Genomic DNA, 72089 nt, shown 5'->3' on the forward strand with positions numbered 1-72089 from the left:
ATTTTGAAATTTTAAACTTACAGAGAAGTTGTCAATAATAGAGTTTACATAGCTTTTCTCAATGTTATCAATTTAGATAAGCATAGTGAAAAACACACAGAAATTAGTATTTGTCTTATATGATTAATGTCCTTTTTTTGTTAGGATACAATTCCATACCCCACACTGGGCATAAGAGTTGCAAAAAAGTGATTAAAAAAGAAAGTTGCATGGAATAATACCACATAATATATCTTTTTACAGGCTCCCACAAAGGCAGCACCTAAGCAAAAGATTGTGAAGCCTGTGAAGGTTTCTGCTCCCCGTGTTGGTGGAAAACGCTAAGTTGGCAGATGAGATTCTTAAATAAAGACCTGACTATAACTAAATTGTGGTGGATTTTTTACTCTGAAAATAGAGGCATAAAGTTAAGAATTTAAGATTTAGGCATTTTTAAAAAGAGTTCATTTCTCTGAAATAATATCTCCTAATATAAGTTCTCTTCGTTGGAGAGATGTTAAGCCAAATGATGTACATAAGATCTGTACGGTTAAATACTAGCTTTGCTCAGCTGAGATGTAAGAGCACATTACATAGATGGCAAAGTCTTAACCTTTTGGTCACGTGACTAAGCACTAGGATGCTGTATAGAGTTCAAGTTGATTACTAAAACATGCATTTTTTTCTATTGCTTGTGCCTGTAGAAAGGCCTTTTAATTTGTTTTAATTATTTTTTTCCATGATAAGTGAATACATTTATGTTAATTGGCTTGGACTTTTGTTCACTGGTATCTCACCTCTTTTTCTTCTTTTTTTTTTTTTCTTTTGAGAGAGAAAGAGAAATGAGAATGTATAAAGCTTTCAAAGCCCCCCCCCCCCCCCCAACGGCCAACCCTGTGTCCCTACCATCCTGGTGGTGACGATGAGACACCTGTCCTTGTCATCATATCTCACCTCTTACCATTACCTTATAGCTGAGTTCTAAGTGCTTAAAACTATCAGCTGTATTAATCTATTATTTTCCAAAACAAAGTTTAAATGATAAGCACATCTTCATTAGAATATACTTAAAATTTCCAAAGCAGTTTGTTGAGCTGGGAGTTTGACAGAGCTATAGTTAAAATTGCAAAAATGCCTGAGTAGTCTGCTGATGTTCAAGAGATATGTGTATATGAAATGTGATGTGGAAAATAGTAGTCAATGATAAAAGTACAGAAAGTAGATCATCTTGTCTGTACCACATTTTGCCAAGTTTTAAGGATACAATGAACACGTCACATCCTCTTGAGAAACATATTCCCTGGGAGCTTTCACAGCCCTCACTTCACTCCATCCTCAGCTGCCTGTCAGTGGGTAAACCAGGGTCTACCTTACAGAAGTAGAAAGACTAGGTCACTGAAGGACAGGCTCCAGGGGAGAGACCTCAGGCCCTGCTGCTTGTGTCCTGAGCCTGCAGCCCCTGAAAGAGGCACAGCCTGCTGGACAGAATGGCCCAGAAGCTTGCCTGCCTGGGTGAAATGACCAGCCTTTTATCAGCTGCGTCCCTGACCCCCCCCAACCCTGAGGACTGGGCAGAGCCTGCCTAAGGCACAGTCTGGACTGCCCTCACTGAGGAGAATTAAATATGAGACATCTCTGCCTAGACTTCCTGCAGGCCATCTGCTTTTATGGGGTGAGGTGATCTTTATGGGGCAGTTGACCCAGCTCCCAGACACTGCACTAGGCCTCTGTACCCCTGTGCAGGAGGAGAGGGGTTGGGTCTGGAGGCCAAGCTGTGTGGCCTGATGGCAGGTCCAGAGCTAAGCTCCCAGTTGGGTGCTCCCTTGCTGCTCAGCTCAGCTTCCAGGTCAGCAGGCACATGGGCCTGCATGCCAGTTGACACAACAACCGGTCCCTGCCTCAGGAGCATGCCCAGCCCAGTTCCTAATGGCTTGTAATTCAGTCTCAGAATTAAACTAAAACCCAAAGTGATTTTACTTAGAGCCAGGGAAACTTTGGAACTTAGGACGACTCACCAAGTGAGATATATGTGGCTTTGAAGCCACAGAATGTCCCACCATCTGAGTCGTGATCGTTCTCACTGAGGCCCCAGGTGGAGCTTTGGCCTGTGGTTAAGTGCCCTGTGGGTTCTGCTACACCTGCTGGTCCCTTAGCCTCTGGAGAGTGCAATGATGGGGTGCAGTGACTGCCATCCTGCACTGTACAGCACCCATTTGGGGACACTTTTGGTATCCCAACACATTTGGTTATTTAAAACTCATACAATGAGGCTCAGACCACCCCCACTCTAGAATGTGACCCGAGGTCCACCTCAGCTACCCTCCTGTACAGTCCTGGGTGGGGTATGCTTGGGGATGTCAGCCCTGCCCACTTTGGCATGTTGCCTATAAGGCAGAATTTTCCAGGAGCCCCGGTACCGCACCATAAAAATTCCAGAGCACAAACCTTGGCCTGCCACCTGCCCACACCACTGCTGTGCCTGTTGTAATGCCCCCACCTCCTTCTCCAGCCTAGAGGAGGTCAGCCAGGGACTGGGTCTCCTCCAGAACTTGTTCCCAGCCACCACCCCTCCCGCCATCTGGTGCCAGATTCAGAGCAGCCTGGTTCTGTTCTGAGGCATGGCATCTTTTGCTCCCTCTGGACCAAACTTCCTAGAGTAAAAAGACTCCCAAAGTGACAGGATATCAGGCTGAAGTTGATTGCAGGGCAAAGGCCTCCAGGCCATGTGCCCACCAGCACCTGGCACAGTGAGTCATCCAAGGGGCCATGCTGTGAGTATCTCCAACCGCTGGCCAGGCCTCCACCAGCCACCAACCACTGACGTTTTAGAACCTGCCTGAGGTATTTCTCTTCCTTTAGGTAGCAGTCTCTTCCAGCCACCTCACTTGATGGCCACAGGCAGTTGATTGGGGGAACACTGAGGGACATGTTGGGGTTGGACACCCTGTGTGCATGTGGGTGGGGTTCTGCCTGTAGGTGAGCAGGGTTGGCAGTTGTCCTTTGTTTCATAGAGGGGGCATGCCAGAACGGAAGGTCTGCTGGGCACAAAGTTGCTGGTGGCTCTCCTTGGGGGCCTGAGGTTTACCTCTGCTGAGCGAGGTGTCCAGTTTGGAAATCTAGGAATTGGCTCCTGAAGGTGGACCGGCATAAACGGCTTTTGAGGGTAGGCTGGGGACTGACGTGCAGTCAGGTGCAGGAAGCTGGGATGGAGGGTGAGCAGACAGGTGGAGCTGCCCGGACTCTGAATGTGGGTCAGCTGTTGCTGTTTCCTGACACGGGGGTCCAGGACAGAGACCCTGGCTTTAGGGTCTGCAGGTGGATGGGGGTTATGGGCTTCTGATTAGTGGTCTCAGACTACCCTAGGTGGAGTGGACAGCTTAGATGGAGGTGGGCAGTGTCCCAGGCACTCTGTTGGAGGTTGCCCTGTCGGGAGACCAAAGCATAGATCTTGGAGTTTGGTTCCCTAAGTGAAGGGGCATTCATGGGACTCTTGGTGCCTTTGGGTGCTAGTTCTTTGCTCAATGGGGTGTCCTCGGTGGAGAATTTTGGTGGAGGACCTGTTGTGGGAAGAACATGGATATCTAATTGTGGGAGGGGTGGCCCATATGCTAGATGCTTGATGACCACTGCGTGAACAGGCATCTAGCTTGTTCCCCAAATGCGGGGGACTACCTCGCCTTGGGTCCTGGCTGGCTCCTTCAAGGCCAGCAGCCCCCCTCTTAACTTTTGGAACTAAACACTGGTCTCTCCCTGTCCTCTCCCTCCCACTCCCCTTCTCGAGGGGGAACGGTGGCCAGACAGCCTGGGAAGTGGACCCTGCTGCAGCCACACCTGGTCACCTATCAGGGACCGCCCCCCCACCCCCCCTCCAGGCCAGGTACGAGTGCAGGTGCGTGTGTGCCGTAGCGCAGGTGTGGTGCGGTGGTAGCGTGTGCGGGGGCAGGCGCATGTGCAGTGGAGGCGCAGCCGGTGTGTTGGGGCGAGCTTTCTTGCCTGGGCTGAGCGGGAAGGTGGGCCCGGCGGGTGAGTCCGCTTTTGCAGGCTAATTCCTGTGTGCGCAGCTGGCGGCGGGCGGGGCGGGTGCGGGCGGTGGTTGAGCGGGTAGGTGCGCGGCTGGAGATGCACCGCTAGCGGCGCGCGGGCCGCAAACTAACGCCCTAAGGGCACACCCACTGTTGCCCCCTCCCAGGGGTTGCGAAGTCCCCACGAGGCAGGAGCGAAGTGGGGGAACCCTCCGAGATTTCCGAGTCCGCTCTGGCCCGCTGGAGGGGAGAAGGAAGGTGCAACAGGGCCGCGGGCTCCGCCGATCAGATAGGTCTGGGGAAGGGCAAGAGGTGGGATCTGAAAGGGGGAGGCTCTGGTCCTTCAGCACCAGACCCTTCCCATGGCTTGCAGGCCAGTTCCTCTCTTCCCTGCTCCCATCTTCTTGCTTTTGCTAACCACCTTTTGGGTCTTCTTCCCAGCTGCTTGACTTAAGTTAATGGTGCTTTTTATTTTTTGTTAATCCTCACCCGAGGATATTTTTCATTGATTTTTGGAGAGTGGAAGGGAGGGGGAGAGACAGAGAGAAACCTCCATGCACATCAATTGGTTGCCTCCTGTATGTGTCCTGACCAGGGCGGGGGACCTAGCCTGGAACCGAGGTACCTGCGTTGACTGGAATCGAACCTGGGACCCTTCATTCCGGGGAGAGGGGAGGGGTGGGCAGGGTTCACTACTTCCCCCAACAGTGCCCTAATATGGGTTTATGAAAACAATCACCAAAATCTGAAAACCTATTATGTGCTGAGAGCTGAAAACAAGTATGTGGTCTCACTTTATTATTTTTTATTTTGTTTCTTTTATGGTTGCCGAAGGAGGAACACACGAAGCCAAAGGTGTAAGGGATTATACATTTATTAGGTCATCTGGATACCAGATGGGCTGAGCCCCAAAATGGTGCCAGCACCCAGGGACAGGGAGTTAGAGATTTTAAAGGACTCTAGGCGGACTTTTTCTGGACGGAGATTCTCTGGGTCGGGATTCTGGGAAAAGTCTGGAGGGGAGAGATAATGGTCTTAGCCAGTAAGATGTGGTCTAAGTGAAAGGGAATGTCCATTGTGAAGTGGCCTAAAGGTCAGTTCCCAGGGGGATGGAGTATCGATTCAATTATTTGATCAGACCTAACAGTTTTTAAAAAAATATATTTTATTGATTTTTTTACTGAGAGGAAGGGAGAGGGATAGAGTTAGAAACATCGATCAGCTGCCTCCTGCACACCTACTGGGTATGTGCCCGCAACCAAGGTACATGCCCTTGACCGGAATCGAACCTGGGACCCTTCAGTCCGCAGGCCGACCCTCTATCCACTGAGCCAAACCAGTTAGGGCAACAGTTTCTTTTTCACGTGTTCTCACTTTAAATTCCCATTGTCAGTTTAAGAAACAGGCACAAAGGGGCTGCTTTGTTCTGGCTGTCGGAGGGGGATCCAGAGCACAGTGCGCTCTTAGGAATGAGGGGGAAATGCTCCTTTCCCTCTGGGTGGAAATTGTGTGTGGTGAGCCAGGGTGTCCTGTAGAGTGTAGATGGGGACATGCCACTGGGTGGTGCTTAGTGTCAGCTCTCTGTAGTTCACCACCACTTTCTCACAGCCTTGGAGGCCCCTGCTCACCTCACAGCACTGTTCCGAGGGTCAAATTAGACTGTGGCCCCATGGAGACCCAATCAGCTGGAGAGTGCAATGACTCGTACAGCACACCCACGCAGGCACACTTCTATGCATTCTAACACCATTATTTATTTAAAAGTCCTCTACATCATGAAGCCCACATCACCTCCACCCCAGGAGGTGACTCATATTCCACCCAACTCCCTTCTAGTCTGTCCCGGGGTGGGTGTGCATGGGGACATCATCTCTGCCCACTTTGGCATGTTGCCTGGAAGGCAAACGCTCACAAGAGCCCCTGCACCTCATTATAGAAGCTCTTCAGAGCAGGGACCTCGGCCTGCCACCTACACCACTGCTGGGCCTGTTATAATGCCCCCACCTTCCACTCCAGGGCCTGGAGGTCAGCCAGGGACGCCTCTGTGCTCAGGGCCTGGGCCTCCTCCAGATCTTGCTCCCAGTTCCCCACCTCAATTGGTGGAGCTATTTAGGGAGGCCCCATCCATTCCTAAGGCACCATTCAATCAGAGAACTCCCCAGATGAAAATAGTCCCCCAAGTGACATGCCACCAGGTTACCCACCAGGCTGACATTGGTCCCAGCTGGGCCTACCAGCACCTTAGGACAATGAGTCATCCAAGGAAACTTGCTGTGAATGGCTCCAAACACAAGCCAGGTCTCAGCACCTGGCCCCAACCACTGATGTTCAGGAGCCCACCTCTGACAAAGACACAGTCTCTACCTTCACACACAGCTCTTGACCTTCCCCCTGACCTGGAAGACAAATTTCTGCCAGGACATCTGATTTTTTATGTTAGTTCTTTTAGTTTAGGCTGTTCTTCCTGTCCTGTTTCCTGGTCTTTGATCATTATGAGTTTTAGAGGGGGGGAGGCTTATAGGACTAGTTCTTCCCTCTCTGGCCGATGGGGTACCACCTCGGAACTAGGGACATAGCCAGGACCAAGGCAGCCAGGAGAAGATGGGAGGTATGTGAGTCTTCTCTACACTCCCTGCACCATGTGGGTTGAAGATTCTCAAGGACACTTTGATAATGGGGTGAATGAGGACTGGTATGAGGTGTTTCCTTTCTACCAGGTAGCAGCCATAGGCAGTTGAAGACTTGGGAGGTTGAGGAACAAAACAACTCGGGGTTGACTGGACACTCTATGTGCATGTGGATAGGGCCTGGCAGTTGGGGAGCAGGGTTTAGCAGCTGTCCTTTGCTGTGTGGAGGGTCAGTTGTAGCGCCAGGACAAGGGCTCTACATGTGGATTGGCTGTTGCTGTTTTCTGACGAGGGAGTCCATGACTGAGACCCTGGCTTTAGGATCTGCAGGTGGGTAGCGGTCTATGGCTTCTGATTGGTGGTCCCAGGCTACCCTTGGCTGAATGGAGGCTTGACTGCAAATAGCTTAGATGGTGCCCCAGACACTCTCTTTGGGAAACTGTATAACCTAGGTTGTCTTGTTTTCAGATTTCAGGAGTTTACAAATAAAATGCTTTGTATTTTATCTATTTTTTAAATATTTTTACTGATTTCAGAGAGGGAGAGGGAGATAGAAATATCAATGATGAGAATCACTGATCGGTTGCCTCCTGCCTGCCCCCTACAGGGGATCGAGCTCGAAACCTGGGCATATGCCCTTGACTGGAATCGAACCCGGGACCCTTCGGTCGGCAGGCTGTCACTCTATCCACCGAGCCAAACCAGCCAGGGCAAATGCTTTGTATTTTAAATGGCCAATAAAATAGATCCTGAAGTTATTTGAACATAGTTTCCCCAATCATAACCTGTAACTTGAGCATTCAGGCAAACATCAAGTCTTCTTTCTAGTTTCACAGAACTGGCTACTTTTTTAAAATTAAATAAGCATTATTTGACATATAATATTGTGTGAGTTTAAGGTGAACAGATATTGATTTGATCCACTTATATGACGGTATGACTGCCACTGTAGTGTAGCGAACACTTCTAACAGTAGGTGTTTGGCTGGAGCTCAGGAGGCCAGCCTGGGCTCCAGGAACTCTGCAGAGCTGGCTGGGGACAGGCGATCCACAGCATATGATGGGAAATGACACAGCTTCCAGTAAGGTTAGGCACAGAGAAGAGAACAACCCTGCGGGCAGATGGAAGACGTGGGACCAAGTGAAGGACAGGAGCATGTTGAGGCATTGCTTCCAGAGAGTCCACTGAGAAGCAGGCTGCAGTATGGGGCATGGATGGCCTGGGGTCTCCGAGAAGGCAGGGTGGCTCCGGATGTGGGAAAGGCATTTCGTACCATGAGGGGATCTGGGCTTCTCTCACCCATGCCCTCAGCTTGACCCTGGGGCCCATAGTTGACATTTGGCATTGATTAAAAGTGAATAAATATCATAAATTTGTTGCACAAATACTGATATACTACCTTAAAACATCCCCTATTCTGTGGATACGACCAAGAGAGGTAGTTAAACCCATAATAACGTAACTTCAAGAGGTCAAAATGAGGGTTTAATTTCTTGTGGAATAATAAAAATCACGAGATTAAGCATGAGCCGCAGAGATGTAAGTGAACATGGCATCTTCCTGGTTCATGCCACCTCCATCCCAGGAGGTGACCCACATTCCACCCCAACTCCCCTTCTGTGCCATCCTGGGGTAGGTGTGCATCACCCCTGCTCATTTAGTGGTATGTCCAGGGAGGCCTGGTTCTTATCAAAGGCCCCACCAAATCGTAGAACTCCCCAGATGAAAAGGGCCCCCCAACCGGTGGGCCAGGCCTAGTCCAGGGGTTTCCATGGTGATACCACAGGCTCCCTGGATCCTAAAGTTTCAGCTGCTCCCTTTGCTGCCACCATGTGATGGCCAGTTCCGAGAACTCAACCTCAGGGAAAAAGAGATCTGACTGCAGGGTGGACAGACTTGTCCTAGGGCAAGGACAGAGGAGGGGAGACTCCAAGAAGAGGAAGGGTCATCACACCAAAGGTCCAGGGCAACAAAGGGAGTGGGCTGCCCATCTGAGAAGATGGAAGTGCACCCCATCACCCCTCTTAGGCAGCTGTCTGCCTCCTCCCCATCACTGTGGTCAATTTCAGTCCCACTCACTGCTGGCACCACTACATCCCTGTTCTCATAGGACAGCAAGTTCAGCTTTTGTCAGGAAGACAACTGGACCACCTGTAAGACATTTTACTAAAACATGTCTCTGTATTGACCCAAACGCAGGAGAATCCAAGTATTAGTGAGCCCTCGGTGCTTTCACAGATTGTGTTTTAGCAGAATCTAAACTGGGTGTAGGGGGATTTCTTCCTTTTTTAAAAAATATATTTTTATTGATTTCAGAGAAGAAGGGAGAGGGAGAGATAAAAACATCAATGATGAGAGAGAACCATTGACTGGCTGCCTCCTACACATCCCACATTGGGGACTGAGCCCACAACCAGGGCAGGAGTCCTGACCAGGAATCGAACCAAGACCTCTGGTTCCCAGGTGAACACTTAACTACTGAGTCACACTGGCTGGGCAAGGGGATTTCTTTAACTTAGTTTTTCTTTGTCATTCCACAATTTGTTTACTTGCAATTTTATGTTAATAGACTTACTTTTTATATTAAATTGATCTTTTTTATTGTTTTTTTTGTTTGTTTTTTTGTTTGTTTGTTGTTGTTTTTTTTGTAGAAGGAGGAGCGGAGAGGAAAACATCAATATAAGAGAGACATTGATTGGTTGCCTCGCAAACTTGCCCCAACCCAGGGATTCAACCTGTAATCTGGGTATGTGCCCTGACTGGGAATCGAACCCACAACGTTTTGGTGAACAGGATGATGCTTCGAGTCACCTGGCTAGGGCCAAGTTGATCTTTAAAGGGCATGGATTTCAGTAGAAGAGTGGTGATGCTGAGCTGAGCACATACACGGCTTTTGGAGGATGGATTGGGACATCTACCCATGGGGGAAGGGTGTATCTCCCACCTTCTAATTCCTCCTTCTTTCTCCAGCTGTAGTCTGTGGACTGAATGAATGACCCTGGGTAATTCCCAGCCTTCTTAGCTCTGTCTTTCCTCTGGGCCTGGGAGCTCACGTACCCAGAACCACAATCTTTCAAGAATGCTGCCTCGGGTTTCTGGGTCATCTGGAAACGTCTCAACCCCCACCCCAAGTACTTGGAGACTGGGCACATCCTGTTTTGTGAGCCTACTGCCCCCACCTCTCAGACTCCTGGCTGCGAGAGGAAGGTGTTGATCTGGAGTTTCAGGACCCAGAGAAGCACTGCCAGGACCCGCCCAGTAGCCTAGCAATGTGCTGGCCTGTGGCTCTGGTCTGCACTGCAGATCCAACTTAGGACCAGGGCTCTGGACTACCAGCTAAAAATGTGAAACTGGACCTACACTGCAGAATGGAAAACACAGTTTAAGTTTGCTTAGGGGGGAAATGGAGAATTCCTCCTCTAAGCATATGTAAAAATATGCAAATGAGGTTAAGAAAATAGCGTTAGCCATCCTCCACACTCCTTGCCAACAATATTACCTTCATATGTAGAAAAGTCTCTATATAATCAGGCCATTCCTGAAAAATCCTGACTATCCCACGGGTAGTTTGAAGCTAGTGGTTGAAGTTTAGAAATAAATGATAACTCCCATCAATAAATCGGCTTTGAAGGGGTCCCAGGTTCAATTCCGGTCAAGGACATGTACCTTGGTTGTGAGCACATCCCCAGTGGGGGGTGTGCAGGAGGCAGCTGATCGATGTTTCTCTTTCATCGATGTTTCTTTTCTTTTTTATTTTTATTTTTAATTGATTTCAGAGAGGGAGGGCGAGGGAGAGAAAGACAGAAACATCAATGATGAGAGAGTATCATTGATTGGCTGCCTCCTGCGCGCCCCCTACTGGGGATGAGCCCGAGGCCCCGGCATGTGCCCTTGACCGGAGACAACCTGGGACCCTTCAGTCCGTAGGCTGACGCTCTGTCCACTGAGCCAAACCAGCCAGAGCTCTCATCGATGTTTCTAACTCTCTATCCCTCTGCCTTCCTCTCTGTAAAAAATCAATAAAATATACTTTAAAAAATAAATAAATAAATAAATCGACTTTGAGTTTTATAACACTTAACTGGAAGCCACATTTCCGTGTAAATGGGGTCTCTTCGGTTTTGTATTCATAGGCTAGCCTCTCAATCGAAGACTTAAAATCTGATGCTTTTATGTCCTCAGGTGTCTCAGACGGTGGGGGCGGGGGGAGGGGAAAAGACTCCTTTACACCTTAGGCAGGCGACCCCTGTGAAAGGGTCGTTCGACCCACAGGTTGGCGACCCACAGGTTGGGAACGGCTGCCTTAGGGCATCTCGGATGGAATAACAATTGCCCATCGGATCCCACACATGCTCAGAGCATGGGAAAGGAGGGGAAAATTAGAAGGGAAACTGCCAGGACTTAAGATGTCGGGCCTAAGCCAGCTCCAGCTCCCAGGGAGGGCCTACCCGCTTCCAAAATGTCCTCCCGCGGTCCTGACGTCACTCGACGGGCTGGGCTCCAATCAGGGCGCGTTCCCTCGCCCACGCCTGGGTTCACGTCACTTCCGGTGGTGCAGCAGCCATTTTCTCAGTCGCCAGCGGATCCCGCGCGCTGGAGAAGTGCAGTTCCCCCTAGTTACCAACTCGTTAGTTCTCCCTCCGCGCTGCGGGCGCGGTCGACGAGCACTCACCACAGGCACGGCCTTTCCTCCGGGCAGCGTCTGCGCAGCCGTAACATCCGCCCGGAGCCAGAGCCGCTGTCGTCCTCCCGCGCCGCTGACAGGCGCCCTCGGGGAGCCCGGGTCAGCGATGTCAAGCGAGGAAAGCTACCGGGCCATCCTGCGCTACCTGACGAACGAGTGCGAGCCGTACGCGCCGGGCACCGAGGGCAATGTCAAGCGCAAAATCCGCAAGGCGGCCGCCTGCTACGTGGTGCGCGACGGGACCCTGTACTACCAGCGGCGGCAGCGGCACCGCAAGACCTTCGCGGAGCTGGAGGTGGTGCTGCAGCCCGAGCGGCGCTGGGGGCTCATCGAGGCGGCGCACCTGGGCCCGGGCGGCACTCACCACACCCAGCACCAGACCTGGCACGACTTGTCCAAGACGTACTGGTGGCGAGGTAGGCTCTCGCCCGCGGCGGGAGGGCGGGCTGGCGGCTGGTGTCCAGACAGGGCCGGATGCCTGAGGCGGGCCTGGGCCTGTGTGCAGAACTGCGCGTTGGAGGGTCCCTCACCCCGCTTTTCGAACGCCCCCCGCCGGCTCAGCCGACGCTCGGCGGCGCGGCTGCCAGGCGGAGCCGAGAGGGTGAGGGACGGGAAAGGCGCCGCACTTCCCACAGGAAGGAGGCCTGGGAAGCTGGGGGCGGGCCCTGGCCCGGGGTGGGGCGAGGGGCTTCCTCGGGGCGGGGCTCGCGAGCGGGGCGGGGCCCGCCGCCTTCCCTCAGGGCAGGTTCTGGCGCCGGGCAGCGGTTAGCGAGGCTGCGCGCTGTGCCTTTAAGAAGCCGGGTTGTGCGGACGGCGGCGGGAGAGGGTCCGCCCGAAGCCCGGCTCCTTTTCCGGTGTGTCCCCCTCGGGTTTGAGCGGCGGGCCTGAGGTCCTCGGGACCCGCCTACTCGAATGCCTCAAGTCGCGGCACTGCGGTGTAGATGAGGAGGAATGCGGTTACGTGCAGAAGTGATTTGTTTGGAGCAACTGCAAACAGTCATCTGGAGCTTCGTTTTCAGGGCAGGAATTCAGTGTCAAGAACAGCCGGTTCACCTAGTGTGAATGTTTTTTATGTTCTTCCCTTTAATACCAGTGGAAACCAGTGGAAAGCGCTTTGGAGCTTTTGCGCGGCACTGTATATACCTTGAAAAAATGCGGTTGCTGTGATTGTTACAGTCAGAAGTATAAAGTTTTTTGGCTCCTTGGGACCAGTGTGGGGAGGAGGCGTGAGCCTGTGGAGTCAGTAACAGCGGGGATGGTCCTCGATCCCCACACTGACGGGAGGGGCGCTGTTGAGCCGCTGGCGGGAGCCGATTGCTCGGCTTTGTCGGTGGGTCCGCAGAGCAGTGGTTCCCCACGGGGACGCTCTGCCTCCCAGGCCTGTGTCCGGAAACAGTCGTGGTGGTTGTAACCGGGGTTGTACTGGCACCTGGTTGAGTAGAGGTCAGGGCTGCTAGGCCTTCTGCAAAACACAGGCAGGACGCCCTCCCCCCGCCCCCAAGAACCATCTGGCCCCAAATGTCAACACCGCGGAGGTTGAGAAACCCTGCTCTGGAGTAACTGTTCCTCCAGTTGTCTTATTAGGGGACTACCCGCTAAGGTCATTCATTTTACTTTGTTCTGAGTCTTTACTAAGTAAAGAACCCTTTGATGGTAATTTGGTGTTTTATGTGGACTATTTTTCTTGTTACCAGAGAGGTTGACCAGTGAGCGTTATTTACCAAACGCTTGTGTAGTAGTTACTGTGTGTCAGACACTGTCCAAAGTGCTTATAAATAGTGACATTTAAACACTGGCACCCAGAGGTTTGGGGACTTGGCCGTCGTCACAGAGCTAGTTAGAGGATTCAGATTTTTCTGCATAAGTAATTTCAGCCCTTTGCAGTAAGGGCTGCACTCTTAAATAGTAAATTAACCATGTTTACACAGTGGTGGTTCTTGAATGGTTAACTTGAGGCAGATCCTTTCAGCTTATCAACCCTGGATCTGGAAAGTTAGGTTTAAAATGATCCCATCAAGCCCCAGCTGGGTTTGCTCAGTGGACAGAGCCTCGCCGGGCTGAAGGGTCGCGGTTTCAGGCTCCTCCCCGGCCTGGGCCCTGGTCAGGGCTTGTGCAGGAGGCAGAATGTGTTTCTCTCACATTGATATTTCTGTCTGTCTTTCCCTCTCTCTTCCACTCTCTCTAAAATTCAATGGGAAAATATCTTCAGGTGAAAATAAAATAAAATACAGGAATTTTAAAAAATAAATAAAATGATCCCATTAAACACTAACACTCAAGTTAAAGGACTTGTAAAACATAATAGGGTGCTTTTGGAGAGAGTTGATTTACTATCATACATTAATACCATTTTCCCCCTGCAGTATTTATTATTTTTCATCCTTGTTCAAATGCTTTTGTGTAGTTTCTCAAATGCCATTTGAACTCAACCAGTGAATAGTCAAACCTGTGCTGTATGCAGAATGTGCTAAATTGTGTAGAATCATAAAATGTTTAGAAATACAATCAAAATTAATTAGAAAAACTGCCTCTGTTTATTTTGGACATGGAAATTTCCCTAGCAGCACTTTTTTTTAATATGCTGTTATTGATTTCACAGATGAAGGGAGAGGGAGATAGAAACATCAATGAGAGAAAATCACTGATGGGCTGCCTCCTGCTTGCCCCCTAATGGGAATCAAGCCGGAAACCTGGGTAAGTGCCCTGACCCAGAATCTAACCCGAACCATGATCTTCTGGTTCATGGATGAATGCTCAACCACTGAGCCGTGCCAGCTGGGTATAGCAGCACTTCTTATTCTCTACGTATGTTTTTTACTTAGAAATGTATAGTATGTCCCAAAAAATGTACATATACGCTTGAATAATTTGAATAATTACAAAGGTAGTGTTTATTAAAATATATTTCATTTTCAAAATTGAGCTATCAGCTGTTAAAGTGTGTATACATTTTTTTGGGACACTTTGTATATCTTCTCTTACATCTTCTCCCATTCACATACCCATTTACTTTTTCTTATTTAGTAAAATATGAATAAATAAAATGTACCATTTTGGCCATTTTTAAGTGTGCAGTTCAGTGACATTTATTCAAATTGTTATGTAATCACAACTATTCATCTTCAGAAATTTTTCATCATCCCAACCCATTTACTCTCATTTGTTTTACACAGAGAATGAATATCTTTTTTTTTATAGAGAAAATGAACACCTTTTTCATTTCTTTTTTTAAATATATTTTTATTGATTTCAGAGAGGAAGGGAGAGGGAGAGAGAGATAGAAACATCAATGATGAGAGCAAATCATTGATGAGCTGCCTCCCACACACCCCTACTAGGGATCGAGAATCTCACCCAGGACCCTTCAGTTCTCAGGCTGACACTTTATCCAATCAGTCAAACCAGCTAGGATTCATTTCCTCTTAATTGTATGTAAAATATATATCTGTCCAGGCTTTTTATTGTTTTGTTTTTTTTAACCTACTCAAGTCTCATACAAGTATAGACTTACTATTGACTTTAATATTTTCAGATGCTAGAATATAACCTCTGTTGCTCTCTAAATCTATGCACATGTAACTACCTTTTTAATTTTATTTATTTATTTATTTATTTATTTATTTATTTAAATATATTTTTATTGACTTCAGAGAGGAAGGGAGAGTGAGAAAGAGAGAAACATCAATGATGACAGGAATCAGCTGCCTCCTGCACACCTCTACTGGGGATCAAGCCAGTAATCGGGGCACATGCCCTTAACTGGAATTAAACCTGGGAGTCTTCAGTCCGCAGGCCAACAACGCTCTATCCACTGAGCCAAGCTGGCCAGGGCATAAATACCTTTTTTATGAAAGTTATATTTATTCCTAATCCATTATTTTACAAGTTATGTCTGCTAAAAAATTGTATTCTGTGTACAAATTCAGCAAAGTCCTACGTTAAACAGGTTTTTTTACTGTAGAACTCAGAGCTTTTTAGTATAATAATATCCATTGTGTGTATCTAAAATGAGAATACAGTTTTTGAATTTATGAGTTCACTATGTACTTTCTAGTAAGGATGGGACATAATATAATTTGAGGAATACTGCTTGACTACTCTCTGAAAGTTGAAAGCAAGGAACTTGGTATATTTTGATATATTGAAACTCTTTTCAGAAATTATATACCTCTGTATCATTTTAGCTAATTAATGAGCCTTTTCATTTGCATTTTATTTGGGAATTGTGGGGAAAGGAGTTTCTGTCACAGGGATGGACAAATGTGTTCTTGGGTAAGTAGTATAATATACTGAAAGGTTACATGGCTTCTGGAGGTCCAGCATGCAATTTACTAGATGTGACTTTGGACAAGTTACTTGCCTCTTAGGGCTTCATTCTCCCAGTCTGTAGAATGAGAATTAATTGGTCCTAATTTATAAGGATGATTGTGTGTGTGTGTGTGTGTGTGTGTGTACGGTAAATCCTCATTTAATGTCCTCGATAGGTTATGATTTTAAGCAAAATGATGTATAACAACCAATTTTACCATTGGCTAATTGATATATATAAGAGTTAAGTTCCTATTTAACTATTCATCTCGTCAGTGTTATAACAAACTAGCATTGAACAAAACCATGTCATTCAAGGCAAAGACCTGCTATATATAAAAAGTGTTCCTTCCTGCTCCCTACCCCCACCCCAACATGCTGGGTTGAAATTCAAAAATAGGGTTTTGAGAGTGCCTTTTGTACATTCAACTTTTGTTAGTTGTGTATGCTGTTATTTCAGATAAACTTAAAATCTCGAGTGGGTGGGAGAGGGAAGTACATCTGTAATAGTGTCAACAATAAGAAAGAAAGCCTAAAATGTGATAGCTTTCAAAAACATGAGATTTCTTTTATAATATGATTACAAGGTTTGGTTGTAGTCCTGTTCAGGTTGCAGATTGGCCCTGCCTGTCTTTTTTTGTTTGTTTTTTTTTAAAAATATATTTTATTGATTTTTTACAGAGAGGAAGGGAGAGAGAGAGAGATAGAGAGAAACATCGATCAGCTGCCTCCTGCACACTCCCTACTGGGGATGTGGCCACAACCTAGGTACATGCCCTTGACTGGAATCGAACCTGGGACCCTTCAGTCTGCAGGCCGACGCTCTATCCACTGAGCCAAACCGGTCAGGGCCCTACCTGTCTTTTTGCATCTGCAGTTCAAGTTAAAGTACAGCATCCATCTGAAACATGTTCTTTAAGAGGGGATGAAATTCAGAGAACTGAGGTGAAACAGTGTCTGTCTCTCTCTCTCTCTCTCTCTCTCTCTCTCTCTCTTTTTGTATTTCAGAGAAGAAGGGAGAAGGAGAGAGAGATAGAAACATCAATGATGAGAATCACCCAACTGGGGATTGAGTCCACAACCTGAGCATGTGCCCTGACTGGGAATCGAATTGTGACCTGGTTTATAGGTGGATGTGAAACCCTTGAGCCACACGGGCTGGGCAACAGTGCCTCTTAAGCTTCTAATGAGACATGGCACATATATCCATTGACCAAAGCAAATTGCATGGTCAAACCTGATGTTAGTAAGGTGAAGAGGTACTAGCTTGAACCACATTATATTACTGTTTATGAAGGTCAAAAACAGTTGAATATTAGCAGTTTCATGTAGCTCCTAATGCATGAATAAGTAGCAGCTCACGTGAAAATGGGCAGTGCTACATAGTGGTGGGGAAGTGAATAACTAGAAATAAACAAAACAGTCTACTTCAGCATGGAAAGAAACCATTGTTTGTAACCTTATATCTTTGAAAAAATGTATCTTAAATTCTAAAGAACTCTGTGTACTTAATGGATCATGTTTGTGTCTACACATATGCATGCACTGGAAGATACATAAGTATACACAGACTAAATAATCACCTGTATAATATATTTTTCAATTTTTAAATAAGAACAATATTACATTTGACTTGTTAACTTTTATTTTTATTGTAGGTATATTAAAGCAAGTCAAAGATTACATTAAACAGTGTAGCAAATGCCAGGAGAAACTAGATCGCTCCCGTCCAATATCAGATACTTCAGAAATGTTGGAAGAATTAGGACTAGACCTTGAATCTGGAGAAGAAAGTAATGAATCAGAGGATGACCTGAGCAACTTTACTTCAACTCCAACTACAGCCTCCAAGCCTGCAAAAAAGAAGCCAATATCTAAACATGAACTTGTATTTGTAAGTAGAACTTTTCATTCAGCTTTAACATGTGTAACTAATGTATTAGTGTTTGTAGGCTTTGTGAATTTTTTCTTAAACTACTAAAACTGCTTGAGTATTGGCATTGACATTGAAGATTTAAGCTGGTCTATGTCTGCAGCGATTCTCAACCTGTGGGTCGCGACCCCTTTGGCAGTGGAACGACCCTTTCACAGGGGTCGCCTAAGACCATCCTGCATATCAGATATTTACATTATGATTCATAACAGTAGCAACATTACAGTTATGAAGTAGCAACGAAAATAATTTTATGGTTGGGTCACAACATGAGGAACTGTATTTAAAGAGCCAGAAGGTTGAGAACCACTGGGTAATGCACTGTTGTTGTATACACTAGAAGTATGCTAATATTGCCTCTTCATTCAGCATAAATATTCCTGTTGTTCTCTTCAGAATGTAACTTGTTAATTACTCCTCTCTTTTTTAATGGTGTATAGACAGACAGAATACACTTCTGGAAGCAGTCTCTGGGCCACGCAGCAAGGTGAAATTAAGCTGGCTAGGTCTTTGTTTTTTGCCTGCATTAGTTTCATATGTCATCAGATTTCAGGCTAGCAAGAAATGAGATGCAGGCTTTCAGTGGGTCAAGTAGAATGAACATAGCAGAAGAGAGTGAGAACAACATATCTTTTCATTTAAATACATAGATAATAAAGAAAGAATATCAGGCTCTTTCTTAATTAGTGGTATCTTTGTTTTTTTTTTTTTTTTTTTTGTTAGTGGTATCTTTTAAAAGGGGAGGGATGTGTCTTGTCTTAAATTCTGTTAAGGGTAGACATACAGATGATATATAATACAACTCTTGGTCTCACACTTATTTTGATAGGTTGACACCAAAGGAGTGGTGAAACGTTCTTCTCCAAAACATTGTCAGGCTGTGTTAAAGCAACTGAATGAACAGAGACTCTCCAACCAGTTTTGTGATGTTACTTTGTTAATTGAAGGAGAAGAGTACAAAGCTCATAAATCTGTTTTGTCAGCTAATAGTGAATATTTTCGAGATCTTTTTATTGAGAAAGGAGCTATTTCCAGTCATGAGGCAGTGGTGGATCTTTCCGGTAAGAATTTTCTAATACTCTTGCTTTTTGTTTATAAGTACATACTGGAAAAGGCATGTGTGTGTGTGTATGTGTGTGTGTGTGTGTGTGTGTGTGTGTGTGTGTGTGTGAGTTTCTTACAAACTCAGGGTTAATGCTAACGTGGAAGAAGCCCACTTATAGCAGCAGACTAAGCTGAACTGAAAACCTGTTAGCAAGGCTTCCAAGGTAGATTTATGGAAAAGGCTGTCATTTCCTATCCACTGCCTCTTAGGTGAGACAATTGTAGCAGTAGAAGATTATCTGGGATTTACACTGTTAAAAAGTTTGAGAAAAGTCCATGACTGCATCAGTGTTGTTACACTAAGTAATTGTTATTTAAAAAATGACTGCCTGTATATTAAGTTGTGGAACATGTTAACTATAGAGCACTTTTGTAGGTCTGGTTTTTGATTTTTAAGATTAATCATTAGAACTCATTAGGTTCAATAATCAAACTGTCAGTGAAGGATAATGAGAATTCCAGGTAGAGGGTTTTTTGTTTGTTTCATTGTTATTATAAATGAATAATTTGACTTTTGTTTTTGGCCTTATTAGAACTTATAGAAGGGCTTAGGAATCAATAAATGAAAATTTAGTACGAATTAAAATAGCTAACCTGCTGGGATGGTGTGGCTTAGTGGTTGAACATTGACCTATGAACCACGAGGTCACAGTTCAATTCCCGGTCAGGGCTCTTGCCCAGGTTGCAGGTTTGATCCCCAGTGAGGGTGTGCAGGAGGCAGCCGATCAATGATTCTCTCATTGATGTTTCTATCTCTCTCCCTCTCCCTTCCTCTCGGAAATCAATAAAAATATATTTTAATAAATAAAATAATCTTATTCATTTTTTCATAATATTAACTTGCTGCAACTCTTGAATTACTGACATCACTGTGTAAAGTGTCATTTCCTCTTTCTGAAACAAAAAAGTAATTTTGTCCAGGTATATTAACACTTAACCTAGTTAACCACTGATCCTTTTCTACCTTATACTTTTTAAACTCATTTCTTCTGGGGAGACAAATACATATATTTTTTTCTTATATGTGCTTAATTACTAAAAGCTTGACTCATGTGGCTCAGTGGTTGAGCGTCAACCCATGAACCAGGAGGTCACGGTTCTATTCTGGTCAGGACACGTGCACAGGTTGCAGGCTCTATCCCCAGTGGGGGCATGCAGGAGGCAGCCGATCAATGATTCTCTCTCATCATTGATGTTTCTATCTCTCCCTCTCTCTTCCTCTCTCTGAAATCAATAAAAACATATATTTTTTAAAAATTTGTTAATCATCTACTGTGTGTGAGGAAATAATGTAAGCTCAGGCAATATAATGATGAGCAAAAACTTTTATGGAGCATAGAGTTGTATTACATTCTAGATTAGTGGAGTTTGCTTTTCTCTGGGTTTGGAGACTCAGGAGAAAATACTCCTGATAGTGGGCCGTCTTAATAATAAAATTCATCACAGATATAGTCTTTTTATATTTTAGCTTTGGAATTTTTTTTCTGTCTTTTTGCATCTGAAGCAGAAAAAAGCATATGAGTGTTTTTCTTTCCCAATTTCTCATTAGCTTGTAGTAAATTAAAAGTCCGCCCCCAAATAACTGCAATACAACCTCTTTATTAAAAAAAATACCTCATTTATTCTTCATTCCATATGCTTATTTTTATATATGTTAAGCAAATATGTTTTGTTTTTTAATAATTTTTTTATTCATTTCAGAGAAGGGAGAGGGAGAGATAGAAACATGAATGATGAGAGAGAATCATTGATTGGTTGCCTCCTGCACACTCCCTACTGGGGATTGAGCCTGCAACCGGGCATGTGCCCTTGATCAGAATCGAACCCAGGACCCTTCAGTCCTCAGGCCAACGCTCTATCCACTGAGCCAAACTGGTTACGGCTATGTTTAATTTTTAATCTATTTGGAATATTAGTAAGAGATAGGTGTTTGATATCATTTCCCTCCCTATTTTGATCACCACTTTTCTCAGAACCATTTAGTGAAAATTCTATCCTCTTCCTGCCCAAAGACCATGCAAATTCTCTTAGAAAACAATTTTCTGCCCTAGCCAGTTTGGCTCAGTGGATAGAACGTCAGCCTGTGGACCAAAGGGTCCTGGATTTGATTTCTGTCACGGACATGTACCATGGTTGCAGGCTCCTCCCCAGCCCAGACCCTGGTCAGGCCTCATGCAGGAGGTAACCAATCAGTGTATTTCTCTCACATTGATATTTCTGTGTTTCCCTCTCTCTTCCACTCTCTCTAAAATCAATGGGAAATATCCTCAGGTAAGGAAAAAAAAAGAAAACAAATTTCCACATGTATTTGGTAGTGGCTCTAGGTTTTGCTCTAATCTATTGGCTGTTTCTTCCTACTCTCTTTTTAAATTTTTTTATCCTCACCTGAGGGCATGTTTCTATGGATTTTTAGAGAGGGAGGTGGGCGAGGGAGAGGGAGGAGAGAGAGACAGAGACAGAGAAAGATGGGCTGCCTCCCATAGGCACCCAGATAGGGGATTGATCCTAAAACCTTTTGGTGTATGGGACAACACTCCAACCAACTGAGCCACCCTCCAGGGCTTTTCTACACTCTTAGAATTTGGTCTTAATTACCTTAGCTTTATAATAAGGAAAGTTTGCCACCTTTATTATTCAGGTGGGTTTTAGTTATTTAGAACCAATTGCTATTCCATATAAACCAGCGGTTCTCAACCTGTGGGTCGCGATCCCTTTGGGCGTCGAATGACCCTTTCACAGGGGTTGCCTAAGACCATTGGAAAACACATATATAATTACATATTGTTTTTGTGATTAATCACTATGCTTCAATTATGTTCAATTTGTAACAATGAAATTAGGGGTCACCACAACATGAGGAACTGTATTAAAGGGTCGTGGCATTAGGAAGGTTGAGAACCACTGAACTGTCAAAGCAGCTCTTCAACTTCCACAAAAAGAAAATAATGTATTTTGATAGAGACTATAATAAAGTTTTAGAGATTTATCCAACAAAGGCCTTACTTATATTTTGCTATATTCCAAGGTACTTTATACTTTTTGATACATTCTCACTTTATATTCTGTGTTTCTTAATCTCTCCTTCATAATTTGTTCATTTCTTTGTAGATTATCCTGAAAAATTCCAGTTCGCTCACTCTTTAGCTGTGTCTGATTTGCTATGAAATTTATTGAGTTTTTTATTCCAATTTGTGTTTTCCATTTTAGAGGTTCTTTTTAGTTTTATTTCAGATGATCAGTTTTAGGGAGCTGCTTTTTATGATCTTTTGTTCTACTGGTATGCTACTCTTTGTTTTTCATGTCTGATTATAGCAATACTTATATTCTTTGCTGGTTTGACTTATGCTGTTTGTTTCTACTAACTTTTTGTTCATTTGTGTCTTGTTTCTTTGTGATTTAAAAAAAAAAACAACCCTATATATACTGAATTCATATTCTTTAGAATTTTATGGGAAATCTTTGAGTCCTAAGTTGAAGATCCTAGAAAAGCATTTGCTTCTTTAGATACTGAGGGCATTAGCAGTCTGGGACCACTTTAAATTCTCATCTTGAGGTTTTTTTTATGACTATCAAAGTGCTAAATTAAGCTTGGCTTAATTAATTTGGTGGGGCGCTGAGTATATTTAGAATAATATTTTAAAATATTTTTATCTAGTATTTTTCAAGTATATGGGTCCTTCAGGGCATCGTAGTCTACCATACTGTATGCTGAATGTGGAAGTACCTGTCATAAGTTTATTTATTTATTTTTTATGAGAGAAACACATAGATTAGTTGCCTCCTGTATGCCCCACACTGGGGATCGAGCCTGCAACCGGGCAATGTGCCCTAATCGGAATCGAACCGTAGCCTCCTGACTCATAGGTCAATGCTCAACCACTGAGCCACACCAGCTGGGCATGTTGTCCTTTTTTTAAAAAATATATTTTATTGATTTGTTACAGAGAGGAAGGGAGAGGGATAGAGAGTTAGAAACATTGATAAGAGAGAAACATCGATCAGCTGCCTCCTGCACACTCCCCACTGGGCATGTGCCTGCAACCAAGGTACATGCCCTTGACTGGAATCGAACCTGCGACCCTTGAGTCCGCAGGCCGATGCTCTATCATGTTGTCCATTAAAAATTTTTTTTAATTTTCATAAAAACATATAATATAAAATTTTCTAACTTGGTAGCTCAGTTGGTTAGAGCATCATCCCCATAGCTAAGGTTGCAGGTTTGATTCCGGTTAGGAATCAAACATTGAATGCATAAATAAGTGGAACAACAAATACATGTTTATCTCCCTTCCCCTCTTCTCCTCTCCTCTCCCTCTAAAATCGATAAAATAAAAAGAAGCCCTGGCTGGTTTGTTCAGTGGTTAGAGCATCAGCCTGCAAAACAGGCTCCCAGGTTCGATTCCCTCTCAAGGGCAAGTATCTCACTTGCAGGCTCAACCCAGATTGGGGTGTGAATAGGAGGCAACCAACCGATATATCTCTCTCACATCTATGTTTCATCTTGCAAAATTACCCGTTTCCTTTTCATTTACAGAGTGTGTATATATGTGTATGTAAAAAGGCTAGGGGTAAAAACAGAATACCAAAATTATCAGTCTTATCTTTTAACAGTAAGATTATGAGTGATTTTTTATTTTTGTTTTCTTATTTTGTGTGTGTTTTATAGTATTTTTAAAAAGTGATTCTTTTTTTAAAAAAAAAAGATATTTTATTATTGATTTCAGAGAGAGAGATGGAGAGAGAGAGAGAGAAACATCAATGATGAGAGAGATTCATTGATCTTCTGTGCCCCATACTGGGGATCGAGCCCGTAACTCAGGGATATGCCCTGACTAGGAATCAAACCATGACCTCCTGGTTCATAGGTTGATGCTCAACCACAGAGCCATGCCAGCTGGGCTGTTTTATAGTATTTTACAATAAACATAACTTGTAGCTTTAAAAAAATGGTTTTAGATAGTCAAAGTGTTATTTGGAACAGTGTTAATTCTTTTGTGGAAAATTTTTCTTATGGCTTCAAACTTAGAAATTAAAAAGATACTAGATAACAGACCAACATACATTATTTTGTTGGTATGTGTGTGTTTTTTAAAGAAATATACTTTCTGTCCAGCTGGTGTGGCTCAGTGGTTAAGCGTCAACCTATGAACCAGGAGGTCAGTTGGATTCCCGATCAGGATACATGACCAGGTTTGGGGCTCGGTCCCTGGTCGGGGGAAATCAATGAATCTCTCTCATCATTGATGTTTCTGTCTCTTTCCTTCTTCGTTCCTCTCTGAAGTCAATAAAAAAAAATATTTTAAAAAGATCTCTAAGATAAATTATTGCATATGAAAAGTAAGGCACAATAAAGTGTAATAAGATACCTCCTGTAAAAAAAGGGGAGTAAGAATATTTGCTTGGCTTTATAAAGAAACTCTGGAAAACTATACAAATTCTTAAAAATACTGGTTATGGAGATGGAGTTAGACATCACTATAATTTTCTGATTTTTGAATCATGCCTATATTAAAATGGCTTTTGAAAGCGAAGTACTGAGAACTTAGAAAGAAATAAACTGATCTTATTTTTTCAGATAAAATAGGAATGTAATACCTCATGTGTACAGTAATTATTTCATTCCTTAGACCAGGAATAGGCAACCCATAGCCCAATTCTCCTTTCCCTCGTTTTTTTGTAAATAAAGTTGTATTAGAACACAGCCATACCCATTTGTATATGTGTTATCTGTGACTACTCTTTCTAGCTATAATGACAGAGTTGAGTAGTTGCAACAGACATTTTATGGCCTGTACTATTAATTATCTGACTCTTTACAGAAACATTTTGCTAGCCTCCTGCCTTATACCTTGTTTTTAAATATTTAGTAGAACTCATTGTTCACAATAAAATTTTTATATGGACTTCTATTAAAATATGCAAGCTATACATATGAAGTGAGGTTAGGAGACAAGTTGGTTGAACCCTGCCTACTCACCTGCATCCCTCTCTTTTTTTACCCTCCATTCTCCAGCAGCTGTTTCTTGAGGGGAATTTGAGGAACCCCGGGGTTCTAAGGAGTACAGTTTGAAAATGACTGCCTTACAACAACTCTTTGAGGTAGTAAGTCTGATATTATTTTCTATTTTAGGTATTGAGAGACTCGGCTTATAGAAGTGAGTTAGTCAAGGCTTAATAAACAACCAGAACACAAAAACAAATCCAGGGTGTTTAATTGCAGAATAAATGGTCATGTTTGCCTTTATATTCTATTTTATATTGTCATAATCATGTATTAATTGTTCTTACAAGGTGTGTTAGTGGTGATTTGACTTTTTTGTCCCTCATCTGTCTTGTTTCATATAGGTTTCTGTAAAGCAAGCTTCCTCCCTTTACTGGAATTTGCCTATACTTCTGTGCTAAGTTTTGATTTCTGTAGCATGGCTGATGTAGCCATCTTGGCTCGGCATCTCTTCATGTCAGAAGTTTTAGAAATCTGTGAAAGTGTACATAAACTAATGGAAGAGAAGCAGCTAACGGTATATAAAAAGGGTGAAGTACAAACAGTTGCATCTACCCAGGACTTACCAGAACAAAACGGAGGTACAGCACCTCCTGTGGTTAACAATGAGGGAACCACCACAACTTTACCTACTGACCTTGGGGATTGTGAAATTGTACTGTTGGTGAATGGAGAAGTGCCAGAAACTGAGCAGCATGGAGAGCTCAGACAGCGGCCTGAGCCCCAGGTCCCCGCAGAGGCTGAAGCTGCTCTGTCACCTTCACCTGTAGGCTGTGCAACTGATTCTCACCCTGAAATGGAGTCTGTTGATTTAGTAACAAAAAACAACCAGACAGAACTAGAAACTTCAAACAGTAAAGAAGGTAGCACAGTTTCTAATATTTATCCTAAACTCTCCAAAGAGAATGTAATCAGTGGCTCTCCAGAAAACAGTGATATGGGAAATGATACATCAAATGAGGATATTTGTGATGAAGACATTCCAGAGCATAGACAGAACCTTGGCCAATCTTTAAAAGATCAGGAAAATCTAGTTGCAAAGACAGACCTCAGCCCTGATGATGATACTTATAGAAGCAGGCTTCGACAGCGTTCTATTAATGAAGGGGGATATATTCGACTACACAAAGGAATGGAGAAAAAGCTGCAGAAACGGAAAGCCACTCCCAAGTCAGCAGTTCAACAGGTATGATGAAGAGTTGGCATTTGTAGTTTTAGCTTTAATTTGAAAGCATTCTATGGGTAAACTTATGCCTATGGTGAAAATTATGGGGTGAAGGAGGATAAGTACAGGAAAACAGCTTAAACTTTTAAATAACAGTATAACAAGATATGTGAATTTGCAATATTTATGATTCATGACTTAAAAATGATTAATATTTACTTAGATTGTGTTTTCTATCCCTTACTTAGGTAGCCCAGAAATTAGTTCAAAGAGGAAAAAAGATGAAACAGCCAAAGAGGGATGCTAAAGAGAATACTGAAGAAGAAGCATCTCATAAATGTGGGGAATGTGGAATGGTTTTTCAGAGAAGATACACGCTTATAATGCACACACTGAAACATGAAAGATCTAGAGATTACAAATGCCCGGTAAGTATCTGGGAAACTAATTGAAGATGGTCTAACGTCATGAAAAGTGGAATCTAACTTATTGCTTCATTATTATTCTGCCATTTGTGTTCTATGTGTTTGTCCCCCTTATATTACTATAAGAGTCATTTTCTGATTTGTACTTGTATTTCCTTGACAAAAAATATATTTAGTGATGTACTCTACTTCCTCCTGATACCAGTGAGACAGTAAAATTATCATTTTAAAAATGTAAGTTCTTGCCCTAGCTGGTTTCGCTCAGTGGATAGAACATTGATCTGTGGACTGAAAGGTTCCGGGTTTGATTCCAGGTTGTGGGCTCGATCCCAATTGGGGGCATGCTGGATGCAGCCAATTAATGATTCTCTCTCATCACTGATGTTTCTATCTCTCCCTTTCCCTTCTTCTCTGAAATCAATAAAAATATATTTAAAGAAAAAAAAAGTTTTCCAGTAGGGCACACACAGTTGGAAGGAAAAAATAAATAAGCTCAAAGAGAATAGGAGAGGAGACCTTAGCAACTAAATTCTAGACCAGTGATGGCGAACCTTTCGAGCTCGGCGTGTCAGCATTTTGAAAAACCCTAACTTAACTCTGGTGCCGTGTCACATATAGAAATTTTTTGATATTTGCACCCATAGTAAAACAAAGATTTATATTTTTGATATTTAACAAAGAAAAATCAACCAAAAAAATGAGTTCGCGTGTCACCTCTGACACGCGTGTCATAGGTTCTCCATCACTGTTCTAGACTTTGATTCAACAGATTATTTAAAAGGGCTCATTGCCAGGCTTTCAGTGGGGAAAGCTAAGAAGCACTCAAAATTGTATTTTTGATGCGAGTGTGGAAGGACTCAAGTAACACACTTACCTATTGTATTGCAGAACTACCAAACAGCTTAGGAATTAGTATTACTAGCTACCTTAAAAGTAGAAGTGAGTCTGGTTGTTAGAAAGTCTTTTTGAGAGGCAATTAAGTCCCCACCACCACTCCCTCAGACAAAGATTCATCCTTTATGTTCAAGAAAAGATAAAATTATATTTGCTCTGGGGAACACTGTGTATAGAGAGGGTAAACGTACTATACCCAAAACAAGGAAAAGTAAAAGCTTGCATACTAAATATTAAGATTTTTAAAGTTGTCTTTCTCTAATCAGTTCTTAGCATGTTAACAGTCAGGTATTTAACTTGAAAGCAAAAAGACTTCAGAGATGAGAAATCCAAAGCCCATAAACAAAAGACCTAAAGATACTTCTAACTAAAGCCTGTGGGTGACAACCCACTCCCCCACTTACACAGAAATTCCAGTCGATCTTTTTAACATCTTATTCTGAAATGTGAATGGACACCAGGGATAATCAGACTCATGATAAACATTTCAAGAGGAAAACAACTTTGAGGAATCCAAGACTACGCAGAGAGAAGAAAACTTACACAAATTTAAAAAAAAACCCCGACTTCCAGTGAAGATGGTAGGTAAGTATGTTACTTGAGTCCTTCCACACCCACATCAAAAATAAAGAACAACCATCATTCAGAACCCCCTGAAATCTAGCTGAATAGAAGTCCTACAACTAGGGATTTAAAGAAGAAGCCACCTCAAGATTGAGAGGAGGGACAGAGATGCAGAACAGGCTGGTCTCACACCCACATGTGGGAGTTTTAAATCAGGAAGGATGGCCTGGCTGGTGTGGCTCGGTTGGGCATCATCCCTGCACCAAGAGGTTTCTGGTTTGAGTCTTCGGCAGGGTACATGCCTGGGTTGTGGGCTTGACCCCTGGTAGGGGGTGTGTAGGAGATGGCAGATCAATGTTGCTCTCCCATCAATGTTTCTCTCTTCTTCCTTCCTCTCTCTTTAAAAAATCAATAGCCCTAACCGGTTTGGCTCAGGGGATAGAGCGTCGGCCTGCGGACTGAAGGGTCCCAGGTTCGATTCCGGTCAAAGGCATGTACCTTGGTTGCAGGCACATCCCCAGTAGGGAGTGTGCAGGAGGCAGCTGATCAATGTTTCTCTCTCATCGATGTTTCTAACTCTCTATCCCTCTCCCTTCCTCTCTTTGAAAAATCAATAAAACATATTTTTTTTTAAAAAATCAATAAACTATTCTTTAAAAATGAATAAGTAAAATTGGGAGGGATATCTTGGCTGCAGAGGTCCCCCCTGAGGAGTAAGCGGTCCCAGCCTCAACCAGATACCCAACCCAGGATTCCAGTGCCAGAAAGAGAACTGGCTATAAAAACCAGGGCGGGGGGTGGGGTGGGGTGGGGGGCGGGGAGTGTGGCTGAGTGGAATGGAAGGCTGCCAGAATCCCAAGCAGTTCCTCTTAAAGGGTCTGAACTCAGACTCAGACTCACTTTCTCTGAGCTCCAGTGCTGGGGCAGCAGCTTGAAAGGAACCAGGGATATACAGGGAGGAACTTACTTTTCTTTTTTGGCACCAGGATGAGAGTTTTCTGTCAGACAAAAGTATTGGTAGAGTTCCCCACACCCATAGAGCTGACAGATAGGCATCATATCTGAGACTCCATCAACCTGGCTCACACTGTTTGCCCTGCCCTGGTGATTCCTTAAGGCTCCCTTCACCCAACCTTCAGGCCCATCCAAGCCATTTCCAGTGGCTTTTCCATACAACTGACCCCTCTTGCCTCCTGCTTCAGACTTTCCTGAAAACTCTCAAGCAGCCTCTACATAGTCCATGCCTCTTGCTAAGTGCCACAGGCCCATCACTAGCTGCAGCCTGCCTTGGTTCACAGTTTGGTCTCTCTTGGGCATCTCCAAGGCCAACACAAGTAGCAGCCACCTGCAGATCTCTCTGTAACTATGCCCCAAGCAGGGCATAGATGATGGTTGACGTAGCACCACAGCCAGTGCATTTGTTGGACAGCTTCAGACCATACCTGATTATAACCCTACCACCTCTGTGAGAGACACACTCAAAGGGGGCAATCAGTGAGCACCAAAGCCCCACTGAAGGAGGTCCTGCTCTGTAAGGTTGACTTGTGCACAGCAGCTAGTCCTCACAGCCGATTGTCCTGGGTGTCATTCCCTCCCAGTGATGCCAACAGCAATCAAAGCTCAATTATAATGGGACAGTGCACACAGCCCACAGAGGGGCATACTTAGAGCACCCAACTCGGGTGACTGGAGGATGCTTACTATATAAGGCCATTCTACTAAGTACAGGAGATATAGCAGCTCTACCTAATAAATAGAAACAAACATGGGGAAGCATCCAAAATAAGGAGACAAAGAAACAGGTTCCAAATGAAAATAGGAAAAATCTCCAAAAAAAGAATTAAATGAAATGGAGGCAAGAAAACTACCAGATGTAGAGTTTTTTGAAAATGGTTATAATGATGCTCAAGGTACTTAGTGAGAACTTGTAAGAACTTAGTGAGAACTTCAACAGCATGAAAAAGGACATAGAAACCATAAAAAGGAAACAGTCAGAAATGAAGGATACATAACTGGAATGAAGAATAATTTACAAGAAATCAATAGTAGGTTAGATCACAATGAGAATCAAATAAGTGATTTGGAACACACGGAAGCAAAAAACACCCAATCGGAACAGCAAAAAGAGAAAAGATTTCAGAAATATGAAGATAGTGTAAGGAACCTCTGGGACAACATCAGGCACATTGGCATTTGCATCATGGGGGTGCCAGAAGGAGAAAGAGAACAAGAAATTGAATATCTATTTGAAAAAATAATGATAGAAAACTTCCCTAACCTGGTGAAGGAAATAGACATACAAGTCCAGGAAGTACAGAGAGTCCCAAACAAGATGAACCCAAAGTGGCCCACACCAAGACACAAGTAAAATGCAAAAAAAGACTAAGAATCTTTTTTTTTAGAGCTAAATTGTTTTTAAATGTTTTTATTGAATATCTTAGAGAGAGAAAGGGAGGTGGAGAGAGAAACATCGATGAGAGGGAAACATTGATCAGTTGCTGCCTGCACGTCCCCTACTGGGGATCGAGCCTACACCTGGGTGTGTGATATGACCAGAAATGGAACTGTGGTTCCTGGGTCGATGCTCAACCGCTGAGCCACACCAGGTAGGCCAAAGAGAGAATCTTAAAAGCAGCAAGAGTTCAGCAGTTAGTTACCTACAAGGGAGCTTCCCCATATGCCTGTCAACAGATTTCTCAGCATAAACATTGCAGGCCAGAAGGGACTGGCAAGAAATAGTCAAAGTGAAGAAAAGCAAGGAATTAACAACCAGGATTACCCAGGAAAGCTATCATTTAGAATTGAGGACATATACAGAGCTTCTCAGACAAGAAAAAGCTAAAGGAGTTGATCACCACCAAACTACTATTATATGAAATGTTAAAGGGTCTTCTTTATTTTATTTTTAATATATTTTTTATTTATTTCAGAGAGGAAGGGAGAGATAGAAATATAAATGATGAGAGAGAATCATTGATCGGCTGCCTCCTGCACGCCCCACTAGGGATTGAGCCCACAACCCAGGCATGTGAACTCCTAGGTTGACACGCAACCACTGAGCCACGCCGGCCAGGCTAAAGGTTTTTTAAAAAGAAGAAGGGGGAAAAAGGTGAAGGGATTTAGAAGTACAAATTGGTAGTTACAGAAAATTCATGGAGGTGTAAATTATGTAAGAGATTAGCCAAAGAACATATATGCATAGCCCATGAACACTGACAACAATATGAAGGCCGGGGGTGGGGGGCGCTGGGTGGATGAAGGAAAATGGGGGACATGTGTAATAGTGCCAACAATAAAGAAAAAAATGTAAGAAAATGAAATCTTATCACCTCCCAAAAAACAAATTACAAAGTATGACATCAGAAATAAATGAAAAAGTTACATCAATGAAACAATAACCAGATACTATATTTTTTATTTGTTTATTTATTTATTTTTAATCTTCACCTGAGGATATTTTTCCATTGATTTTTATTTTTTTTAAATATATTTTATTGATTTTCTACAGAGAGGAAGAGAGAGAGATAGAGAGTTAGAAACATCAATGAGAGAGAAACATCGATCAGCTGCCTCCTGCACACCTCCTACTGGGGATGTGCCCGCAACCAAGGTACATGCCCTTGACCAGAATCGAACCTGGGACCTTTCAGTCCGCAGGCCAACGCTCTATCCACTGAGCTAAACTGGTTACGGCTCCATTGATTTTTAAAGAGAGTGGAAGAGAAAAAGACAGAAATATCGATGTGAGAGAAACACATCGATTGGTTGCCTCCTGCACATACCCCAACCAGGGCCCAGGCTGGGGAGGAGCCTGCAACCGAGGTACATGCCCTTGACTAGAATCAAACTTGGGACCCTTTGGTCTGCAGGCCGACACTCTATCCACTGAGCAAAACCAGCTTGGGCCACACACTATATTTTTAAAAGGGCACATTAAGAGAACGAGAGAGCTTATTAGGAATAAATATATAATAAATATAAAAATCTCAGAAAAGTTGGGAAATAGAATTTACTAAATCTCTCAGAAAATAATGCAAAAAGATGAGTTAGAAAATGGAAGTGAGAAACATTTAGGGGATCGGTCTAAGATATATAGTATCCACATAATTTCAAAAAAAGAACATGAAGAAAAGGAAATCATTGGTGCAATAAAGAAAAATTTCAGAGCTTAAGTATAGAAGTTTTCTTGTTAAAGGATAGGTTGAATGCCCAGAGTCATAGATGAAAATAAACCTATATCAATATTCTATATAATAAAACCTTAATATGCAAATTGACCAAACTACGGAATGATTGGCAGAACAACCAGTTGCTGTGATGTGCACTGACCACCAGGGGGCAGACGCTCAACACAGGAGCTGCCCTGTACTGAGAGGGAGGCGACTGGCGGTGGCGATTGGGGGGCAGACCTGGACAGCGGGCAGCACCAGGCAGCCAGCCAAGGCAGGTGCCAGCGTGGCCCTCCAATCACCCCACCCACCGGTCATCCCACAGATGGCCCTCGATTGCGAGAGAGATGTCCAACTGCTGGTTTAGGCCTGACATCCCCCGAGGGGTCATGGATTACAAGAGGACACAGGCCGGGCTGAGGGACTCCCTCCACCCCAGTGCACAAATTTACACGAATTTCATGTACCAGTCCTCTAGTATATTATAAAATTTCATAATTGCCCACTTGGTGTGACTCAGTGGTTGAGCATCAACCTATGAGCTAGGACAGTAGTCGGCAAACTGCAGCTCGGCAAACCACGGCTCGCGAGCCACATGTGGCTCTTTGGCCCCTTGAGTGTGGCTCTTCCACAAAATACCGACTTCTGCACATGGGCCACGAAGTTTCAGTCGCACTGTACGTGCACGTCTGCACGTGGTATTTTGTGCAGCCAAAGTGGGGAGACAAAGAAACATGTCCCAAATGAAAGAACAGGAGAACTCTCCAGGAAGAGCTAAATGAAATGGACGCAAGCAATTTATCATATATAAGGATGTAGAGAATAGAGAAATTATTTCTAACTTGGAATCTATAGCCAGTCAAACCGTCAGTTATTTCTGATGGTAGAATAGGACATTTCCAGACATTTTACCTCCCAAACTCCCTTTCTCAGGAAGCTGTTGACAGAGGTGTTTCACTAAAATGAGCAAGACATGGGAAACGAGGTCCAGTTCTAGAGTCCAAGTGCAGGAAACGGGGCATAGTGCTTTGATAGATAGAGATCGCCGATAAGATGATGTGTTTGTTCATCCTCACCGGAGGATATTTTTTCCATTGGTTTTGTTTGTTTGTTTGTTTGTTTTGAGGGGGGGGGAGCGACAGAAAGAGAGAAACATAAATTGGTTGCCTGCTGCATGCACCCCCACCGGGAAAAGGTATCAGCCTACAACCGAAGTACGAAGTACGTGCCCTTAACCAGAATCGAATATTCAACCCTTTAGTCCGCGGACCAATGCTCTAACCCTTGAGCCAAACCAGCTAGGGCTAAATATTTTGTTTGGTTTTTTGTTAATTCAAGATGATGTGTTTTAAATCTCCTCTCAGTAGACATTTGGGGAAAGGGTTTAATGATGAATTAGCAGTAAATACAGAGCAGTAAGCAAAACAGAAAACAAAAAGGAAAGAGAATCATAGTGTACTATATGGTCCAGGTGTAATAACATTTACACCATCCAAATAATGTAAACACTGAATTAGATCTAATAAAAATTATAATATTGAGAGAGTAGGATAATGTGAAGGATTTGCATATGTGTAGAGAGGGGGGTTAAGGGAGAGTGTCATCGTCTGTTATTCCTGTTACTTGGAGTTATAAAGATAAGCATCATGAGAGAGTAAGCAAACAAAAAACAAGTGAAAGAGGTAGTGGATCAAGAGACGAGTTTTATTTATTTTTTTAACAATAAGTTTTGTAACCCTGGCCAGTTTGGCTCAGTGGATGGAACATCAGCCTGCAGGCCGAGGGGCCCTGGATTCAGTTCCGGTCAGAGGCACATGCCCGGGTTGTGGGCTCAGTTCCCAGTGTGGGGCGTGCAGGAGGCAGCCAATCAATGATTCTCTCTCATCATTGATATTTCTATCTCTCTCCCCCTCTCTCTTTCTCTCTGAAATCAATAAAAATATATTTTTAAAAAACAATGCTTAAAAAAATAAGTTTTGTAAATGATGAGAATATGTAACTTTGATTTCATGAATCCCCAGTAACTACTGGATAATATCCAACGACCATCACAGTTTTATTTTTCTATTTTTTCAAACCCCTATTTTTGCTCTACCTAACAACTATTAATACTCCTATAATGATAGCATTCTTCAGTCTTTGTCTCTGTCCTACAATTTCTTCAAAACAGACCTATCCGCCTCAGTGAGGCCTTTATTGTTCAGATTACTCCTTCTTAAATATTTTACCTTTATTTACATATAAATCCTGTTTCTGTGGCTGGATTATAAACCTCTCCAGAGTAGAGGCTGGGCCTTACCCTTTGCATCTTTATAATCTGGTACCTAGCATATTGTCTTTTACATAGTCTATGTGTTTATTGATTTATGTAATTGTAACATAGAAATGGGAAGTTGACATATGAGTCAAGTTTCACTTAACATTTGTAATGAAATTACATTTAGACAGAATTTTGTTTACTTTTTCTTTTAGCTGTGTAAAAAACAGTTTCAGTACAGTGCCTCCTTGAGAGCACACCTTATTCGACATACCAGAAAAGTTGCACCCTCTTCATCATCTTCCAATTTCACATCTAATGAGGCATCAGGAACATCGTCTGAGAAGGGCAGAACCAAACGAGAATTTATATGTTCCATATGTGGAAGGACATTACCTAAATTATATTCTCTTCGAATACATATGTTAAAGCACACTGGTGTAAAGCCACATGCATGCCAGGTAAAGCCATAACATTTATTTTGTTACGTAAAGAAGATTGGAATTTAAGTGGTGATAAGACTGGTTGATTCTGGAGTCACCCTTACTCTTAAAAAATGTCACAAGGAATTCTATGACTTTTTTAGTTTGTTGTCTAGGTAAAGGGTGATTCCTAATTGTGTTCTTTAATTTGTTGTTTAACTTATTGTAATTTGAAATGAATCTATTTAGGATGTTCATGGAATTCCTTAAGACTCAGGGGATGTATTGGGTGAGAATCATCATCCCAGTCATCCCTTAACCTTCAGCAGGACTAATCTGGACTCAAAAGGAACCCAGGGTTTAGACAAATCTTAGCAAAATCCTGTGTGCGCTGTGTATCCGCTAGTGTTGAGGAGGACTGAGGGTACAAATGTCAAAATATGACTCCTAAGTAAATAATTCTGTGATTAGCCAACTTTAGACTATTCTCTCTCTCTCTCTCTCGTTTTTTGTTTTGTTTTAGCTTTTTGTTATATGAGAATACAATACAAGAGAATAAAAGAGGTCCTATGTACCCTTCATCCAGATTCAATAGTTATCAACATAGGGTCAATTGTCAAACTAAGTATTAATTTGGCCTCTGGTCTTCTAGTATAGCACTATCAAATGTGTGGTCTATGGAAGATAACTACAGAAATGAGAATAAGCTTTTAAAAACTGTTATGGCAATTTGACATTGTTGTGACATTTTTATTGTATTTAACAAAATCTCTTCCCCAGTGGATTGCGGTGGCCTGGGAGAGGGGAGGAGAGACTAGTTCATCACAGAGTTTGAGAAGCACTGTTCTAGTTGGTGTAGCAGGAAATTCGTATATATATATTTTATTGAGCTCCCATATCTCTTTTAATATAGCTTAGATACTGCTTAATCTCTCAAGGACAGCATAAGGTTTTTTTTGTACTGCTTTGAACTCTGCCAGTGATCACATGGGTATAAGAAAAATAGCAACATTTCGGAATCAGAAGATCAACCAGCTAATATCTTTGGCGTTTGTTTCAACTTTCACTTTGTTATTTTGTTTAAAATTTAAATTTTTAATTTAAAGTGGCATACAGGTTTCTCTGTCTTCATTCTTCAGAAACAGCTTCTATCTGCGTTTCTGTTTTACTGTTTTAAATACCTGTGCTGTCTTAGGTCTGTGGAAAGACTTTCATCTACAAGCATGGTCTAAAATTACACCAGAGTCTCCATCAATCACAAAAGCAGTTCCAGTGTGAACTATGTGTTAAGTCATTTGTTACCAAACGGAGTCTTCAAGAACATATGAGTATTCACACAGGTAATGAGGAATTTATATTGACATAATTCCTGAGTGGGACAAAAGTAGGTTTATAATTGTGAGCATGGGGAAGAGTTTATTCTTGTATTATTATTTATTAATTACTATATTATTTTCCATAGGAACAACTGTAAACCTACTTTAAACCTACTCTGTGCATATTATATACTACTAGTTTACTGTTATATTGATTATGCTGTGATTATTTCAGAAATTATATTGATATACTGATGGCTATATGTGTGCAATCTTTCATTAATGAGAGTATAGCTAAAAGATCTTCTTAAATCTAGTTTTAGAGCTATCTTATTTGTGTAAAAATATTCATTGTTTCCCTCAGTATAGAAAAATAATTACTGAATATTAAATCATGTGTAATTTATTTACTTTTTAAATATATTTTTATTGATTTCAGAGAGGAAGGGAGAAAGAGAGAGAGATAGAGACATCAGTGATGAGAGAGAATCATTGATCTCTCTGCACACCCCACTTTGGGGATTGAGCCAGCAACCTGGGCATGTGCCCTGACCAGGAATCGAACCATGACCTCCTGGTTCATAGGTTGATGCTCAACCACTGAGCTACACCAGCCGGGCAAATCATGTGTAATTTAGATGGAGGCACCTAAAGAAATGGACATGCTTTTAAAAAGTTACGCAGTAGGCAGATGTAACTGTCAACATGCTATGTGTCTTATAATTTCATTAGAATTTTTATTTTACAAATGCTTATTTTCAAATGCTCAAAGCAGTTATGTGGAAATGGCTGATGAAGGGTAGATATCTCCTCTAGAACTTGTGTTCAACTCTTACTATTACATTCCAGATGACTATGAAGTGTAGCACATTCTTGGGCTAGCAGTAGCTTTGCTAGCACTGTAGTTGAGAGGAAATAGGGATTTTTATGTGGTTTGTTGTTATTCTTAGAAGGTGGCTGCCAAATGTTTTATCTTCCGTGTCCCTTAGATAAAATAACCTCTGAAATATGAAATAAGATATTCTATTGGAAGAGCACATGATTGTTGGATTTGTGACATGGTTTTATTTTTATAGGAGAGTCCAAGTACCATTGCTCAGTTTGTGGAAAGTCTTTTCACAGGGGCTCTGGACTCAGCAAGCACCAAAAGAAGCACCAGCCAAAGCCTGAGGTTCGAGGCTATCACTGTACTCAGTAAGTGTGTAATGGGTGAACCATTCAATTAATTTCCTTATGTTCGTGCTAGGTTTGTTTGAAAGTTGTTTTCAGAAAAAAATATTTGAGGTGGCTGTAGTTGATAACCACCTGCATTGTATAGTTGAAATTTGCTAAGAGAGTAGAACTTACACACACACACGTGTATCCAAGGGGTTAGATATGCTAATTAACTAGATGGAGGGAATCCTTTCACAATGTAGTATACATATATCAAATTATCATCATGTATACTTTAAATATCTTTAAATTTTTTTTGTCAATTATACCTCAATAAAGCTGGAGAAAAAAGAAAATATTTCAAAATAATATTAAACTGTTATATGTTTCTTCTTGATTTTAATTCCTTTTTTGCCTAGATATTTCTACTTATTATTTTTAAAAGTTTTATTTAGATATAAATCACATACCATGCAAATCCCCATTTAAGATGATTTAGGCTGCCCACCTGGCCCGACTATGCTTATGGGGGTCACTGCTGCCACAGCCCTGGAGCCAGAGGTCCAGGGGGCCTGCCCCCCAGTCAGGGCCCCTCCTGCCCATCCCGTGTCCAAGCTGGACCATAGGCACCTGGGTACTCCAGAAGGCACATGAGACAGCCTTCCTCTCCTGGTTTCTAAATGGCCTCCTGGCATCGAGCATCGGGGTCATCTCCTTCATGCAGAGTGGCATGGGTTGCAAAGCTGCCTCTGGCTTCTTCCTGCTGGGCTGTCTGTGGGTGGGGGTGTAACCACAGGCGTGGGCACCGATCTGGCCCCTCCTGCACACCCCTTACTAGGGATCAAGCCCACAACCCGGGCGTGTGCCCTGACCAGGAATTGAACTGTGATATCCTGGTTTATGGGTTGATGCTCAACCACTGAACCACACCAGCTGGCCAGCATTCCACTTCCTAATGACAGAATGCCTTCAGCACTCAGCCAGGCAGTTCACAACTGTGTCTTGGCTTGCTGTTCCTGTTTGTGCAGAGTCAGCCAGAGGTGAGAGCTTAGGGCAGCCGTGGGCAAATTACGGCCCGCGGGCCAGATCCGGCCTGTTTGAAATGAATAAAACTGAAAAAAAAAAAGACCATACCCTTTTATGTAATGATGTTTACTTTGAATTTATATTAGTTCACACAAACACTCCATCCATGCTTTTGTTCCGGCCCTCCGGTCCAGTTTAAGAACCCATTGTGGCCTTCGAGTCAAAAAGTTTGCCCACCCCTGGCTTAGGGCCTTTTCAGGTCTTTCCTGAGTGTGTGCACAGCCCTGAGAAAGTGTGTGGACTTCTAGATTCCCAGGAATACATGAGAGTTTTTCAAAGCCCCTATTCCCCAAAGCATTTTTCCTCCAGTTGACAGGCTGAGTCAGTTGCTCCATCCTTACAGTTAATGTGAGGGCTACTCCCAACACATGGAGAGAGAATGGGAGATGGTAAAGGAGGAGATCAGATGGGACTGAGGAGGAGACAAAAAGTATATGTACTCTCTAGTAACCTTTGGGAGGTCTACATGATTCTTTCTAAAAAGTTTCTAGGTAGGGCCAAAAGAACTTAACATCCTGCAGCCTTATTACAGGGTTAGAGTACTAGTGAACTCTTTTGTCTTAAATTGGGATCATTTTGTGGAGTTCTAGAAACCCAAGAATATACTAAATTCTTGGAAGCTTGTTTTAACAGAATAATATGATGATCCAATTGGGTGGTTGAATTTTATTATTGCAGATGTGAAAAAAGTTTCTTTGAAGCTAGAGATCTTCGTCAGCACATGAACAAACATCTTGGTGTGAAGCCATTCCAGTGCCAATATTGTGATAAGTGCTATAGTTGGAAGAAAGATTGGTATTCCCATGTGAAGTCTCATTCTGTCACTGAACCTTACAGGTGAGTAAATCTGAGGAGGATCCGAAATATATATAGTTTTTTTTTTTTCACACACCTATACTTGGATTAATTCTTATGGATGCTGATGCTTTTAATTTTTCCCCCCATTTTAGATGTAATATATGTGGCAAAGAATTTTATGAAAAAGCATTGTTCAGAAGGCATGTAAAGAAAGCTACCCATGGGAAAAAAGGAAGAGCAAAGCAAAACCTAGAACGGGTGTGTGAAAGATGTGGAAGAAAATTCACTCAACTGAGAGAGTATAGGAGACACATGAACAATCATGAAGGTAACTATATAGCTATATAATATAGGTAAATATATAGAGAATAAAAGACAATCCAATACTGATCCTCCTTTTATCAACCCTCTTGTTTATTACCTCACCTTCCTTGATAAGAGATGTATTCCATATCATAGAAGTTTTTTTCAACTGATAGAGGTGATTCTGAACCTGAGTATCTAACATAGCTTAATATTCTCTATCAACATTTTCATGGACTACTTGGAGCCTGTTTTATTTTCTTTATTTATTTATTTTATTTTATTTTTTAAAAAATATATATTTTATTGATTTTTTACAGAGAGGAAGGGAGAGGGATAGAGAGTTAGAAACATCGATGAGAGAGAAACATCGATCAGCTGCCTCCTGCACACTCCCCACTGGGTATGTGCCCGCAACCAAGGTACTTGCCCTTGACCGGAATCGAACCTGGGACCCTTCAGTCCGCAGGCCGACGCTCTATCCACTGAGCCAAACCGGTTAGGGCTCTTTTCTTTTTTTAAATATAGAAGCATCAATGGTGAGAGAAAATCATTGATTGGCTGCCTCCTGCACCCACAACCCGGGCATGTCCCCTCCTGGTTCATAGGTCGATGCTCAACCACTGAGCCATGCCTCTGTTTTCTTATTCTAGGATTATAGGATTGCTGTGAAGGTCAAGTGAGACCTTGCACAGAAACTCAGAATTGCCTCTCAGTAACTTCTATTCATGTGCACTTCTTATATTATTCTACAGAATCTCGTTTATTCTAAGGTAAACCATTAGGTCCTAAATTAAAAATTGCCACCCTAACCGGTTTGGCTAAGTGGATAGAGCATCAGCCTGCAGACTCAAGGGTCCCAGGTTCGATTCCGGTCAAGGGCATGTACCTTGGTTGCGGGCACATCCCCAGTAGGGAGTGTGCAGGAGGCAGCTGATCGATGTTTCTCTCATTGATGTTTCTAGCTCTCTATCCCTCTCCCTTCCTCTCTGTAAAATATCAATAAAATATATTTTTTTAAAAATTGCCATAGTTAAGATAGAAAGACTTATGGACTACTGTATTTTAATAAAAGCATTATTTATCAGGCAACTTTAATATATTTTGGTACTTGCACACCTCACCACACACACACATCTCTTCTCTCTTTTTTTAATAGGAGTTAAGCCATTTGAGTGCTTAACATGTGGAGTAGCTTGGGCTGATGCCCGATCTCTAAAACGCCATGTCAGAACACATACTGGTGAACGGCCCTATGTTTGCCCTGTGTGCAGCGAAGCCTACATAGATGCTCGGACACTTCGAAAACATATGACTAAATTCCACAGAGATTATGTGCCTTGCAAAATTATGCTGGAAAAAGATACCCTTCAGTTTCATAACCAAGGAACTCAAGTGGAGCATGCTGTTAGCATCGTAACAGCAGACATTCATGAACAGGAAAGCAGCGATCCTCAAGAACTTGAGACTGTGGTAGTGACAGGAGAAACTATGGAAGCTCTTGAAGCCGTTGCAGCTACTGAAGAGTATCCATCTGTATCTACACTCTCTGACCAAAGTATTATGCAGGTGGTTAATTATGTGTTGGCACAACAGCAAGGACAGAAGTTATCTGAAGTTGCAGAAGCTATTCAAACTGTTGAAGTAGAGGTGGCACATATTTCAGAAGCAGAAGGAATATAGTAATGGAAATTTTAAAAAGTGACATCTCATGTATACTGAACTCAGAACATTTGTTTACAATACTATGTGACTCTCTACCTAGACTTTGTATGTGAAGATTCTGGGCTGTTTGATGATGTTTTAACATTTCTGATTGGTTTGTCCAGCTAAAGTCCATTTACTGTAAAGAAACTGAAAATATCTGTTTCATGGCAGTGGTTTATCACGGTATACTTTTTATGAATTAATGTGTGTAAAGGATTATAGTTAATGAAAAACTGTACAGTTTCATTTGCATTTTGACATTATTATATACTTTGAGTTTAAAAGGCTGCACCAGTAAGCTTTTCTTCTCTTTTGTTCTCAAAATATAGAAGACTTGTGATTTCATTTGCCTTTTTATAGATTTAAAATTCTAATATAAAGCATTTTAGTCAGATGAATAGGTATATTACATTTTTTAAATGCTTCAAATCTGTGATTCTTGATTTACTATTTATTTTAAGCCCTTATAAGTCAGGGATTCTTTATTTTATTTAAAGCACTTAATGAGTTACATATTGTAATCAAGTTTGCACAGTATACTTATCTATATGGGGCACCTTTAAATGAATAGCTAATTTTAAATATGCCATTAAAATGCATGAAATGCCTATTAAAGCCTTACTATACTCTCTCTTCAAGGCAAGTAAAAGACCATAAAACAAAGAATACTGTTATTAAGCTCTGTTGATAAAAACATTTCTCCTGGATAACAATACATGGGCGGGGGTGGGGTGTGGAAAAAAACTAATTCTTTTGCTGAAAAATGAACAAGTTAAAACTAGGTTTGGTTTGTTTGCAGCTTTTGTATCATGTTCTCTTTTGTTTGTTGTTTTCTCTCTTCCCCTCCCCTTTTGTTTTTGTTTTTTTTTGTATCATGTTTAATTGTTCAATTTTGTTGAAAAACTGCAATTTAGAAATAGGATTACAATGTGGGCATCTATGGTGGTCCTGTTGATATCATATAAATTAATTGTACAGTAACTTCAGAATATTGAAAAGTCTTCAATTCCGTTCTCATTATAGTATACTACTTAAAGTAATTATGGTCCACCAAATTTTTGAAAGTATATTATTATAAAAAGTTACCTGAGATTTAAATTAATTTGTGTTTTTGATTTTTAAATTCCCACCTTAAGCTATCTTATTTTTTTATTTTCTGATTTTCAAAATAACCATTTCTCTCCTCTGGGAAACTACCACTCAAGCTATAATTGTTAAAATCAAACATTTAAGTATTAAAAGCTAATATAAGGTATAAAATTAAGATTATAAGCAAATCATATGTAAATCATTCCTAAAGCACAGGAAAATAATGTGCCTTGATGTACATATATTAAGATACTTATCCAGTTCACTTTAAAAATGGCTTCATAGATAAAGAATTAATGTGATGCCATGCATGCATTATACTTGCATATGTAATATTTGTATTCGCAAATTTCCCATTATTTTAATAGTTGTGTGGCTGACTTTCAGTTTTAAGTGAATTGACACACAATCTATAACTCTTATTATGGCTGTTTGTTTATTGTATCTTTTGGTTAGTGAAAATGTATTTCAACCTGACTAAAATTTGAAATTGTGTCTTTTATGTTTCATTCCCACCATTGTTATTAGATTTAGTTAATTGTATATGGCCATTGATGTATGTCATAAACATGTAAATAAAAGATGTTGAATCTTGTTTAAAAGCATAAGCTTTGGAGTTGAGCTGGTCACTATTTTCAATTCATAAATCAGTTGCTGTTATTTTATCTGTTACCAAGTTAATCTATTTTTTAAAGGGAAGAGGAATTGAACACATTAAAAAAGAACCATTTGGGGAACACATAATACTAAAACTTCTTGCTCTTAAACATAATCTAATCACAAAATTTAGTGTGATTGTCAACTTTGGATAATTCAAATGTGTAGAATTACATAAATTGCATGTAGAAACCAGTGTTAAATTTCCAAAAATACAGTTTATATTATCATTTAGGGAACTTCTATATTTATAAGGATTTCTTTTTAGAAATGCTTTGTTGTCAGATGACTTTCCCCAAACTGTGTGGGTATCCCCTGGTTAAATTTGCTTGTTACTGTCCTAGCTGGTTTGGATCAGTGGATAGAGCGTTGGCCTGTGGACTGAAGGGTCCCGGGTTTGATTCTGGTCAAGGGCACATGCCTGGGTTGTGGGCTCGATCCCCAGCAGGGGGCATCGTTCAGGAGGCAGCCATTGTTTCTCATCGATGTTTCTATCCCTTCCTCTCTCAAATCAATAAAAATACATTTTTAAAAATAATTGGTTACTACTGCTGCTACTAAGCAGTTTGTATCATTGCTGTCACTGATGTGTATGTATTGTCAATAGAAATGAATTAACTGTGTTAGCCAGTTTGGCTCAATGTAGAGCATCGGCCTGTGGACCAAAAGGTTCCAGGTTCAATTTCAGTCAAGGGCACATACCGCAGTTGCAGGCTTCCCCTTGGTCAGGGCACATGTAGGAGTCAACCAATCAATGTGTCTCTCTCACATCTGTTTCTCTCTGTCTTTCCCTCTCTCTTCCACTCTTTAGAAATCAATGGAAAAATATTCCTAGGTGAGAATTAATTTTTTTAAAAAAAAGCATTCTAAATGGTGAAATATTTAAATTTTTTCTATGACTGAAAATAAGACCCATCAACAACTTTGCAAAATTCCCTTATTAATTTAAATAGTTTGGATTGTCTACATACCTAATTATGTCATCTGCAAATAATGAAGTTGTATTTCTCCTATTTCAATTCTAGCTTGCCTTATTGCTCTGTATTGGTTGTCTAGTACAATGTTAAAAAGATGTAATAGTGGCCTCCTTGTCTTTTTTCCAATCACAGAGTGAAAATCAGCTGCACATGGTGGGGTAGATAGCTTCAGGGTGGGGGGCTTATTGCCAAAAAACCAACCATGTGAATAAGAGGTTTGAACTTAGGCAACCACTGCCCCCAGCCTCCAGGAGAGGGGAGGGAGGCTGGAGATCGAGTTCAATCAGTGTGATCACTAATGCATTAATCCAATCAGTCATGCTCGTGAAAGGAAACCTCAACAAAAACTTAAGAGGCTCAGAGAGTTTCCTGGTTGGTGAACCAGTGGGTGGCTCACCCTGAAGGGACAGAAGCTTCTGCTCTGAGATAAGGCCTGGGTAAGGGCGGTTGAGAGGGAACTCCCTTCTGCCCTCCAACCCCCACTTGTCCAACAGAGGTTCTGATTTGGGCAAAGTGAGCCGAGAAGACTGAGGCCTTGACTACCCTTGTGTCTGTCCAAGAGGAGGTGGTTCCAAGCTGAGAGGACCTCAGGCTGCTGCCATCCCTTTCACCAAATGTTCCGTTTGCAGAGTAGCGTGTCACTCAGAAACTTGCCAATGTCCCCACCTCCAGATTCAGAACCCTGGCTCAGAGACTGCCAGGAGAGAGGAGCAGACTGTAAAACAGAGAGCTCCTAATCTCTTCCCAAAGACTGACTATTTGCAATGGAGTCTGAAGACATGGCAGCCTAAGGGGCACTCTCAAGCTCAGTGGAGGTTAAGGTGAAAGGCAATTGGGAGGAGATTCAAGATACATGATAAGCTGAAGGCCTGCTAGTGTGTAGGACAGAACTAGGAAATGAAACAGATGGGAGGAGCACTCCTGGAATCAGAACACATATTGATCTCAGAAATTATTTAAAAAAAAATTTTTTTGTTGATTTCAGAGAGGAAGAGAGAAACATCAATGATGAGCGAGAACCATTGATTGCCTCGAATGCCCCCTGCTGGGGATTGAGCCCACAACCCGGGAATGTGCCCTGACTGGAATCAAACCATAACCTCTTGGTTCATAGCTCGATGCTCAACCACTGAGCCATGCCAGCTGGGCAGACATTATTTTTTCAAAGGAACCACAATGTGATTATATTGACTAGTTTGTAACTTATTGTCCTAATAATCTAATCCCAGGGTGTTCAAAATAATTTAGCAATTAGCCAGCAATTGGTGTTTAGTAGCTGGGTGCGATCATGGAAAGAGAGGAAGAAAGCTCTACCAAAATCATTGTCGCCGTAACCGGTTTGGCTCAGTGGATAGAGCGTCGGCCTGCAGACTGAAGGGTCTCAGGTTCGATTCCAGTCAAGGGCATGTACCTTGGTTGTGGGCACATCCCCAGTAGGAGGTGTGCAGGAGGGAGCTGATTGATGTTTCTCTCTCATCGATGTTTCTAGCTCTCTCCCTTCCTCTCTATAAAAAATCAATTAAAAATATATATATTTTTAAAATCATTGTCATCCCAGGGTGACTAAGCATACTTTCAGCTGCACCACCCTGTGGGAAACATCCGAGGCTTAGACAATAGAAGGGGAAATAGACTTCACTGAAATAATTCAGCTTGTTGCCAAACAAGCAAATAACAATAACCTGGCCTTGGGAAAGGAAGGGGCAGGGGGCCAGTACCCATTGTTGCCATGATATACTATCTAAAATGTCCAATTGCAGCCCAGCCAGTATGGCTCTCAATGGTTGAGCTTCAACCAATGAACCACGAAGTCACAGTTCGATTCTGGTCAGGGCACACGACCAGGTGGTGGGCTCGATCCCCAGTGGGGGATGTGCAGGAGACAGCTGATGGATTGATGATTCTCATCATTGATGTTTCTATTTCTCCCTCTCCCTTCCTGTCTGCTTGTTCTAACTTGTTCTATCAATTACAAAGAGTAGTTTGTTAAATTATCCCTGTATAAATGTGGATTGGCCTATTTACCCTTTTAATTCTGGCACTTTTTGCTTTATATATCTTTTTTTAAAAAAGATTTATTGTTTTTTTACAGAGAGGAAGGGAGAGGGATAGAGAGTAAGAAGCATTGATGAGAGAGAAACATTGATGAGCTGCCTCCTGCACACCTCCTACTGTGCTTTATATATCTTGAAGCTGTTATTAGGTGCATATAATGTAGAATTATGCATTCTTGGTAGGGTGAAACTTTTGTCATTATGATAGGATAAAACAAAGTCCCCCTTGGTAATGCTCTTGGCTTCAAGTCTACTTTGACTAAAATTAAAATACTACATCAGCTTTTTAGGTATTCATGTGGTACATTTTCCAATCCTTATGCTTTCAACATTATATATATACTAGAGGCCCGCTGCACAAAAATTTGTGCACTCGGGGGTGGGGGGGTGGGAAGGTCCCTCAGCCCGGCCTGTGCCCTCTCACAGTCTGGGACCCCTCGGGGGATGACCATCTGCTGGCTGAGGCTGCTCCCCAGGGGATTGGGCCTAAGCTGGCAATCAGACATCCCTCTGGCAGCCCGGCAGCCATCGGGGGATGTCCACTTGCCAGCGGGGAGCAGACCTAAGCTGCAGTCGGACATCCTTAGCACTGCTGAGTAGGCGGGAGAGGTTCCCACCACCACCGCTGTACTGGCAGCCATCAGCCTGACTTGTGGCTGAGCAGAGCTCCCCCTGTGGGAGCACACTGACCACCAGAAGGCAGCTCCTGCATTGAGCGTCTACCCCCTGGTGGTCAGTGTGTGTCATAGTGACCAGTCATTCCCAGTCTTTCTGCTGTTAGGGTCAGTTTGCATATTACCCTTTTACTATATAGGATAGAGGCCTGGTGCACGGGTGGGGGGCCCGGCCGGTTTGCCTGAAGGGTGTCCCGGATCAGGGGTGGGGGGCCCCGCTTGAGGTGCCTGGCCAGCCTGGATGAGGGGCTGAATGGCTGTTTTCAGGCTGCCCGCACGCCCTTTAGGATAGGGGTCACCACTGGGGTGCCTGGCCAGCCTGGATGAGGGGCTGATGGCTGTTTTCAGGCTGCGCGCACCCCCTTCAGGGTGGGGGTCCCCACTGGGTGCCTGGCCATCCTGGATGAGGGGCTGATGGCTGTTTTCAGGCTGCCTGATGAGGGGCTGATGGCTGTTTTCAGGCTGCCCGCACCCCCTTCAGGGTGGGGGTCCCCACTGGGGTGCCTGGCCAGCCTGGATGAGGGGCTGATGGCTATTTTCAGGCTGCCCGCACCCCCTTTAGGGTGGGGGTCCCCACTGAGGTGCCTGGCCAGCCTGGATGAGGGGCTGATGGCTGTTTTCAGGCTGCCCGCACGCCCTTTAGGATAGGGGTCACCACTGGGGTGCCTGGCCAGCCTGGGTGAGGGGCTGATGGCTGTTTTCAGGCTGCGCGCACCCCCTTCAGGGTGGGGGTCCCCACTGGGTGCCTGGCCAGGCTGGATGAGGGGCTGAGGGCTGTTTTCAGGCAGGCCAAGCCTGCAACTGAAGCTCCCAGTCTCTCCTTTTTTTCTTTATTTTTATTCTGGGATTTATTTACCCTCTGTAATTGAAACTTTGTTGCGGCTCCAGCTCCGATGCCGGCTGGCTGAAAGCAGGTATCTGGGGCTAGTTTAGCTTTTATAATTGCAACATTGAGGCTTAGAGTGCAGCTCAGAGCCCAGCCGCGGTAGGCGGGGAACCTTGGCTTCCTCCATCACTGGAGCAACCAAGCCTCCTGTTTGCTTCAGCTGTCTGGCTGCTGGCCGCCATCTTGGTTGGCAGTTAATTTGCATATCACCCTGATTAGCCGATGGGAAGCATAGCGGAGGTATGGTTAATTACCATGTTTGTCTATTATTAGATAGGATATATACACTGAGTGACCAGATTATTATGACCACCTGATGTTTGAAGGCAAATTAGCTATAATTTCACGCTGAAGTTGCTAGAGGGCCAGACCATTATAAATAGGGAAGCAGGTTGTTTACCACGACAAAGTGATTTTTTTCTGAAGATATGGGTAAACAACGCGATTTAACAGCCTTTGAATGTGGGATATATATACTGAGTGGCCAGATTATTATGACCACCTGATGTTTGTAGGCATATTAGCCGTACACTGCATCATATGGGACATGGAAGCCAAAGGCCTGTTCGAACACCTTTGCTGTCTGCAGTTACCAAGATAAAACGTCTCCAATTTGCACAGGAATACAAGGACTGAACAGTCCAGCATTGGAAAAAAGTCATGTGGTCCGATGAATCACATTTCCAGTTGCATCATGCAGATGGCAGAGTGAGAATTTGGTGGAAACAGCATGAAAGCATGCACCCCACATGCATGAGTACAAGCCTTCAAGCTGGTGGGGGCAGTGTTATGGTTTGGGGCATGTTTTCCTGGCATGATTTGGGCCCTTTAATTTGTGTGGAACAATGTTTGAATAACACAACATACCTAAGTATCGTTGCTGATCAAGTTCATCCTATCATGTTGATGGCATGTCCCAATGGAGATGGCTTCTTCCAACAAGACAATGTGCCATGCCATGGTGCTCATATTGTGCAGAAGTGGTTTCAAGAACATGAGGGAGACTTTACCTTGCTTAGGTGGCCCCCACAATCACCAGATCTCAATCCAATTGAGCATTTGTGGGACTAAGTTAAAAGAGCCATCAGGCAGCTGGTTCCACAAGCATCAAATCTCACAGAACTGGACAATGCTATTCATCAGGCATGGTGTCAGATTCCTCGCATCACCTTTCAACATCTCATGGAGTCAATGCCAAGAAGAATCACCACAGTATTGAAGGCAAAAGGTGGCCCAACGAAGTACTGATGGGGTGGTCATAATAATCTGGCCACTCACATTCAAATATATCCCACGTTCAAAGGCTGTTAAATTGCATTGTTTACCCATATCTTCAGAAAAAAATCACTTCTACTGTCGTGGTAAACAACCTGCTTCCCTGTTTATAATGGTGTGGCCCTCTAGCAAATTCAGCGCGAAATTATAGCTAATTGGCCTACAAATGTCAGGTGGTCATAATAATCTGGCCACTCAGTGTATATAAATAATTTTTTTTATTGTTCTGAGAGAGAGAGAGGGAGAGATAGAAACATTAATGATGAGAATCATTGATCCGGCTGCCTCCTGCACACCCCACCCTGGGGACTGAACCTGAAACTTTGGCATGTGCCCTTGATTGGAATTGAACCTGGGGCATCGGCGACATGGTGCTGGCAGCTGGCTTCAGTGAAGGCACTGCCGGCCCCAATGGGCCCCGAGGGTGTGAATGGAGGCCCCGGCCAGCAGCCGCAGCCGCTAGGGACCCTATCCATGCACAAATTTTGTGCACTGGGCCTCTAATCTAATAAAAGAGAAACATGCAAATTGACCATACCTCTGCTACACCCACAAGCCATGCCCACCAGCCAATCAGGAGCAAATATGCAAATTAACCCAATTAAGATGGTGGTGGCCACGGAGCTGGAGCGAGCAGGAGGCTTGGGTTGCCCTGGCAATGGAGGAAGTCAAGCTTCCCACCTGCCCTGCCAGCACTGAGCTCTGCTCAAGGCTACAAAGTTTCAATTATAGAAGATAAATAAATCCCAGATACCTGCTTCCAGCCCTTGGCCGTGGCCAGCCTGAAAACAGCCCTCATCCCCTCACCCAGGCTGGCCACACCCTCATGGGGTGAGGGTCCCCGCTGGGGGCTTGGCCAGCCTGAAAACAGCCATCAGCCCCTCACCCAGGCTGGCCAGCCACCCCAGCGGGACCCCCACCCTGATCTGGGACACCCTTCAGGGCAAACCAGCTGGCCCCCACCAGTGCACCAGGCCTCTATCCTATATAATAAAAGGGTAATATGCAAATTGACCCTAACAGCAGAAAGACTGGGTATGACTGGTCACTATGACACACACTGACCACCAGGGGGCAGATGTTCAATGCAGGAGCTGCTCCCTGGTGGTCAGTGCGCTCCCATAGGGGGAGCTCTGCTAAGCCACAAGCCAAGCTGATGGCTGCCAGTACAGCAGTGGTGGCGGGAGCCTCTTCCACCCCCTCAGCAGCGCCAAGGATGTCCGACTGCAGCTTAGGCTTGCTCCCCACTGGCAAGTGGACAACCCCCAAGGGTTCCCGGGCTGGCAGAGGGATATCTGACTGCCAGCTTAGGTCCAATCACCCGGGGAGCGGGCCTAAGCCAGCAGGTGGACATCCCCCGAGGGGGCCCAGACTGTGAGAGGGCACAGGCTGGGCTAAGGGACCCCCCCTGAGTGCACAAATTTTTGTGCACCAGGCCTCTAGTTAGATATATTTACTTATGTCATTTTACTGTTTGCTTTTGTCCTGCCTGTCTTACATTCCCTTTTCTCTTCAAACATTCCATTTCCTTTAACTTCTTAGTTACGTTAACTATTATTTTAGTTTAGACATCACATTAAAGTTCTTGGTACAGTGTATTCTACTTCATGAGCATACACTTCATGAACTATAAAACCACACAAGTTCAGATACATATCAATCTCATTCCACAGATGTGGAAACAGACAAAAGCAGCAAAAGTTTATCGACTCCCATTCCAATGATACTTACCATTACATAATTAGATTTCATGATGACTCCATTCTTTCAAATATCTTAGTTCCCCTTGAAAACTAGCTCTATGGACTTTCAATCACTATCTCCTACTTACCTATATTCCGGCTGGAGGTTTTTAAACTTTAAAGGTTACCCTGTATATATCTGTCAATTTTGGGGAGTGGGATGTGTGGCTCTTCAGGATCTACCATTCTTCCAGGTACCTAGGTCTACTAGTAAATCCCTAGTCATCCAGGATGCTTCTATTTCTTCCATCATTGATTCAGCCACTGAATTCCTGTTACTTCTATTCCATTCCTGCTAATTAGTTACCATATAAACTCATGCATGCAGCGTACTACCAATATCTTGGTTTCTTTGCTCCCATACTTGCCCTATTTTCCTGTCTTACACATGACTTCCAGATTATTTGACACTGCCCTTCCTCTGGAAGCTCCCTGGTTTTCTAATGGCTCAGTATGAAGCAAACAAACCACCATAGGAATAAAAATAACTTCGTGTGTGACAAGAGGTGACTTATCATAATTTTTATCCATTTCAGCATGGTAACACTACCCAGTACCCCTTATTTTAGGAGTTAGCACAGGGCCCTGGTCGGTAGCTGTTGGTCAGAGCATCATCCCAATACACTAAGGTTGAAGGTTCAATCCCTGGTCAGAGCACATAGAAGAATCAACCAATGAGTGCATAAATGAGTGGAACAACAAATTGATGCTTCTCTCCCTTTCTCTCTAAAATCAAAAATAAAAATATTAAAAGTTGGCACGGTATAGCAGCTGCTTCTTGTTACTACCACCAGAGAAAGCAAGACCTGTGGTAAGAGTCGTATTTATGATTCCTGATTTTCTTCCCTGGAGCATGACATAGACAATGCATGCTACAGAATTCAAATAGAACGGAAGAAAAACTTGTTTAGCATCAGCAGGGAAAGTGACATTATGTTTTCCTTTGAGAACATTAATTACACTTAAATCCTGTTTGGGGAAATTTGCTGGTATGTATGGTATTTAATACCCACACACAGCATTACAATAATAATGTTAATATTTGGGGCGGGTTTACACACACTTACTACTTCTATTTATGGTGGAGAGGTATTTATGAATCTGAGTGAAACCACTACTCACATCCTGACTTTTTAAAAAGTTTTTATTTAAGAGCAGTTTTAGGTTCATAGCAAAACTGAGTGGAACAGCAGAGTTCCCATATGCCCCATGTCCCCACACATATACCTTTTCATTCTCAATTGCAACTTCAGTTAATTTGCTTTAATCATTTGCAAATATTTCAACATTAATTCTTACATTCTTTCAATGTTACTTTTGCATTACTTGTGTTATTTGTGTTGACCTTTTCCCAATAGGGTATAATGAATGATATATTCTATATACAGGATGGGGCAAAAGTAGGTTTAGTTGAGTACACAAGTTTATTCTTGTATTATTTTCCATATGAACAACTATAAATCTTTGGTCCACCCTGTATATTATATAGAAACTTTTCAGTTATGGTTACATGGATAAATTCATTTCTATTGATTCTTATTCAAGTGTCACATCAATTATGATTTAGTTATGGAATTCTAAAAGTAGGAATAAAATACTAATTATAGCTATATGATAGCATGAGATCAAGACAATGCTAAATTCTGAGTGAAACTCATTTGGGATATGTGAGTATGATATGTCAGTGATACAGATATACACGAATTCAGGTACTTCTTGCAGCAGTTATAGTGATCATCCTTGATATTTACATGTTATATAAGTTTTTACTTTTCCTAAATATTAAACCATGTGAATTCAATGGATATTGTAGACAAAATGCTCCTAGAGGACTTACTTTTAGAAAAAAACACAAAGATTTAATATACCAGCACATTTGTATTATATTAACAAAGTACACAGGTGTAAATATGCGCAAAAAACAAGTGGATATCTATTGTGATGTGGCTCAAGGCAGTTTGAGAAAAGGTTCACCTATCTGAAGCCCTAGCAGAACAGCTAACCTAATTCACATTAGGGATACCTCTACTCCTCACCCATTTCTCCAATTATCAAAGTAATGTAGGGTCAGTGTAGGAAATTTGGATAGTAAAATGAAAAGTAAAACTAAAAACAACAATTATTGCTGACAGTGGATTCCTGTGGGGGTGGAGGGCTACATATCACGAGAGATACGAGAGATTCTTCATGAAATCTGATCATGGGGTTTCAAAAATGTCTTCATTGTGGTGATGGGCAACTTAGGATGCTGCTCTTCCTTCCAGCATCTGCACGTTTCAAAGATCCGAAATACGGCCTCTGGTCCCCTTCTCTAAGATGTTAAGTCTTCATCCTTTGTTCACTTATTCCACTGGCCCTAAGGGTAGTAGTTTCTTTCTGCAGTTGATACTTCTACTACATCTGGGAGTTTCATGTTAACAATTCTTTTTATTAAAGGTTTCCTTCGTTGATACAATGCTGAAAAAGCCTTGGACAAAATTCATCACCTATTCCTGACAAAACCACTTCAGAAAATAGGAATTGGTGGATATTTATTTTTAACATAAAATACTTACCTCAGTCCTAAAGTAGCATCTTATTTAATGGCAAAACATTGGAGACATTTCCACTGAGAATAATGAGGCAAGGATGCCCTTATTTCTATTACTATGCAATATTGTACTAGAGGTATTAAGCAATGCAATTAGGCAAGAAAAATGAATCAGACGCACAAAAATGGGTAAGGAAGTAAAACCATCTTTAGTTGTAGGTGATATAATGGTAAACCCTGGAAAGTCTTAAAGAATCAATGAGCCCTAGCTGGTTTGACTCAATGGATAGAGCATTGGCCTGCAGACTAAAGGGTTCCGGGTTCGATTCTGATCAAGGGCACATGCCCCAGTTGCAGGCTCGATCCCTAGTGGGGAGCATGCAGGAGGCAGCCAATCAATGATTTTCCCTCATCATTGATATTTCTCTCCCTCTCCCTTCCTCTCTAAAATCAATAAAAATATATTTAAAAAAATCAAAGATAAAATTCAAACAATAAAGGAACTAAAATATAGGAAGATATAGAATTAACACACAGAACTTAATTGTCTTCATATCCTAAGATAACCAGCACACAAGATAGAGAAAATCCCATTCCAACAGCAACAAAAAATATTGCATACTTTAGGAATAAACTTAAGCGATATGCAAAATCTATATCAGAAAATTTTTTTTTTAAAATATATATTCTACTGATCTTTTACAGAGAGGAAGGGAGAGAGAGAGTTAGAAACATCAATGAGAGAGAAACACCGATCAGCTGCCTCCTGCACATCTCCCACTGGGGATGTGCCCGCAACCCAGGCACGTGCCCCCGACCGGAATCGAACCCGGGACCCTCCAGTCCCCAGGCCGACCCTCCATCCACTGAGCCAAACCGGCCTCGGCTATATCAGAAAAATTTAAAAACACTCCTGAAAGAGGCTAAAGCAGACTGCTCTCGATTAGCCTTAATATTAGAAAGATGTCACTTAATTAAAATTAGATCCCAATCTCACAAATGCACAAGAATATATTCCAAAATGGATCAGGAATGTATTTAAATTTAAAAATGAAACAATACAGCACTAGAAAAAAACAGGTGAATTCATCTTTAACCTCAGTATAGAGAAAGGCTTTCTAAGTATTCACATAAAACCGAAAGGCAATAAGAGATGAACAAAGTTTACTATGTAAAAAATGGAAGCTTTCACACAAAAACATACTATAATCAAAGCCAAAGGATATTAGGAGGCACTACTTATAACACATATAAAAATACTTAATATATAAAGAATTTTTAAAAATTGAAAAAGGACCAAAAACCCAATGGTAAAATGAAAATAACATGAATAGACTGGTCATAAAGATATTCAAATGGCCATTGAATGAAAAGATATTCAACCTCATGCATAGCTAAAAATGCAAATTAAAACTACTCTGAAATATCATTTTAAACCTATCAGATTTGACAAAAACTAAAGAGGATGACATTCTGATGGCAAGGCTATGGGAAGAGGCACTCATGCATTCCTAGTGGGAAAACAAACTGGTATTATCCCTTTGGAGAATGTGGCAATGTCTAACACAAGTGCATATCCACTTATATGTTGACCCAGCAGCCCTACCTGAGAATTTACCTGAAGGAAGATACATCCCAACAATATAAAAATATATATGCACAAGGCTTTTCAATTGCAGCACTGTAATTGGAAAATAGTGGAAATTGCCTAAATGCCCATATATAGACAAGTATTTGAATAAACTCATAGAGTCACAAAATGGAGTATTATGTAGCTGTTAAAAATTTCTTTTGGAGAAAGATCTCTATGAACTGGCAATTTCTATGGTATACTGTAAAACACACACATACGAGTAACTGTAATATGCTACATTTCATGTAAGAAAAACACCCATCTATTCATTTATTTTTTAAAAAATAGGGTAAACCAGATACCATAGACACATTAGCTATAGGTAATCAAGATAGAAATGACAGAAGAGAATAAGATAGAAAAGATAGACTATGCTAATGTTTTACATGTAAAAAAGTTAAGGAATAGGCAAGTATTTATGAAATACAAATTAACTGCATTACAAATGAGTAACATAACCATACTGAAAGGGGAAGCAGAGAAAAGAACCAACATAACTTTGTAAAACAGTATTTTTTTTTAAATTTTATTTTATATTCTTGATTTCAGAGGGGGGAGGGAGAGAGAAACATTAATGATGAGAATCTTTGATTGGCTGCCTCTTGCACACTGGGGGTCAAGCCTGCAACCCGGGCATGTACTCTTGACCAGAATCGAACCTGGGACCCTTCAGTCCACAGGTCAATGCTCTAGCCATTAAGCCAAACCAACTAGGGCTGTAAAACAGTATTTTGATTATGGATTGAGACTAAAACAAAACAAAAAAATATGCAAATACTTCACCGGTTTTTCATAGGAAAATATATTGATTAGTAGTTCTGAAAACTATGTGTATTCTAGAAATTAAGCAAATAAGTGAACATATGAGTCAAAGTCAGATTTCTTACTGCTGGATAAGAGATACAGAAAGGAGAAAGATTAGAATGAACTGTGGTGTTGGTCTGGTATAGGAAGTATCATTATGAACTCATGGAGATACACACATACAGTACACATACATATAGACCTAGAAAAATATATATATATATATATATATATATATATATATATATATATATAAAGCAGGCATATATGTATGTCTAGATGTTAGGCAGGCTAGAAGCAATACCACCTTAGTACCAATGAGTTAATACACATCTAGTGCCAATTTTGGTTTCTGACTACTTTCCTCTGGTAAAAAAGTTGAAGAGAAAATGAGTCCAGTATATCTTCTGGTACCAAAATTTAAGAGAGTATTTTTTAAAAGATTGGGTATAGGGTGCGGCTACAGGGTTAAGCCTCGGACTGACCTGTTGGCAAAGCCACAAACAAGTCCCTGCTTAAAGGACACAGTCCTCTTAGCATAATTAGGCTTGACCTTATGACACTCCCTAGATCTTACCTGGGCAGCTAATGGGCTGAGGGAGATGTAGCAAGTGCTGCCAAAACAAGTGAAACTCACAAGAACATTGTAACTATGGTGACCACTACCTTGTTTACCTCTGGCTATAAAATAAAGGCTCAGCTTGCCTCTGAATCTCTATGGCCTCAGCCAGGCACAGGAAGATCCACTAGACCCAGCTTATTCTCTTTGTTAATTCTTCATCCTTCACTGCCCTCACTCAGGCTTTCGAACCGTTGGCTGAGCTGGCTCAGCACAGTTGGGGTGTGTCAAAAAGACATGAGTGTCAAATGAGTTTTTTTCTTTTTAAATCTATTTAATGTATCGTCTTCAGATAGAGGACATATCAGATATTAAACTGATAAGAACAGATACTACACTTGGTCTTAGCCAAAAATTCAAGCGATAAATGGAAGGAGTTTGATTGGGAAATCTGGGACATTTTGAGTAACAAAATAATGGTAGTAATGGGTTATAAACTACAGAATAACAAAATACTTGAGCCCATGATCAATAAAATTACTGAATAAAGAAGAGGGAAGAGCCCTAGCTAGTTTGGCTCAGTGTGTAGCGTCGGCCTGCGGACTGAAGGGTCCCAGGTTTGATCCTCAAACCTCAGCTGCAGGCTTGATCCTCAGCACTGGTTGGGGTGCGTTTGGGAGGCAACCAATAGATGTTTTTCTCTGTCTCCCTTCTATTCTCTCTAAAAATCAATGGAAAAATATACTCAGGGGAGGATTAACAAAATAAAAAAATAAATAAAATGCTCATAAAAAAAGGGAAGACAACTTTGCAGTAGAATTTTAACTACTAAAAGTAGAATGATAAGAAATAGAAAATCATCATTTGGCAAATAGTACACTAACAATCATTTCAGCAAAGAACTGAGGGGGTGGGCAGTATGAATGCCTACCAATTAATGGGCAAAAGTATGAGAAATAGGATACTTGTACTGTCCCAAGAAATTTCCCACAAGATACTTATTAATTGTAAACCCCAATAGATCTTTTACAAATTATTGACCTGGATTTTTCAAAACGTCTAAGGTCATGGAAGACAAATACGGAAGTGTCCCAATTAAAGGAACTAAAGAGAGAAGACAAACAATATATGACACTGAAGTGGATCTTTGACTAGGGAGACATTAAGGGAGCAAATGGTTAAATCTGAATAAGGTCTGTAGAACAACAGTATAAGATAATATAAAAGTATTGTAATAATGTTAATTTCCTGATCTGGACAATTGTCCTATAAGAGGTTAACATTTGGAGAACATGAATAAACCTTGTAATTTTCACATATTAAGATTTTTTTCCAAAATGAGTTAAAAAAAATGTTTAAAGTATTTTCACTTGACCAGAAAAATAACTAACAATCCCTCCCCAGTGTTGTCAAGCTAATCTTGATCATTAAAGAAAAAACACTAAAAGTAGAAGAAATGATACGAAATAGAAAGTCACAGCTTCCATTTGTAATTAGTCAAACTATGTATCAATCTTAACTCTAGTTTAAGTTCAATCTTTCGTTTATTAAGATCTGAACTATTGGGCAACAGCATTAAGAAAATATTGTGCCCGACCAGTGTGGCTCAATGGTTGAGTGTTGATCTATGCACCAGCAGGTTGCTGGTTTTGTTATGCCCAGATTTCAAGACCCCCCACAGAACCACCAGGGAGCGCCGAGTCCGATGCAAAAGCATAGAGTCTTTTATTCAAGCTAGCTTGGTCCCCCTCTGCCTCCATTACTGGATGCGAGAGAGAGCCCGGAGTCCCAAGAGAACTATGAATTTATAGGGCTTGGGGTCGGGGGGTGGGGGCACACTCGGACCACTGATTTGGCCAATTCCGGTTGGTTGAGTGAGGGCCGGGGGCTAATGATGCAAGGGCAGGGTGCAGTTAGGGTCTGGTTACACAAAGACAGGGGGGTGGTCAGCATACTTTCGGCCTTGAGTTTGTTTTCCCTTGCATTCCCATTGGCTGAGATAAGGGCAGGCTGAGTAACTGATACATTCTATGGCTTTTGCTGGAAGAGGAGTTAGGAACACAGCTATCAGTCCTGTTCTGTCCTTTCAGTTTCAAGGCTCAATCCCCAGTGGAGGGCGTGTAGGGGGCCCGAGATCCATGTTTCTCGCTCAGAGATGTTTCTATCGTCTCTCCTATCCTCTCCCTCTAAAAATCAAAGAAAATATGTAGAGCTAATGGATGGTAGACACTAGTAAGAGAATACCTTCTAACACTGGATATGCTTTGGCAGGCTTTTCTACAGCATAGGGCAAACACTCTGGCAGGGGAGGAGAAGGATGCTATAGAACTAAATGCTAAATTAGATAGAGTCTAATGAACAATAATTTAAAACCTCCCATTACCTTGGCCAACAATGTGGGCAAAAGCAACAATTGTAACATTTGTTAAAAAACAAAAAAAACCCCAGTAACAATTAAGCATAATAGAAAATAAGAACACTATTGAGTTTGACAAATTTATTGGTATTTTAGTAAAGACATTCATCTCAGTTATTTCTCTCTCCCATCTTGACCATAGGCTAATATTTCGTTTGAGTCAAGAAAAGAATATGCAGGAGAGGGATTTTAACAGTAAAATAGACAAAAATGAAAAGTTTGCCTACATTAAAGCAAGTTAAATTCATGTATCTTGATATCATTAAATCAAGTAGGTAAGAACTAATAGTTCTATATACATTTCCATTGTTTTACTTGGGACTTACTCTAATAAATGAAAGTGAACAAAGTGTTAGGAATATATACAGGCTGCTTCTCTGGAGTTACTACCTTTTAAAAGAGCTGAGCGATTAGTTACCACCATTAAGACAGTCTGAAGCTGCCTGCAAATTTAACATTGTAGAAGTTTTCAAGGAAATCATTATACTGCATTTTTCTCTTATCTATGACTATACCTTTAAAGATGTGTTTAATTGTCACATTAAAAAAGAATTCATATACAAAAATACAAAAACAAAACAAAACCCTACAACACATAGCTCTAACAAAGTATATGTGGTCAAAGATTCCATAAAATGTTTAAAGATGCATTTTCTTTTCTTCTATTTTCAATATCGAAAATGTGCTTTTGAGAGGCCATTGGTTAATATGCATACACTTAAAATAAACCATTTTATTGTATTAAATAAGGATTCCTGTAGTTAAGTACAAATCAAAATGGAATTCACAAATTAGTAACTTAAATGGTATGACAATTACAGAAAGTGCATCTTTCTCATTTTCCATCTTGACACTATGTTGCTTTTTTGCTGTCTGTTACATTTAAAAAAATAAAAACAGCCAAATATTTAAGTATTATGTACATTTAAAATTTTTGGTGATGGTTTGTATTTTAAAAGAAACAGCTTCCTATGACTTGCCTCAAGTCTGGTGGAAATGCGCAGAGGAACTAAGCTAATAACAAAAACCAAGAGAAGCACATTCAAAATACTGATTTACTTTGGTAGCAAACGGTTGTTCTTTGTAGACTAATGAAGGCAGACAAGACCCATTAAGGTGAAGTGGGCTATATCAAATACTCAACTGTTTACATAAAATTAAAAAAATTTTCTTTTAAAGAGCTAAGCCTCTGTATCCACTGATAGCAATGCAATATCTAGTTTGACTTGAAACAAAACAAATGCCCATTAGGAAAAAAAGCAATACTTTAATTTTATCCAATTCACTTTTAGTCAATACTCCAGTAACATTTTCCTCCCAATACAATACTCCCTCTCTTTATAAGGCTGTTCCTGGGAGCCAGAAAGTTTAGGTTAATAAGGGAGTTAAGTTAGAGTAATTGCTTGCAGTTTAAACAGACAATAACTTTTTGCTTCCCTCTTAATGTGCTAATAGGTTGTGTCTAAAAAAATATGCAATTCTTAGAAAGGTACCATTTCTGATTTTTTTTAAATTATCTGTAACCTTTGGAAACTAATTACATGAAACTACAAAATTAGCAAATGTCTTGAAATCTGTATATAAAACATAAATTACGTCTAATTTCAAACTCTCATTTATTAGTGTACCACTCAATCTTAAAAAAAAAAAGGCGGCTCCAAAGATAGTCTTATATCATTCTTTAAAAAGGAAACTGTTCCTTTTAACTTTACACCCACCCCATACCCCAATTTCAAAACATATCATTTAATTGTCTTGGTCATGGACATTTCCAAGATGAGATTTTATATTTCGCTCCCATAGCTTCTGGTTATCAGAAAACCCATGCTTTCCTTTATTAAAGGAGTTTGGTCCTGCTGATGTTGGTGTATCCCTGTGTTAAAAGAAAAGAAATTTATTCAAAATGTTATACAAAGCCTTTTGGGCCATGTTTTTAATAATTCAAAACACATTTGTTTAGCACTTATTATAAACATAGGCTGAACATCAGAAGCCCCTACAAAGGTTTTAAAAAATATACTTTCCACAGACCCAGTCCTAAAATTTCAGATTCAGGTCTGAGGAGGACCAAGTAAATTTGTAGTTTTAACATTTGAGGTGATTATGATACACTAGAGGCCAAGTGCAGGAATTTGTGCACCAGTGGAGTCCCTTGGCCTGGCGTGCGGGATTGGGCTGAAACCAGCTCTCTGACATCCCAAGGGGTCCCGGATTGTGAGAGGGCACAGGCCAGGTTGAGGGACCCCACTGATGCACGATCAGGGCCAGGGAGGGTCACGGGAGGTTGGGAGGGCTCCAGGGCGTGTCCGGCCCATCTCGCTCAGTTCGGATTGGCCGGACCCCAGCAGCAAGCTAACCTACTGGTCGGACCCCAGCAGCAAGCTAACCTACTGGTCGGAGCCTCTGCCCCCTGGTGGTCAGTGCACATCATAGCAAGCGGTTGAGCGGCCTTAGCATAACATTAGCATATTATGCTTTGACTGAACAGCTGACCGGACACTTAGCATATTAGGCTTTTATTATATAGGATAGCCAATGGTGGCAACCATTATAGTTTTAAAAAATTGTTGCTATTTTGCTACCTATGGATTCTTCTAAGATTTTTATGGTTTCCCCTCTTACGTTTAAGTCCTTTACCCATTTTGAAATAAAAAAAATATATATACAAAAAAACAAAACTACTGTTGCTTGCAACCCATTAATAAGGTCATGAAATTAATTTACTGGCTTGTCATTAGCATTTATAAAAAATTAAACTTAAGAAAAACATGAAGATATATCACATACAGAAAGATTTAGGTCATTTTATGAACTCTGTTTCAATTTTACATATTTAGATAGATAGATGTATACTGGTGTTTAGATTGGGTTATAATGCCAGGTATATTTCTTAGATTCCAGTATAAAATGAAGGTACTGGGACTGTTCCCATTTGAATCATAGACCGAAAATCTGAAGGCTGAACCTGTTTATGGATTTAGCAATTAGTTCTTTGGAAGTTCATACATTACGTAGAAATGGGGACATAGTATGGGTCGATTTAAAGCTAAGCTTTTTTACTAGCTTCTAAATTATCCATTTATGCATACAAAAACAGGAAACCGAACATCATATTAACTTAAAATTAACATTATTTCCATGACAACAGAAACAATAAAGGAAAATTAAAATACTTTTGTTTTATTTTGGTATGTGACATTTAAGTGACCATGGAAAAAAGGGTATTTATGATCAAGATTAAGTGGTGAGAATATCATAAAAAAAATGAGTGAAAGCCATTTCTTTTTATACCAGAAAACAATTCAATATAAATTTTAAACCAGAACATTGCTCCTAGCTATTTCTTATTTGAAAAAACAAAACAAAACATATATATATATATATATATATATATATATGGATTACATGTATCTGAAAAGAAAGTCTTAAATTGTTAATTTTCTTAAAATACTCATAAGATCACTGATTAACTCACAAAACAAAACTGTTATGCTCAATACACAAGAAAAGCCTGAACAATAAAAGATTATGTATAATTTATTCTTGCTCTTAATTCACCATAATTTTCTATAATATTTATGAAAAATTATAATACCTTCCAATATTCTTCATCCTCATCTTTGCTTCTGGAGGCATTTCCTCTGGTTCGCTCTGGAGGGAAAAAAAAAGAAAAACAGAAGTTAACAGAGATGATTGCATATAGATTTATTAAATTCACTTCATTACAATATGCAAAATTTTATGTCTAAGTCTTTTAGCATTTTCAATTCTGTAAATTTTGATAAAAGAAGAAAATTATTTATCTTAACTACATTTTAAAAAGAAATGCACTTCTAGTGTGCTGGTTTTGCATTAAAACTTTTGGTAAAAACTAGATATTCTAGAATTAAAACCATTTGTTGATTATGTACTACACATTGTGTTAAATGCTTTAATATGCATGATATTTTAAAACTCTTTAACAATTGTACAATGTGGTATGATTATCATCATTCCCAATCTGCAGGTGAGATAAACAGGTGAAACTGTCCAAGGTCACAAAGCTAATAAACAGCAAAACAATAGAGTGCCAAAGCAAAGACTCTTAACCATCTTACTGGATTATTCCTTCTCAAAAATGTCTCCCTGACTAAAAGATATCTTGAAAGTTCTTTGTTTACTATTTTTTCCCTATTTATAGTTACGGATAAGTTACAATGATGTAAGTTTTTAAGTATAAATTTTGCTGCTGAGCTTAAATATTTTTTTAAAGGGAGTCCTTAAATTAACGGGGTTTCTATTGGTCAAATCTGGGACAATTTGAGCATTATAACCAATTGAATAAAGTAAGAATCCATGAACCCACCACACATATAAATAAGGGAAAGCTCTTCTTTATAGTGCTAAGGGTTAGCTAGCTAGCTTAATTAGGCAGATAGGAAGGGGAGGGGGGGTGGTCCAGAAAGGATTAAGGCCTTTCTGGCTTGAGCAATTAAAAGCAGCCTGACCTGAGCAGCTGGGAGAGCCTTAGGGGTAATAAAACATCTCCAGCCAGGATAACTGAGAGAGGATCCATGGGGGAGGAATGCATAGATGGGGGCTTGGAGGCACCAAAATGCTTATCTTACTTTTACAGAGGACAGAAAAATGCCACAGGATAAGGGGGGAGGAAGACATACATTCACAGAGGATAAAGAAAAGTCACAGGATATCAGGAAGGAAACATATTTCCACAAAGGATAGAGGAATGTTGTAAGATAAGGGGAGAGAAAGAGGGGAGCACCAAGTGGGCTTTGAGATTTAAGCTTTGAAACTAATACTGTGTAGCAGAATGACCAATGAGGAAAGCACAGGAGACAGAGACTCAGTAGATTCAGATTACTTAGATTTTTTTTTTTTTGAGAGAGAGAGAGACCTTCCCCATTTGGGGACACCTCTGCCTAGATGGAGTTTGTATATGCTTCTAATAAATGTCTACATTTGTATTAAAGAAATCTGTTAGTCCACAAATTCTTCAACTCTGTTGGACAAGAACCCACGAGAAGAATCTGCACCCTGAACCTCACATTTCAACAGTAACAGAAAGAATTATAAAAAAGTCATTTGGCAAACATTGTAATAACTGACTCCAGCAAGAATCACCAATGGATGTTAACACTCAAGAGTAAATGCTTGCCCTGGCCGGTGTGGCTCAGTGGATAGAGCGTCAGCCTGGGGACTGAAGGGTCCCGGGTTCAATTCCCTGTCAAGGGCACATGCCCGGGTTGTGGGCTCGATCCCCAGTAGGGGGCGTGCAGGAGGCAGCCGATGCACGATTCTCTCTCCTCATGGATGTTTTCATCTCTCTCTCTCTCTTCCTCTCTGAAATTAATAAAAATATATTTAAAAAAAAAAGAGTAAATGCTTAATATGGAACAGAGTGAGGAATCTCGGAGGGAGGGTGAGTGGGTGGGAGGTAACCAACCAAGGACCCTGTATGCATATATGCATGGCCATGGACACAGACAATGGGGCGGTGAGGGCAGGGGGTGGGGGCGGACTGGAGGAAACAAGGGGACATATGTAATACTTTCAACAATAAAGATTTATTTTTTAAAAAAAAGAGTAAATGCCTATATACCTTCTTAAACAGTATCTCCAATAAGACAAATTTTAATTAGAAAAAAAACAGTGATTTGACAGTACAGAAATCTAGCAGACATCACTTTAACCAAATGATCGAAGTTAATGCTGCCTGTAATGGGACATATTGACAGTATGTGCTCCTTGATATGATACACCGAGAACTTGGCATTACTTCTGTGGTATTCCAGATAAAAGGAATGTGAATCTAATCATAAGAAAACACCAGACAAATCCAAACTAAGGAACATTCTACAAAATAACTGTCCTAAAATAATGATGATAACAATAATAAAATAACTGTCCTGAACTCTTCAAAAATGTTAATGCCATGAAATACACGAAAGATCCAGAGACTGCCCAAATTAGACTCTAAAGAGACACAAGAATACCCTTTGTCTAATATGTTTCAGGCTCAGATATATATTCGAGGTTACTTGCCATGTTTCTACAGAAAAAGGACCAGATAAATATTTTATTTTGTATGTTTCAGATATTAGTCCTTTGTTGATTTTATTTTTACTTATTTTAGAATTTTTATAAGAGTTTATTTGAGACAAACTGAAGACATATGTTGGGAACCAAATCTCAAACGCTCCCCTCTTTGTTGGTTTTATTTTTTTTGGTATTTTTTAATTGACTTTTTTTTTTTAATTGAGAGAGAAAGGAAAGGGGGAAAAAGAGAAACATCGGTGAGAGAAACATCGGTGGGAGAAACATCAATCCGTTGCCTCCCACATGCACCCTGACTGGGGATTGAACATGCAACCCAAGCAGAGTATGTGCCCTGACTGGGAATCGATCCCCGTCACCTTTTGGTGTACAGGACAATGCTCCAAACAACTGAGCCACACCAGCCAGGGCCCTGTCTTTGTTGGTTTTAGACATTTGCAAATATCTTGTTCCAGCTTTCATCATTACCTTTGTCAATAATATTATTAAACAGAAATCCTTAATTTTGGTACAATCTAATTAGTCAATTTTACTTAGGGTATGGGGAAAATGTTTTTTAGATAAGTTTATTTGAGCCAAGCAGGTAACATATACAGGGGAGCAAGATCTCAAATGCTCTCCAGATAAAGATTTTAGATGCATTGCATTCTTTTATCTAAGAGACAAATTTATCCCTTCCTATCATTACCATCTTATAGCAGAGAAAGAGTGTTGCCTGAACCTGTCCAAAATTTCTTTATAAAATATTTAGAGAAAGCAGTAAGTAATTAGTCAATTTTACTTAGGGTATGGGGAAAATGTTTTTTAGATAAGTTTATTTGAGCCAAGCAGGTAACATATACAGGGGAGCAAGATCTCAAATGCTCTCCAGATAAAGATTTTAGATGCATTGCATTCTTTTATCTAAGAGACAAATTTATCCCTTCCTATCATTACCATCTTATAGCAGAGAAAGAGTGTTGCCTGAACCTGTCCAAAATTTCTTTATAAAATATTTAGAGAAAGCAGTAAGGGATGATGCAAAGAACAGAGGACTAGAAACCAAAAGACCTCAGTTCAACATTTGTGTGCATCCGCACATACTTATGCATACTTTATTTAACTTCTTAACTTCTCCATTTGCAAAATAGAAATAACTGTACCACATGAATCACAGGGATATATGGAAGGTAAAATAAAGTTATGTGAAAAGATACCCCAATTGTTAGGTATTCAAAAAAGAAAACAAACAACACAAATTGTTAGGTATTCAGAGTAAGCAATTACTGCCCTCAATGGATAGAGCATGGGCCTGTGGACTGAAGGGTCCAGGGTTCGATTCTGATAAAGGTCACATCCCCAGGTTGCTGGCTCAATCCCCAGCAGGGGACAGTCGGTCAATGATTCTCTCTCATCATTGATGTTTCTATCTCTCTCTCTCCCTTCCTCTCTGAAATCAATAAAAATATATTTAAAACAAGAAACAACAACAATAAAACCCCAAAAACAAAGAAAGCAATTACTACTATGTATTTATTGCTTATAATTTCCAGCCTCTCCACTTTTACACATGCTGTTTCCTTCTTCCTATATTGTCCTCATACAATCTGTTAAGAATGTCAAAATGACAGAAAACAGTAAATATTATTTGTTAGTACTTTTTAAACCTTCCTGGGGAGAATGGGGCAATGAAATACATTTTTTCTTCAATAAAATCTCACTTTGGGTTCCCAATTATCAAACAGATACAAGAATTTCTGTAAGTAAACAGGGCAGGAGACCAGAGCCCTGCTTGTTAGGTATCATCACCTTCCAGCACAGTAGCTCCTGAAACATTTCAAGAGAACACCAGAACTCTGAAAAATAGTTTAAAAATCTATGTTCTAAATAGAGCCTTCATTTCACAGTTTAAAAACTACAGCTCCAAAAAGGTAGAGTGATTTATGCACAGGCTTTCTACTGGTTAAGAACTGGACAAACAGGAAAAGAATTCAGGTCTCCTGATTGCCAATCTAGTGGTCTTTTCAGGTATCTAGTACCAGCCTCTTTCTTTCCCTGAATTCCACATCACTTCATCTCCAGGTACCTTTGATTTTTATTTTGTACTATTTTATGTATAAGTCTCTGCTCTAGAAGGCTGAGTTCCTAGAGAAACTTGTCTGATTTACCTTTGTAATCTCACTGTGCCTAGCATATGGAAAGTACTCAAATGTGTAGAATGAGTAAAGGTCCAAAGAATACAGTGATGACCAGTTATTCTTTACCTACTGACCTGGGATCCAAGCATTTCACATTTATCCTTGCCCAAAACTAAAAAAATCTCCAGCACAGTCAAATGGAGCTGCTTAGTATTTATCACCGTGATTTGAAAATTGACGTCTTAGCTTACAAAAGTATTCCTTGGTTTGTCAAAATCCTACCTAATGTTTCAATACCCAACTCATATTTCTTCTGTTATATATTCTTCCCAATCACTCCTACCCCAGTGGTTGTGCTCCTCTGAATGTATAATTCTTATCCAGATTCCTTTTGGTAGCAATTTACTCATGTATCCAGTAACACTTAATTGTTATATAATGGGGTCAAATCTTAAAAAATGAGGGTTAGGTTCTAAAGTCAGAGTCTAAGGAAAAGTCAAAATTATGCTTAAAATTCCATAGTTATTCATAAGCATGGTGAGAGAGAGACCCTATGAGGGGCATGAAGGGACTAGGACTGCCTATGACAGCAGATAAGCATCTTATGTTTACTCTGGAATACGAATTCATTGAGTGAAACTTCTAGCAGAATCACCTGCACTATTTAATTGTTATTCCTCACAGGGATAAAGGGAGAAACCAATACAGCTGCCTCATGGGGATAAAGGAAGAATCAGTTGTATTATTAAAATGTCTCATCACTGAAGACTTCAGCTATAAAAATTATTAAAGGCAGTATTCAATTTTTTTTGGATGCTACATACTTCCTAGTACATACATATATTATCTATCCATATAAAAGCCCAGCGACTCTTAGGGCGGAACGACCGGTCGCTATGATGTGCACTGACCCCCAGGGGGCAGGTGCTGAACACAGGAGCTGCCCTCCTCGTGGTCAGTGCACTCCCACAGCGGGAGCGCTGCTCAGACAGACGCCGTGGCAGCGCTAAGAAGCGGCGAGCCAAGTGGTAAGGAGCAAGCAGGCGGGTGGTGAGGAGTGAAGGGTCCTGGATTGTGAGAGGGCGCAGGCCAGGCTGAGGGACCCCCCCCACACACAAATTTTGTGCATTAGGCCTCTAATTCATAAGAAGCATTTATCAATGATTAAGTTCCTTGCCCCCAGAGTTAACAATATTTTAAATAACCCTACAACCAAATATAATAAATAGAAATATCCAGATTTCACAGATGTCTCACACACAGAAACTGATCAGAGTTGTAAAGGAAATTCACTAGTACCATTAACACAACCTATAATCTGCCACTAACATCTTTCTTAAAGAACTGGTTAAAGTAAAATAAACAAAACTGGGTGTCAACTTACATCTTCATCTTCATTAAAAGCTGCTGCTACTGAAAGGGTTTTTGGAGCAAGAGTTGGAACAGTTTCTTTAGGTTTCTGAAGAAAAAAAACATATTAAAGAGTATGACATAACATCTACACAGGCTTAATGATATAAATAATTTATCATCAAATATTAAACTTTGTTTTCATAGAAATAGTAAGAAACTCAGAAAAAACTTTGGACAAATCCATTCTTTCTTTTTGAAAATGTGGGTTATCAATGGGTAGCTTTTTACTTTATTGTCCATTTTTCCCCTCTTATAAAAGATTTCCTAGTTAGGACCTATAATTTAGTATCACTTAGCTAAGGGGCACCTGGGACAGGTAAGAGAAAATTATCAGTATTACTTTCCCATTGTAACATTAAAATTAAGTAGTGTACTTGGGAACATAAAAAGACTCCAAGGCTCATCTTTCTACTAGCTAGCTTCCTGCCCTATAGCCTATAAGCATGCTTCATTCATAGCATCTCTTCTAATCTGTTTGAAGTAAATTGTCCTCAGTACGTATCTCCAATCCTCTCACCACCCATTCAGTCTTCAACCCACTGCAATTTGGCTTCCTCCCTTACCATTCTCCACAATTCCTCACTCAACTAGAATCAGGTGACCCTGATTATATAATCACCAATGACAAGTGTGCTACTTTTGACTCTAATCATCAGTTCCTTTTTTGCATTTTATTTTATTTTTAAATATATTTTATTGATTTCAGAGAGGAAGGGAGAGGAAGAGAGAGATAGAAACATCAATGATGAGAGGGAATCATTGCTTGCTGCCTCCTGCACGCCCCACACTGTGGGTCAAGCCCGCAACCCGGGCATGTTCCCTGACTGGGAATCGAACTGTGACCTCCTGGTGCACAGGTCAACGCTCAACCACTGAGACATGCTGGCTGGGCACCAGTTCCTTTTTTAAAACACCCCTACCTTGCCCAGCCGGTGTTGCTCAGTGTTTAAGCGTCCACCTATGAACTAGGAGGTCAAGGTTCGATTCCCCGTCAGGGCACATGCCCAGATTGTGGGCTTGATCCCCAGTAGGGGTGTACAGGAGGCAGCCGATCAATGATGCTCTCTTATCACTGATAGTTCTCTCTCCCTCCCTTCCTCTCTGAAATCAATAAAAATACATTTAAAAATAAAAACACCCTACCTTTGCCTCTGTGACACTGTTTTTTATTGGCAATTTTCCTAATTCTCTGACCTTTTATTCTCTTTTCTCCCTCCTGTCCCCCTTCAAATGACAGGTACCCTAAATTCTGTCCTTAGTGACCTTTCCTTCTCTATTCTCCCCTGGTCAACTCCATCCATCCCAAACCAAGTATGTCAAACTCCCCCACCTTCTAATCCTTTGTACAGAGTGATGTATATGGTGATGTTTCTAAAATGCAAAACCATTTAAGTATCAATATTCCTTATAATGTTCTATGGCTCTGCTAGAACCTAAAGAATAAGGCCAAATTACATTATGGAATTCAAGTCCTTTATGATTTGATCCTATGGTCTCATTTGGGGGCTTTCTATCTTATATTCACCTTCCAAACACTTTCCAAGTACAATTTCCTGAATGTACTGTATGGCTTCATATATAAACTGCTTTTACATGAAATTCCTTTTATCTGAGATGCCCTTCGCTTCCTGCCTGCACTTAAGGCAAACTCAAACATCACTTTATCAGTGAAATTTTCTCTGACCTACAACAAAATTAACCATCCCTTCTTCTATAACACACACAAATATTTTTATAAACAATAAAAATATTTGCTTCTGAAGGAATAAGAAATGTTCATTTGAAGATTATGCATAGTGACTCTAGAACAGGGGTGGGCAAACTTTTTGACTCGAGGGCCACAATGGGTTCTTAAACTGGACCGGAGGGCCGGAACAAAAGCATGGATGGAGTGTTTGTGTGAATTAATATAAATTCAAAGTAAACATCATTACATAAAAGGCTACGGTCTTTTTTTTTTTTTTAGTTTTATTCATTTCAAGCGGGCCGTAGTTTGCCCACGGCTGCTCTAGAAACACCCTTCAATCTTTTAAAGAACTCATGTATTTGTTGTAGGTGCAACATAAGACACTAGGTAAGTATTTGTTGGTTGATCGGACTACCTTTTCACATCACATAATCAACAACAATTCCAACTATTTCTTATATCTTACATCTCTACTCCCCAAGAAAATTATGTTTGCGCACTATCATTTATTTTATAAAAATAGGTTTTTGTTTTCCAACGATTAGTTTTACTGAGTAGGCTTTTTCAAACACAACCCTCCCATCTAATATGATCAGGCATTACTAAATTGCTAAATGTGAATTAGGGATTTATATATCCAATTTAAGGGGTGTGCTGAACCACAGTAAAATTTATTATCAAGGGGATCTGTATAAGAAGTGTACATTAGAATACATTTTTAATCACTATCAAAAAAAGTAAATTTTGCCTTAACCGTTTTGGCTCAGTGGATAGAGTGTCGGCCCTAAGACTGAAAGGGTCCCGGATTCGATTCTGGTACAGGGCACGTGCAGGATCCCTAGCCCCATCCTAGCTCCCGTTGGGGTGCGTTTGGGAGGCAACCAATTGGTGTGTCTCTCTCACTTTGATGTTTCTCTCTTTGTATCTCCCCCTCCCTTCCACTCGCTCTAAAAAATATATCATTGGGTGAGGATTAAAAACAAAAAAAATATTTATGCAGGTAAGTCTATGCAACTTAAAAAAAGAGATTAAACAAAAAAATCAGTTCTGATAGGGAGACGAGTCTTAAGTAATGAATTTACAAGCTGAATGTCTTGATGGAAGTGGGAGTTCTGAGAAATGGTAGCTTTTAAAATTAGCAGTGTGGGTCACACTTATAGTAGAAACTTGATCCATATCAGATTTAAAGATCTTTGAATGAACATCTAATGCAGAAAAAAGCTGTATGCATCTAGCAACTGAGCATTAATTTTCACAGAAAAGATATGAATAAACTCAAAAGCAATTTTAGGATTTTTCTCCTTACACAAGAATGTAACTATTTTCTAAAACTAATAGCAATACAACATATAAGTAACTTTTCTTCTTAAAGAAGAGATCTATTTGGATAAACCATATAAAATAGTTATAGTCAAATTTCTAAACCTCATATGCTTCAATCTAGTATTTCAAATACTTTCCAGATACTCCATAGTTCGTAAATACTGACTCATGGTTTAAACAAGGGATCAAGCCCTGCCAGTGTGGCTCAATGGCTGAGCAACGACCTATGAACCTGGAGGTCATGGTTCAATTCCCGGTCAGGGCACATGCCCAGGTTGTAGGCTCGATCCCTAGTGTGGGGTGTGCAGGAGACAGCCTATCAGTGATTCTCTCTCATCATTGGTGTTTGTTTGTTTCTTTTCTTTTTTTTTTCATCATCATTGATGTTTCTATCTCCCTCACCCTTCCTCTCTCGGAAATCAATAAAAATATATTTTAAAAAAACCACACATGCACAAAAACCCCCACAAGGGATGAAAAGTTGATCTGTAAGGAACTACTGTCACAGGATATCAATGAAGGTCCTCGTGCAGCTCCAAAATAAGATAATCAGGAAGCTCTTCTTATCAAGGAATATTTTGCTAATATTAACCTTTTAAGATAAAATAATTTCTAGAGATATTATTTTTAATATTGCTAGAATTGAAAGATATGAAAAATAAGCTAAAATTCTTTCAGAAAAAATTTTAAGAGGTTTTGCTCAACTTAGGAAAATTTCAAGCTATTACTTGTAGTTATTTCTTATATTCCAAACCTTTTTAAAATAAAAACAAACTTTATTAAGATATAGTTCATCCAGGTCTTTCTTGAACATGGAGCTAATAACTCCTTAAATACCTATAGGTACACTTTTATACTTAATTTACCTAACTCAGTGAAAGCAGGTTTCCAAAACAAATTCTTAAGACCCATTACGAATATCATACATAAAATAACAACTCACACTTGATCCAAGTTTGATGGATATGGCGGAGGCTTTCTTTGTCGTCTGACTACCTATGGCAAATCCAAACTTGGAGATCTTTGTAGGCTTTGTTGGGAGGTCTGCAGCTTCTTCTTCAGCTGATCGCTTCTCAGCGCTGCGACTGGAACTTTCCCCTCCATTACTGGAAGAAACAGTCTTAGTTTTCACAGGTTTTTCTGCTTCTTCTTCAGGTCCTGGTGAAGTCGAAACAACTTACCAAGATGAGCTATTTTTACTGAGCAGACTGACGGGAGCAGCAACCTCAAAAAGCATCGTTATAAGGAAGATACCTCTGCAGTTGTCACCTACTGACCCA

At 41.1% G+C, this 72089-nt stretch overlaps 3 protein-coding genes and 1 pseudogene across 8 annotated transcripts in view; 2 read left to right on the forward strand and 2 right to left on the reverse strand.

The window, feature by feature from the left end:
• RPL24 (ribosomal protein L24) overlaps window positions 1–368 on the forward strand; it is a 4178-nt gene extending 3810 nt beyond the window's left edge. The window contains exon 6 of the mRNA XM_006098359.3: window positions 244–368. Within this exon, the coding sequence (XP_006098421.1) occupies window positions 244–324 (81 nt within the window). The 3' untranslated portion in view covers window positions 325–368. The remainder of the gene's footprint in view (window positions 1–243) is intronic.
• Window positions 369–11202: 10834 nt separating this feature from the next.
• On the forward strand, window positions 11203–42680 carry ZBTB11 (zinc finger and BTB domain containing 11). 4 transcript variants are annotated; one of them, XM_006098360.3, is made up of 11 exons: window positions 11203–11728; window positions 17279–17514; window positions 18383–18614; window positions 25003–25844; window positions 26072–26251; window positions 34348–34593; window positions 35750–35894; window positions 36947–37064; window positions 38790–38948; window positions 39062–39237; window positions 40372–42680. In XM_006098360.3, the coding sequence occupies exons 1-11, from the start codon at window positions 11419–11421 to the stop codon at window positions 40893–40895; spliced, it is 3168 nt and encodes a 1055-aa protein (XP_006098422.2). In that variant the 5' UTR covers window positions 11203–11418; the 3' UTR covers window positions 40896–42680. The 4 variants fall into 4 exon arrangements, with proteins under 4 accessions (XP_006098422.2, XP_023617868.1, XP_023617870.1 ...); XM_023762102.1 differs by lacking the exon at window positions 11203–11728 and adding an exon at window positions 13911–14006; XM_023762101.1 differs by lacking the exon at window positions 11203–11728 and adding an exon at window positions 14022–14117.
• Window positions 42681–56106: 13426 nt separating this feature from the next.
• LOC111827849 lies at window positions 56107–56224 on the reverse strand (annotated as a pseudogene).
• Window positions 56225–58281: 2057 nt separating this feature from the next.
• The window catches only part of PCNP (PEST proteolytic signal containing nuclear protein), a 20143-nt gene continuing 6335 nt past the window's right edge, over window positions 58282–72089 (reverse strand). Inside the window, exons 2-6 of one of the 3 annotated variants that reach the window (XM_014464005.2) lie at window positions 71991–72089; window positions 71753–71915; window positions 67771–67845; window positions 61811–61866; window positions 58282–60088 (exon numbers count right to left, since the gene is read on the reverse strand). The exon at window positions 71991–72089 is cut by the window's right edge and continues 77 nt beyond it. In XM_014464005.2, the coding sequence (XP_014319491.1) occupies window positions 59962–60088; window positions 61811–61866; window positions 67771–67845; window positions 71753–71915; window positions 71991–72046 (477 nt within the window). In that variant the 5' untranslated portion in view covers window positions 72047–72089 and the 3' untranslated portion in view covers window positions 58282–59961. Of the gene's footprint in view, window positions 60089–61810; window positions 61867–67770; window positions 67846–71752; window positions 71968–71990 lie in introns of all 3 variants that reach the window. The other 2 variants (XR_002831582.1, XM_006098361.3) reach the window with 2 other exon arrangements.

The sequence above is a fragment of the Myotis lucifugus genome, unplaced genomic scaffold (assembly GCF_000147115.1).
Source record: "Myotis lucifugus unplaced genomic scaffold, Myoluc2.0 scaffold_231, whole genome shotgun sequence".
NCBI lineage: Eukaryota > Metazoa > Chordata > Mammalia > Chiroptera > Vespertilionidae > Myotis > Myotis lucifugus.

Bases quoted from the DNA above. Each gene is read 5' to 3' on its own strand.
- ZBTB11 (XM_006098360.3), top strand. From the start codon at position 11,419: ATGTCAAGCGAGGAAAGCTACCGGGCCATCCTGCGCTACCTGACGAAC. The intron at 25,845-26,071 runs GTATGATGAAGA...TCCCTTACTTAG, and splicing joins CCAAGTCAGCAGTTCAACAG to GTAGCCCAGAAATTAGTTCA. The intron at 26,252-34,347 runs GTAAGTATCTGG...TTTTTCTTTTAG, and splicing joins CTAGAGATTACAAATGCCCG to CTGTGTAAAAAACAGTTTCA.